General features: G+C 40.1%; 3 protein-coding genes across 8 annotated transcripts in view; all 3 read right to left on the bottom strand.

Annotated features, from left to right (window-relative positions):
- Positions 1 to 8,224: 8,224 nt before the first annotated feature.
- nfatc2a (nuclear factor of activated T cells 2a) lies at positions 8,225 to 27,211 on the bottom strand. Of its 4 annotated transcripts, none has more exons than XM_085394277.1 (10): positions 26,815 to 27,211; positions 24,205 to 25,126; positions 23,930 to 24,098; positions 21,386 to 21,588; positions 21,114 to 21,286; positions 19,296 to 19,436; positions 17,399 to 17,454; positions 17,144 to 17,303; positions 16,367 to 17,047; positions 8,225 to 10,139 (listed from the first exon to the last, which is right to left on the bottom strand). In XM_085394277.1, exons 1-10 carry the CDS (start codon positions 26,870 to 26,872, stop codon positions 10,084 to 10,086), a joined length of 2,619 nt encoding a protein of 872 aa, XP_085250403.1. In that variant the 5' UTR covers positions 26,873 to 27,211; the 3' UTR covers positions 8,225 to 10,083. The 4 variants fall into 4 exon arrangements, with proteins under 4 accessions (XP_085250403.1, XP_085250400.1, XP_085250401.1 ...); XM_085394274.1 differs by lacking the exon at positions 26,815 to 27,211 and adding an exon at positions 25,510 to 26,178; XM_085394275.1 differs by lacking the exon at positions 26,815 to 27,211 and adding an exon at positions 25,510 to 26,178 and having other exon boundaries at positions 16,373 to 17,047.
- Positions 27,212 to 34,716: 7,505 nt separating this feature from the next.
- atp9a (ATPase phospholipid transporting 9A) lies at positions 34,717 to 69,247 on the bottom strand. The gene is made up of 28 exons (XM_085393549.1): positions 69,078 to 69,247; positions 66,587 to 66,731; positions 62,959 to 63,072; positions 62,653 to 62,761; positions 61,576 to 61,634; positions 60,608 to 60,659; positions 59,527 to 59,621; positions 59,147 to 59,227; positions 58,231 to 58,306; positions 57,709 to 57,785; positions 57,320 to 57,480; positions 57,076 to 57,218; positions 56,361 to 56,473; positions 55,479 to 55,688; positions 53,131 to 53,292; positions 52,461 to 52,553; positions 52,260 to 52,343; positions 51,130 to 51,300; positions 49,591 to 49,689; positions 46,967 to 47,056; positions 46,568 to 46,712; positions 45,167 to 45,231; positions 43,327 to 43,482; positions 41,968 to 42,032; positions 41,655 to 41,763; positions 41,507 to 41,564; positions 38,471 to 38,674; positions 34,717 to 36,139 (listed from the first exon to the last, which is right to left on the bottom strand). The coding sequence occupies exons 1-28, from the start codon at positions 69,143 to 69,145 to the stop codon at positions 36,003 to 36,005; spliced, it is 3,141 nt and encodes a 1,046-aa protein (XP_085249675.1). The 5' UTR covers positions 69,146 to 69,247; the 3' UTR covers positions 34,717 to 36,002.
- Positions 69,248 to 71,540: 2,293 nt separating this feature from the next.
- The window catches only part of sall4 (spalt-like transcription factor 4), a 15,939-nt gene continuing 15,390 nt past the window's right edge, over positions 71,541 to 72,089 (bottom strand). For all 3 annotated transcript variants that reach the window (XM_085393381.1, XM_085393380.1, XM_085393382.1), the window contains one exon: positions 71,541 to 72,089. This exon is cut by the window's right edge and continues 1,605 nt beyond it. The gene's annotated coding sequence lies outside the window, so the exon portion shown is untranslated.

Raw genomic sequence — 72,089 nt, 5'->3', positions numbered from 1 at the left:
TAATTGTCCTGTTTAATGACTCAGTTTAGCCAAGCTTCACATGCCCTGAAATTTGACTGTAGCATACTTTGGTATAGAGAGGAGTTGTCAACTCAGTGACTGGGGGGTGGAAGATGCCCCGGCTCTGTGGCTGCAGGAAAAAACCCAAATCATTCCTCTTTGCACTGACCATTGACAGATGGTAGGAAGTCCTGCTTGGTTTTCACCAAATGTGGCACTGTCCATTAATTTAATTCAAGTTCCTTCAATTTTATTTATATAGCACAAAATCACAACATTTGCCTCAAAGCTTTTTATCGTGTAAGTCAGAGGAGGCCAACTCCAGGCCTCGAGAGCCAGTGTCCTGCAGGTTTTAGATCTCACCCTGGGTCAACACCCCTGAAGCAAATGATTAGTTCATTCCCAGGACTCTGGAGAACTTCAAGACATGTTGAGGAGGTAATTTAGCCATTTAAATCTGCTGTGTTAGATCAAGGACACATGTAAAACCTGCAGGACACCGGCCCTTGAGGGCTGGAGTTCTCCCACCCCTGCTGTAAGGTAAAGACCCTACAGAGAGAACAGAGAAAACCACAACTACCAGTTGACTTCTATGAGCAGTGGAAAGGAAAAACTCCCCTTTAACAGTAAGAAAAAACCCTCCACTAGACCCAGGTTCAGGGAGGGGCCTTCAATTACAGCCTTTCCACAGTGGTCTAGTCTGTCCTCATAAAGCTGAGGCTTTCTCTTGCCAACATTTCCAATAAAAAAAAAAACCACATACTTATTTTATCTTGCCTTTAATTGTACTGTCATTAACTGTAACATCTAACATGCTACCTGATGGATGTCTGGGATGTAGCTTGTAGGTTTTTACAATATCTCTGAACATTACATGGTCTGACCTTGAGGCAAATTTGCCAGGACATACTGGGAAGATCATCTTCAGTATTTTTCACTCGTGAATAATCTTTCTCAGTGCATAATAATGGACCTCAAATTGTTTGAAAATGTTTATAACCCTTCCCAGATGGATGGGCAGCAATAGTCGCTTCTCTAAGATGGTTGCTGATGTCTTTCCTCTTTGGAATTGTGTTGACATACAACTGAATGCTAAAGGTCTGTGTTTATCCAAGTTGCTGGGAAAATTATCATTCAGCTTATTACCATAACTTACTGTAAACACAATAAGTACATTTGGAATGAATCAGTGGTCTAAGTTACTGACTGTAAGTCTTAATCATATAATCATACAAAACAAAATAAATGATGTTCTGGCAATTTTAGTTGTATTCTTGAGTGCAGGACTGGAATACAGACTATTTATTTTTATTTTTTTCTGTGTCAATTTATTGTGGATATGTGTTTATTTTTATAAGCTTTAATAGCACAAATATATGTCTTCTGCTGCTTTCATGTTTTTACTGAGAGGGACAAATACACGTTTTCCAGATTTTGCAGGGCACATCTCCCCTGCTTCACTCTAGAAAACTGCACATTTAAATGATGATTCCCGAGATAAAACTCCTGATGCCATTTTTATTCTCCTGAGGCGTCCACGCAGTGAGTGCATGTGAAATGTGAGAGTCCATCATAACAGAGGTCTTGACTTACTGGTAGCACTTCACTGAAACACTCTCTATGACAACAACTAGACAGGAACAAGTGCAAAAAAGAAAAAAAGAAGGAAAAAGCACCATTGTGGGTGAACATCTTCACACCATCAAGTTCTTACTGCTTCTGTGATAACCAGAAATAATTTGAAAAGTGGAGGAAACAGTCATAGATAAGATCTACTAGTCTTACAGCATTATCAGCCATAGCACCACAAAGGCTTACTGTAGTTTGTAGCTTCAGAGTAGCATGGGCTGATTGACTTTAAGCATAACTGTGGGTTAGAAAAATCAAGAAGGGGAAATTAAATTAGCTATTGTGTGCTCCAGAAGTCACCCACTCCTCTGCCACAAGAATAAATGCAGAAATACTTATGTAAATGTCACGTAACCCTCAAATGACACCTGTAACACTGCAGGAAAAGTCACATTTATTCTATATTTGCAGCAAGAATGTAGTAAAGATACAGAATTATTGCAGAAATTCCATCATGTCAATATCATGTCAAGGGTAAAATGTTCAGTATGAAAATTCTTACTGTTATGTCCGTTTTCAATGAAAGCCAGTGAGAACAGTCTACAACAATGCTAGGTCTTAGATAACAACACTGAAAAAGTAATAATTACATTTAGAAGTTCAGCTCAGATCAGCAAGATTGTTCAAGAGACATAATTAGCATTAAACACAACTAAATATATCTGTGAATGGAAATATCCATTTCATTCACTGTGGAAGCATCTTAAATGTGTAGTGTTCTTAATAGCCAGCAGGGGGCGACTCCTGAGATTGCAAAAACAACTGCAGAGATTGCAGGGAAGTCTGTGGGAAACCTCTTTGGCTGCCTTCATCTATGAGCTTAGTGAACCTTTTCCTGGTCTCAATTGGTCGTTACTTCTTATTGAATCAATCCACCATGTTTTTTTTTAAAATGATGGTCCAAGTTAGAGTAAAAAAGAAAAATAAAGCATGGTAAGGTTAAGTTTCGACCGAGTTTGTGATGTGATGCTACCATATGAGTCTGCAGTGTCCCATGGTTGCTCATTCAGATCCACCTGTCATGTGAGGTTTCAAAACATCAAATATAGTGATGGTATAAATGCACAGCTCAAAGTTGCACAGTACTGAATAATTCAATTTAAATCACAAATATGAAGCTTTTACCAGAATTACTTTCATGATTTTATTATCTTTAATATCCAAAATATTACAGCAATCTCTCCAGTCGCATTGTTTTGAAAGTATTACAATCAGCCTTATGATTAAAGAAAGGGATTCGATTCCTCATAGACTTCATTAACAATACAATGTTGTGTATTTCAAACAAAGGCTAAGTCTATCATAAGCTCGCAAAACTAGCTGACCACCAACCCTGCACCCACATGTATGCCCACCTGTAACTGAAAAAAACAAACACACCTACTGACAGATGCTGGAAGTCGGTGTGAAAAACAGGAAATGGCAACGCAAAGAAGGCGGCACACGAAGGAAAAGAACAAAGCAAACACCGATCATAACAATGGAACGATTGATTGCAGCTGAGTGTGTTTTGAGTGTATTATTATTATTTCTTCAGGAAAATATTTGCCTTCGACATACAACAGATGAGATGTCACTAAGCACGGTTTCAAAATAGTGCCTTTTACATAAATCCACATATGTATATATTCAGTGGTTATCCTCCCGATTAGTCCCCTAAGGACTACAGTATGAAGAAATCATTATGTAAACACAGGACCTTTAACACTGCTTCCTGTGGAAGGAACTATAGAAATGAACTATATATCAGTGCGATGCTTGTGCTGGTGGTGGGCGGCAGCTGTATTTACCAGAGGAGTCTGTTTCCTCTGATTTAATGAGCCTCTGGACCACTTCAGAGCTGATGTCACTGTTAACCTAGGAGCAAGAGTGGGATTTCGCCACCTGGTGATAATAGATAATGAACCATTAGAACAGTTTGTTTTGCTCTCCACATTCACTGCCTTTGTCTTGTTGCTGTAGGTGTAAATTAAAATGTGCTCTGCATCCAGACATTTATCATTTGGCACTAAAAATTTATGTGGGGATGTAGCTCATTGTATAGCATATATATATAAGATCAGCTATCCAGCTGCTATATATATATATTGATCTAGTGGGGCAAAAAACTAACAAACACCCAAAATCTAAAAAGGAGACAGACCCTTGCCGAAGCTCATCCCTCTTTCTTGTAAGCCCCACTAATGACATGACCACAGGCAAACGCACCTGCTTCTTATGGAATCAGAAAGCCAACCCTGAATTCACAGCTTCACAGGGTTGAAACTCTGCTCTCCCTGGTGAAATTCCTCTGCACTAAACCCATTGCACCACCATAGCCTTTTCTGTGCATGAACTGCTTTGCTCTTTTTACTATTTTAATCTGCTTTCCTGATCTGATTTCTCTGATCAAGTGTATAAGATCTGTGTCCCTCACAGGCTACAAGCATGAAAACAAAGCCTCAAGGAGGTGCGCCAGTCTACTTCCCTCTCAGAGCACTTAAATTACACTGTGCTGAAAGGTTATTATTGATTTCTTTTGTCCAGTGATGACAAAACATAAAGTCTAATAGACTATTAAAGTCCGCCTGTGGATGTTTTTGGCCTTGATCTGCACAACTGAGAAAGCATTTATTTTGTTTCATTTGCCTTGAATGCAAGGATACGCAGCCTGAGGCATTATACAGTTCTTTCAGGATTTTCACATTAATGTATTGAAGGTGTTTTGCAAAATATAATTTGAGGATGTTAGGTAATACATCGAGGTATCAAATAAGGTATCAAATTGCTTGATGAGTAATGCAGAATATAAACCTTCTGTTTGTCAAGTCAGCTCCAGAGAACAAACACTAAAAGTCTAAAAGAGACTACAGAGGAGAGGACAGACAGTTGTACCACAGCCAGGAAGCCAGCCGCCCACTGGTGGAACACTGATGGTATTTTACCTTTGAAAAGAACAATACTAGCCAAAAACCAACCCTGTAACTGAGTGGACTCCCAGTAACCAAACCAGTCGCACCTAAAACAAAGCAAAGCATTTAACTGTATCACTGTTTGGCATTTAAAAATAACATCCCCTTTCACTGTTCATCTTATAACAAATTTGTATTCTTAATTTATTGGTTGGCGTCAAATAACAATTTGAAGCACATCGAACAAGAGCAAGTAACCTCTAGGGGTTAAGTTTAATATTATTATATTATTAAATTACATCAACAGTTTGCTCTGTGCATTTTTATAAATTACTAACAGTTATTTGTATGTAGAGTTTCATTGTGAGCGCTTCTCACCGTAGTCAACTCCACAGTTTCCAACAATTCTTCAAGACTTCCAAAACTGAGGTGCTCAGCACTCACCCCATCTTACTGTCACTACATAACTTTAAAAACACTTAGACATTTAACAAGTTCCACAGGCGTTCAACTTTTAATGACTCTTGAAAACAAGTGTACACACTCAGGTCGTGGCCCTCACCTGACTGGTTTCTGCCCCTGCAAGTATTCCCTTTGACATTTATGCACTATAGCCATGGACGCTCAGTTGAGTTGTCACATAGGTGGAGAATAATCTAATAGAATATAGCATATACAAGTTACATACAGACACATACAATATATGTCATGCTGTTTTTTTTACAGTTAGGTCCATACATTTTTGGAGAATGGCCAGTTTTTAGAGGTTTTGCCTTGGTACATCACTACAGTGGATTTTAAATAAAACAATGGAGATGTGATTGAAGTGAAAAACTTTCAGGTTCAATTCATAGACAGTTAATGCATTGCATTAACTGTTGGCTTGTTATTGAGCTAAATAGTGCGTTCCTTCTTTTAATAAATGCACCAGATTATTGATTTGGCCACTCATAAGGTTTTTGCTGTCTCTCTGATCCCCCACACCCACACCCACTAACACTGACATGTCTAAATGCAGTTTCAACACTTGAAACTGCATTTAGATCTTTTCTCTAGATCTTTTGCTGCATAAAAGAAAAACAACAAGGAAGCAGGCCTCACCTGCCCATAAAACTGCTTGTTGGTCAGTTGTCTAATTATTTTTGAGCCTCTGAAAATGGGCAGATATGTATAAAAATGGCCATAATTCCTAAGATAGACTTTGTTAAGACTTTTGATGTAAAGCTGAAAGACTACACTTCAATAATATCTTAATTGCTATATTTAAAACACGTTGATGGTACACAGGAGCAAGAATACAACAAATGTGCAAAAATATATAGACAGAACTGTACTTAGGAGTTAGATACATGTAAATTAGTTGGAAGACTTAATTTTTTGTCTTGTTCATGATTTGTATCCTGATGTAACAGCCACTGACTCTTAATTTTTTTAAGCTAACACAACTATTCTGAATCAGTTTGATACGGTTTATGCAGGAAGATAAATAATCACGTTAATTGTATTTCTTCTCATTCTCCATTCTCTGGAGTTTACTGTCCAGGCAGAGATTTGTTAACGTTTTTAACGTATTAAATTAGTTATTGCAGTGTGCTCAACGATCAGCTCATTTTCTAATGTAGATCTCAATACATCTTACATTTCTGCATGTTTTACAGTCTGCACAGCACACACATCTCTTACTAACCTATCACTGAGAGTCCTTGAAACACTGATGATTTAGGCTTATGTTATGATTACAAAGTGACATCCGCTGTGTATATTTCCCATGCCAAACACATCTGTAACTGTGCACTTCTAGCTAACCATAAAGAGGCTCTTTCCTGTTTGTCAAATCTATTTTTGCCCATCAGCTCTTTTATGTAATTTTCAGTCTTTTTTGTTCATCCAAGGGAAACTGAACCCCTTTTAGAGCAATGTGATTCAGACTTGCATTTGTATTTCATAAGCTGCATTTGCGGCATCTACTGTTTAGGTGCCAAAAATGGTTTCAGAACGGTATAACATCATAAAATGTATTTAAAAGGCTAAATTAAGCATGCAGCTGCTTTGTCAAAGAAGCTTTTGTGAGCTGCTCATGTGTGCCCCGTTAAATTCAATTCTGAAGTGAGTGAATTTGCCAGTTCAGTGGTTGAAAAAATAGAAAGCACGCTGTTGAAGTATTCCCATTATTCCAAATACAGTGTACTTGTGTTCTGTACCTCAGTAACTGTCTCTTGATTCCAGTGGAGAGCTGTCAAACAGCCCCTCCTGTTTCAGAGCTCCATTCACAAGTTCTTGTCTCCCTCTGCAGGACATCAGCAGAGCTCACCATTTACTTTTAGTTTTCTCTGGTCTCACTAGCTGTCACTGTAATACAAGCTATAAATTGTGCATGTTATGTTTCATCATTTTTAGCTGGGATACGCGATATTTATACCAGATTTAATCTTTTTTAAGGTCATTTCCCAATCTGTGTTTCACCTGAGTCAAAGTGAGATTATGATTAAAAGTTGGTCATTTTAAGTTCTGCTAAATGGACATAATCAAAAGCATATTTAATTTAAATAAAACCATAATATTGCCAAAATGGATCATGTCTAATTATGGTCTTTATTTTTTATAGCATTTAAAGTTTTTCACCCACTAAACCCAATACTACGAGGAGCAGTTACTCACCTGAAGCCCAGGACACTGACTCATGTCTGAAAAAATGAGTCTTCAAAGTGTCTGCAAGAGGATAAAGCCACCTTTATTCCACACAACTGTTGCTCAGCAGCTTCCACTGCCATATTTACTCATATTTTAACGCCATATCAATGCACCTAAACGGCCGGCTAATGAAGTAATTAGCCAGTTGTGACTTGGGCATGTTTTAAATCTGGATTTAAGTGTGGCGTTTCATTTGCAGTTAACAAAATATAAATTTTGTGCTCAGTTGAGCTTGATGGCCTTTTTGTGAGGATGATCTCAGAGCGCTTTTTTTTTTTTTTTGGAAATAACACAAAAATGAGCTGAATGAAATGCCATGCTCATCATGTATTTCATTCTTAACCGATTTCACACAGTTAATCTGTATGCACTCCAAACTCATTACACCATAGAGTGCTAAAGGGCACATTAGTCATCCAGGCATATCTGTGCGCGAGTGGGCCGCAGACGCCTCATGCAGAGAAGCCCACGTGCTTCTTTTTCACCCATGATGATGTCATATCCAGAGACTTCCTGAACACAAGGTTCATTCACACAGCCCTATTCCCGAAAAAGGGCCGAACACCAAACAAGCTATCTCCATAGAAACTGCAGCCTCGGGGTAGCATGTGAGTCCCCTTCTTGTTGTTATTTGTTATTTGAAGGAGGATTCAAAACTGTGTGTGTACTGTCCTCCCTCACGTGTGCCCGTGTAAATACCGCATGACATTCAAAGGGTCGAGTTCTGGATATTTTCATTCCGTATAAGCTATTAGCAAACATACAGAGTCTCCGATGAATAGGACTACATCTGTCCCTGGCGCAGTACAGGAAGGGAGTAGTTGATGAGTCACTGTCTTCTTTGGGTCTATTAATTTACAATTTTCCTCTCGAAAATGAAGAGACCGTTTTAGCTTATATGCCCAGAATATTTAAGGTTGATCAGAATCTAAATGCATGTTAAATTATTCATTCACTCCATTAATAGGAAAAGTGACACATTTAAACAAACACCATCATAATGTGTGGCGGGATTATTTATTGCTTCATTCAGGAATACAAAAATGGCATCAATAGGTTTTTTTTATTATTTAATTTAAATTTTTTAGAGGCACAAAGGCTCAAACAGATTGATGACAATTCTCATCATAGAAAATTGAATAAGACAGTATTAATAACATTTCCATTACCATAGGATGTAAAATAATAAGACAGACAAAAATATACTATAAAACTACTATAGGTAAGGTTAATGTAAATCCCTTCAGATTACAGATACATGGCAATAAAACAAAGACAACATATGTGTATTCTAAAGAAAAAGAGAGAAAATGATATATGACAACAAATTACTTCTCTTAACGCTTTATTTACTATTTACACAAAAGGGGAAAAAGGTGTTTCATACAAATTACATTCAAGAAATGTCAGATGCACTTGTACTGCACTGGCTCAATGAGAAATATCCTTAAATGATCAATATTAGCTTTACGAATATAACAAAATATAGTTATTTTCTATCAAATAGGTCCACATCAAGTGCTAACTCTTGCGACTCAGGCCTACATTTTACTTTAATGTAATTTTACTGCTTTAGAGTTACATAACTGGCACTTTGTATTTAATGTACTACTGTTCGCTCAGAATTACACTTAAACTTGTGCTTTTCTATTTAAGGCGAGATATATGAGCACATTGGTAATCCTGACTGTATAGCTATTTTGTGCTTATGTTTTATGGCAATTACAGAAAATAATTTCTATGCTCTTTGCATCTGCAAGCACAATAGTTCTGAATAGACAGGCAATTAGCTCCAAGCATAATGATGGCCATTGTGGATAAATTCAAAATGCAGCTATTCACAAAACAATACACAGTTTAAACTTTGGACATTTTGTTGCTGAGTTGTTATTACAATTTTTAAAAAAAGAACAAAATATCAAATTAAATCAAATGATCTCACTTTAGTTTGCATGAGTGAGACTTAAGTTAGATTGTTAGCTGCAATATTGGGAAATAAAACCTCAACTATTGTGCATGGAAATCATTTCAAAATGAAGCACACGTCCCCATAAAGATATCTTGGCACCTGGATATAATTGAATATATACTATATGAATAGGAAACGGTGCATTATTCACAAATAATATATAAAAATAATAATAATAAACATTGAAATCCCATTCTGAAAAACAGTGCATATTAGGAGATGTCACAACAGTTCATTTGTATATGCTTAAGGCAGCAGTGTGCGCTTCACAAGAAAACTGCACTTAAAATGAGATGATCAACACGTAAGCTTTGGTCAATCTTTACATGTAAAAAAATACATACAAAAAGACAAAACACGCACTTTGTGCACAAAGGATGGAAAAAATGACCAAAAAACAAAGAACGTTGTACGTGTGATGACTTTACATCGCGACATTAACCTGTTGATGTCGTCTTTTATGATAAGGCAAACCGGTGCGGCTTTCTTGTCTGGACATTATGGCTATGCTGTTTGTGGACTTCAACATTTTATGTTTTTTCTCTTTGGTTATAAACAGTGTTTCCACCTGAAAAACATCATGAACAACGTAAGGCACAATTTTCTGCCTTTCCTCAGTGGTGTTATCTGTTGGAAACCTGTCGGGTGTTGATGGCAGACATTACGGGTCAAATTAAATCTTCTGTTTGCCAAATGTTTATGGCAGGAAAACATCCAAAACAAACACAGCAGCCATATTTCTATCACCATGGGTAGCGAAAATAAGGAAGAGAAGGTCTGATTGGTAGTGGAAATGCGTCACCTCGATGGACTGCCCGTTAATGTCTGTCTGTCTGTTTGTTTGTTTGTCGGCGGGGTGGGGGGGGTAAGGGTATGTTGTCATTTCCTGCTGGAGTCCCTCCTCTATGTCTGACCTCTGGCCTGAACGCCCGTCAGATCCTTTCTTATGATTTCATTCACTGCAAGAGAAATAAAGACGCCAATATCAGACACTGACGCGATCAGTTTCACAAAGAAATTTCCAAATGATAAGAAAACAATGCCTTCCTGACAACGTAAAACAGTGACATTGATAACATTCCTATTGGAAATATTCCTCAGTGAGAACATTTACAGTCTGACTGATATCCTGTGAAGGGCGTCGATGGAGGGTAGACAAATGCTGCATTTATATAGAGTAACCTCTAGAGGTAGCAAGCAATTGCTGGTTGTTGCTCAGCCGATTACAAGTGTGTGTAAACACACACCGACAGCAGAGGAAGGGGGTTGAAATGGAAACTTTCATGGTGTCACAGCTCTAAAAATAGGAGCACTGTGTGTGTGGGGGGGCATACAACTTGCATTCGAAATAATAATAAATACACACATAATAGGTGCAGTTGTTTATCTCTCTCAGCAGCACAGGTTTGAGTTCATGGAGTTTTGTTTTTATCTGCTGAGTAAAACAGCCAAATAGTAGAGACAAGGAAGTGTAACTACTTGCTGTATAGTCTTACTTAAACTTCCTGCCTGCTTAGGTAGTTCAGCGTTAAGAAGCTAGGAATGATGACTATGTGTAATATGTCACTGCTTCACAAATGCCATGCCGTCTGTGTTGAGCTGTGGTGTTTATCTGGCAGCCTACTGTGTACACTCTGGCTCTCAGACATTATAGGCTGGTGCCACTGCTTCCACTATGCCCCGGGGAAGTCATTAGGACGGATGAGTAATAAAAGTATTTCAAAGAGGACCAAAAAAAGCTTCTTGCCTGTGACAAAGCCATTACAGAGCATATTATGCCTGTGATTCTGTAACCATGGTAATAGCCTTCATTTTAGTATTGGCTTATTGAACCGTTAAAATGTGATTATCCAGCTAGCGTAGTTCGTATAGCAGTCTGTCAGGTTTGCAGAGTTTTCTGCTAGAGTTTGTTTTTTTCATTCTTTTTTAAAAGGATGCTTCTGATTCTGTTTGACTTGGTATTCCTCATTAAATACACCTTAGTCAGATGTTTTATTTAGGAAATATGCCTCCTTATTAACAGGGTAAACAAGAAACCCACTACAGTCGTGAGCCAATTAGCTTAGTTTAGGGAATAAAAGCATGCTAACCAGTCACCTAAGCTGTCAGTCATTTTTTTTTTATAAGAACCCAAACAAGGAGTAATATGTTTACTTGTGTCATTTATAAGGATACCCAACTTTCACACACATTTTTACCTTTAATTTCATGCCACTCGAATAAAAAACATGCTGGGTTTTTCTGCTCTGAGCGAGTTTTTGGCTTACAGCTGTTTGTAGGAGTCTTTCCTCTGATTTTATTAACTACCTGCAGCTTCGTGCGGTGCTACAGCAGCAGGATCCAGATAGTGAGACATCTGCATTTTTGTGTATGGCACAAAAGTCATAATTTTCATGACTTGTTATTCCTAATACACAAAATAGTACGTTGCAATATGTACTTTTTTATGCCATTTACTGTTACTGTTGAAGTTGGTATTTCAGTGTCTGTGAAATCAGCAAATCATACATGAACCCAATAAAATGTCATCTATGAATGAAACATTTGAGTTATTATTGTGTTGTGGGAACCCAAGGTTAACATAAGTTGCCTTCTTTCTAACCTTACAGAAAATGACTTGCTCATGCTCATTGGGCTACATATGTAATAATTATCCATTGACAAGAATACAAAAAAGTTGATATATATTAAGATATTAAGCTGCCTCTGTAACTTCACACCTACGAATATGAAATATTCAAATCTGATTTTCTAACCACTGTTAGAAAAAAAACTGCCATCTTGCTTTAGATAAAGATAGATTAACTCAGTTCAGCCCAACTGTGTATGTTCTATTTCCATCTTTAATTTACATAGTGTCAAAGCTAAGGGTGCGACTACATTTAAGCTCATGTAAAACAATGTCTGACATTATCTCACCCACACAGCTGCACTTCTGAGCAGGCACAGAGCAAACCGAAGACCACAAAATATATTAGAAGCTAGGAAGAGTCGTGTTATGTTTTTTGGTTTGTTTTTCTGACTCATTTTTGGTGGAGTGTTGTGTGGTTTTTAGGGGATACAAACTATAATTCTAATTCAAACTTAAAGTACCTTTAACCTTAACCCAGTCTTTGTTTCTTTCTCTCAGCCTCTCCCTTGTCTTCCTTTGTGAAAGAGCAGCTCAGCGCTGAGTGCATTTTTTCAGCCAAAGCAGCTTCTGAGACTTCCAGCACTGCAGGAGTAGCCAAACTGGATGCTCTGCTGCCGTCACAACATCGGCCTCCCTGTTTATTTTAGTCTGTAGTGGAATTCCCTCTGACACCCAATGCCTTAAAGAAACTTTCATCTATCCAGCAGTGCCACAGGATTTTTCCTGAGTATAAAACCAGCTTAGAGAAGGAGCAAGAGTGCCACAGAGGAGCAACATACAGTGGGGCTTTACTGATTCGAATGAAGGGTTGGCACACACTGGCAATTTGAGGCAGGCCTAGGGAACACTCAGACTAGTCTGTTCAATAGGTGAGTGTCTGGCTCCTGAGTTCTATACCAATGAGCTGGACTGTTTACCAACCAAAGGTGGGAAGAGAGGGGAGAGAAAGGGAGGGAGAGAAAGGGGAAACTCTGTACAGTAGCTGACTCAGTTGCCTGTTGTGAGCTGGAATGTGTGCGTTTGTGCATCTGCAAGTATCTGCATGTTCATACAGTGTACATGTTTGGACATACAGTATTTTTAATATTTTCATATGACCGAATCTATTTAAATGAAGCTCTTATTTCACTGCAATGACACTGAAGCTAAAAACACATCCACTGAAAAGAGAAAGTGGAGGGATCGGACTGACATCTAACTGCTATTCTAACTACAGTTCTGGTGTGTCAGCACTTAGAGTGACAAGCTTGCATTTTCAACCAAAGCTCACACACACACACACACAGTGAAAAAACCTGCTCGCGAGTGTTATTGTTATTTTTCTTGACGCTGGCATGAAGGGACCGATTTGAATCTGATTTGCATGAAGACATTTTCTCCATAATTCATTTTCTGTTCCTATGAGAGTCCAACTGTCAGATTGAGCCTTAAGTTAAAAAAAAAAAGAAGATTTTTTATAGGTGTTAAATCCTTTTTGGTTTAATACATTTTGTTGCACATTAGCATTCAGGAGCAGTTTGAATTAAAATAAATTACTCCCTTGCTGTATTCGTACTGCACACAGTGCAGACTGCAGATTTTCAGCACCTGAAAGACAAAACAAACAGAGGTTGTTTTGTCTTTCAGGTGCTGATGCAGCAGTTGGAGACCCAGCATGTCTGTTAGATTCATCCTAGACAGCATGTCTTTTGTCCCGCCTTCCTTCTCTCACCCCAACCAGTCACGGCAGCCGCCCCTCCCTGAGCCTGGTTCTGCTGGAGCTTTCTACCTGTTAAAAGGGAGTTTTTCCTTCCCACTGTCACCAAAGTGCCTGATCATAGGGGGTCATATGATTGCTGGGTTTTTCTCTGTATGTATTATTGTAGGGTCTACCTTACAATATAAAGGGCCATGATTTGGCACTGTATAAATAAAATTGAATTGAATAGACTTTTGTCGCCCCCACCCCTTTTTCCTCTTTTTCTATTCCTCCACCACCTTCTCCTTACTTTAGCCAACCTGGCCTTCCCCCCATGTCTGCTCCAGCATAATACCCACTCTGATATTAATGCAAATAATAAAATAAAATAAATAAACAGAGAGTCTATAGTGCTCCTCTTGGCAAAGAAAATGTGTTTGGCACAACGAAGCATTCAGACCATGATTCTGCTTGCTAAAAATGTCGGACTGGACAGGTTTAAAAAAAACAAAAAACAATTCGCATTACCGTATTCGTATTACACACAGTGCAGACTGCAGATTTTAAAGCTGTATTGTAGCATAATCGCATCTGGAAGGGCGCGATTGAGTCTTTAAGTCTTTCAAATGAGATGTAAGTGAGCTGAGACTAATGCACGTCCACCAGGCTGTTGCTATGTGCTTTATCTTTCCTGCGCTGATCTCTACCTGCTGGAACAATTTCACCTGCTCCACTGCCTCCAGGCTTTATTCCACACCCACCAAATCTGTCACTTTCAGCCTTTGTACGCTGTGCCAGTTGTTCTATTTTTGCTCTGACAAACTATATGATATGTAGTAACTGATGGGGGTGATTCTTGACCTTTGCGGTTCATGACAAGGCAGGCTCTGACAGGCATCTTTCACCAAGTTGACTAGATAATGTAAATAAATACCAGTCAACAGAAGAACGGTCACGTCTGAATACCAGCAGAGGGCACGGGAACTTTTCGAAGGGCATAAAAATTCAAGCCCTCTGCATGGGAGAAATTAGAAGCCACACTTTGTAAGAGAACAAATAGCGGGTTTTCATTCAACACTCGTCTCTGGAGTTGACACACTTTAAAGTCCCTCTGAGATGTGACAGTTACGGACCACAACAGTGTGACGATACCAGGATGTGGCATCACCTCTTTTTCAAAAATGACTATAGACTTTAACACATGGCTTGATGAGTAATGTTGACAATCTCACTTAGGGCTATAAAACACTTTTTTACCTAACATAAATGAGTGTTATGCGGTCAGGATCAAACTTCAACAACCTTCCACTCAAACTGGAAGGGATTTTTTCTGCCTCACCTATCTTCTCACCCCCTAAAAATGTTTTGACTCTTGGGTAATCCCCCCTCTTTTTCTCACTAAATAGCAATGATGGCATGCGTAGGTGGCATGTCATCTGTTGGGAGTGATAAGACAATGGCAGAGCAATTGAGCTACAAATGCTACATAAGGTTAATAAGGTTTTTACATTCAGGAATGGTGTGAACTTATAGAACTGGCATTGTCATATTGAAAATTGTAAAATCACTTGACGCTCAGATTAATAAAAGACAGTTTTTAATCCCAGGAACTGCAAGTAGTTTTCATGAGATAAAGGGTTAAAGTTAAACTCAAGCAGGGGCACCTGGGGAAAATGACTGACCGTCATCAGCTTTTGATGATGGGAGGATGAAAGAGGGCCCCAGTTTGACCATTTCTCTAACTCCTTGTTAATTCACCAGCTCACAGCCCTGTTGCTGTTTACTGTGGAGGAAAATCCTGCAAGTTCCATCCAAAAAACACAAATTCCATTGCTAGCCTTTTTTCTTCGTTTCATTTTTTCCATTGAAGCACGCACATGTGCAAACACACACAGCTCCTTCCCTTTTCCTGCGAACTACCCTCCACCCTCCTGCTATCTTACAGGGATCAGGCGGGATCTCTGGAGGACAGCAGCTGCAAATAGGAATTTCTTGTGCCAGATTGGCAGAATCCCGTGGTCGGAAAAAACCTAAACCTCTGGTGGGCTCCCCGACAGAATTGAGGGGCATAGGGCCAAGGAGAAATCCTGGCCAACTATAACAAACAAAAAGGCTTTCCCCAGTTCTCCCAGGCAGCACGTTCCACTGTTTGACAATGGTTGCCATGGAAGTTGTTTTTCACTTCATAACAGTGTCAACATGTCCGGGCGGTCAGCACAGTGACACTTTTTTCTCCCTCTCGCCCTGTCTTTAATGCATGAAAAAGCTCATTTCCTGATGTTTGCCAGTGCCAGATGAACCCCTACGACCAGCAGAATGAGCATTTTTGAATGGAGCAGAGCATTGACGAGCAAAGTCTAACTTTAAAAACCACCCGGCTGACAAAAACCAAAGGTAAGAAAAATACTGCACCGCGTTCAGAGCTGCTCGTTTTATTTTAAAAGATTGGAGGTTTGGAGAAATTCTAAGGAAGAGGTATAACCTCATGCCTGCTGCTGGATGTGGCCTGACATTAATTTTGTCAGAGGGTAGTGGGGTTGACAAGCACAAGTATAAACATATGACTCACAATCCCTGTTATTTCCACCTTGAATGGAACATAACTGCACCTCCCGGCAAGGATTGTTTTAACAGTGCGAGTTTGTTCTGCTGGCTTTGTTCAGAGGAATACTATAGCACACAGACTGGATCAGGATATGTGAAAAGGAGATACTGTAAATATCCTTGAATTGTTCTTGGGAAAAGTCATATCTTTGTTAGTGGATCTTATCAAATCGGAACTGCACCTATCGATCACGTTGTCTGGCCCTGAATCTGGAGACTCAGACACAAGCTGCAATTGACCACTCACACTGAGTATAAAAGCATTAACTTACACTCACCATCATCTAGGTAGGCCTGGTCCAAATTCTCTTCCTTGACAGTCACTCGTCTCTGTCCATCTGCCGAAGCGTCCATCTGCCCCGTCCCAGCTGGAGTTCTGCCTTTCTGCTGCTGAATCACGGTGGGGTAGTGCTGCGGGTGGGTTACTGCTACCTGGGGGGGTGTGGGTGAATGGGTGGCAGCTGCCTGTGGGGAATAGCTATCGCAGTATATGATCTGCTGGTTGTCAGGTTGAGGCCCAGTAAGGGGTTGAGGTTCACCTGCTCGGATCAGGTGGTGGTTGGTGGGAGAGAACTGGATGATAGAGGGGTGTTGACCTGCATTGATTGGCCCCACAGACTGAGCCGGGGAGCCCGTGTGGACCAGGACCGATCTGTGGGGGTCAGGCATCATCCCTCCGGTCTGCCACATAGCAGGGCTGCCACTCAGACTCTTGCCTCCACGTGAGTACACGATGGCCGGGCTCTGCTGCTGGAAACGTGCATCCTGGTTTGGAAGGCTGGAGCTGAGGCGCTGGCAGGGAGCCATGCCAGAGACCAGGCCATTGTCTGGGTGGAGAATGCCACGTGGGCTATGGTAGTAGGAATGAGGAGATAAGCCCAAGATTTGAGGCATGGCAAAGCCCATGCGCTCTGCTTCATACTCATCTATAGGCTCCGTCTTAATGGATGGAGCTGAGGAGGGGAAAAAATGAGTAAGATGGCTGTGAACAATACCACGAAAATCATTTAAATATAATTCTTTAAAAGCAGTATGTGAAAAAAGCATACCAAAAAGAGGCTGAGCAGCATTCTTACATGCCAGTGGTGTGTAGGTGAAATGCTGAGGCTGGCTGCGCTTTCTTTTGCCATTGATGACGTAGAAGTTTACTTTGACAGGATGGCAGACAGATGCATCCCGGTAGGGCGGCACCTCCACAAACAGCATACTCTACAAGACAATGCTCTATTATGTACTGAAAGTGATTCATTTATTTGAACTAAAGGGTAGATATCCAGAATTTAAGTGTCATGTTTAATACATACAGGTTGGCTTTTGTCTTTATCCACCGTTGCTTCCATTTCCCAGATTTGCTGCCCATCTAGAAAGAAGGAAAGAGAAAGCGAAAACCTAATTACACTTAAGAACATGTGGTAATTAATTCTACAGGGTAAGTGAGGTCGATTGCTTCCAGATGTACTTGACAACGTGCAAATTTGGAAACCGGTGAAACTAAAACGATTGAGAAATAAATTCTTTCTTTTTCAAGTGTATTTTTGCTTATTTTATTTCACCAATTCAAACGTAGGGACGTGCATTACTAGACAAATCTACTGTATGTCCCCACGAGTCCCATTTGAGTTACAGTTCATGTCGACAGAAAAGGCATCTTTGTGCTTGGAGATGATATCACTTTTGAAACCACTTCCTCTTACCCCACAACGCACGCCCAACAATAGAGGATCGGTAGGTTTACCCCAAACACACATACAGCCTTCCATTGTTCGGAAAGACATGTGACTTTTGAACGTCCTGAGCCGACTAAATAGTAACGTAACAAGGTGAAACACCTTGGATTATATCTATGGCGGTGAAGGTTTACGTTATCTCACACTTCATTAGATTTAAATGCAGCTGTCATTTATGTGCAAAAGTTGAAAACAACATGTGCCTGCGAACGTAAACTCCACATGCCCCAACACATGACAGGACATGTGCTGCAGCGAGTTCTGTTTGGAGTGCAGTTGGGAAACCCTCTGTCAGATTGTGAATTAATAACACATGGCTAAAATGAGTCAGCAGGAGAAAAGGGGGGATTCCACACATGTTGACAACTTTTTTTCTTAGCTTTCTTTTTATGATCAACTTTCTCCACTGCTACAAAACGTGACCATTTCTGCTTTCTTGGCATTTCTATTTATTTGCATTTTGTTGCAATTCTACTCCAAGGGATACCCCTGACTGCGTGTACTTTTGGAGATAATTGCATGTGGAGGGGGGGGAAAGGGGGCAAGGAATGGAGCTGGAAACAGAGAAAGAAAATTTACTTGGACAGAGAAGCTTTCCTTCTCTCCGTACAGCTTTCCCTGTCCAAGCACAGGAGTCAGGGGAGCTCCAGCCAATAGCAGCTGAGGGATTCAGAGGGATTTCACAGCCTCACTGATCCAGAACTTTGTGTCATACACAAACTCTTCAAAACATCGGCAACCCCTCTTTGTAAGATTTCTTTTTCCATCTCTGTATTACTATCCATTGCTGTTGTTTCATAACACAGCAGCAGGGAACCCCAAAGAAGAAGAAGGAGGAGGAGAGGAGGGGAAGCACCTGCGATGTGCATGTCCAAGTTTTATTTTAGGTAGCCTGTAGATTTAAAAATACAGCATTGATGCCATTTAATCAAAATAAGGGAAACCCAGAACAACAGAACTTCTGACCTTTGACCTAAGACAAGAACCATAAAAGCTCCCAATCATAGTACAAATGCTTCAGTCTGGCGTAAAAATGTCAGAAGGCAAGAAAAATTACTGCACTTCCTCGCTGCTAAAAATAAATCCTTTTGTTCCGTCCATTTGTTTCAACAAATAAAACAAACTTTTATGTGACACCATTGATCAAATAACGAGAGGCCCGTGTGACTGATAAGACATGAAGGTGAGGGAGAAAAGGTCAAAAGGAAGTCAGGCAGCAGCGTTATCCTTCAGATCATGCAAATAATTCACGCAGATTCATCTATTAAATGAAAGCGAAGACACGTAACAGCTATGACCTCGTGCACAGACACGGCCAATTATGACTCATTAGTTGTCGTTCGTGTCGTGTTGTTACTGTCACACAATGTTGTGCAACAGTGGAATTGACAAATCGACAGACACCACAAAGATTTTATGAATTCAGTCACTGATTTGGTTTGAAAGCAAAGCATGTTTTTGGAATGCCGCTTACCCTGTGTTTTCTCCATAAAAATGACCTTGGAATCGGAGCTGAAGTTCTGCCCAGTCAGGATCATCTGCTGGCCACCCAGAACAGAGCAGCTGTCCATGTCCTGCTTCTCGACCATGGGAAGCTCGTGAGCTGAACGCTGAGCTGCAGGGACACACAAAAGGGTGGCATGCAACATTTACTGCCTTTCTACTGGTGTCACTTTCTCCAGTGTGTGGATTTTCTGTTTTTCTTTGTTTTTGTGAACTTCTTTGCTTTCTATGCTGTTACTTGGACGCTATGCAGCAGGTATTGGCAGTTTTCCCCAGCTCTGACAGATCACAGACTACATAACCAATTTTTTGTCATAGCCCAATACTGCAGAAAAGGAAAAAAAAAAGCATGTAACAGATGATCTGAAAGTTCACTATTGATTTCTCACAAATGCAAAACAACTCATTACCAAGAAGTGACAGTGTTTGGCACTAAACATTTGATGCTGAGTCATTCAACAATCTCACCCAGTGCTTTCGGTTTTAATCAGCCGAAGCTTAAAATCAGTCAAATCACAACCTGCAAGAGCAAAGGGGAGTTGTTGCTGTCTCAGCCCATTTACAATCAAGTACCGTACAGACACAAAGAACAAAATAAAACTAACACCGAAAAGAATGATGCAACCTCTAAAAACTGTAAATGTGCTGTGCAGTCAAATCATTCAATCGGACAAATATTTCCAGTTGATTGAAATATGAGAACCGAATTGAACGTTTAGATGAGGCCGATACAAAAATGCATACAATACTCAAACGTGCGGAAAGAAATACACCTGCTTAACTGGAAATGGACATGTTATGTAATATGTATATGTTAAAGGGAAACAGATAATATTCCCGTAGCCATCAGCTTTGTATTCATTTATTCATCTTTTAAAAAAAAAAACAAGACAGTTCCTCACTGGTGCCCTATTGTCATCAGTTCAGCCGTATCTCCTGTTCAGCTGAATCTCCACATTTACTGATGGGAACTGAGCTACTGACAAACACGCCGCTGACCTTTAAATCGGCCGGTTCAACCTACTACACTGAAAAAGGGTAGAACAAAGAGGATGACACAAGCAGGTGCCTCATCTCCTCAAACACCCCATCACTGACCCTCTGCTTAACAATACGCCTGACAGATGCAGCACAGGTGTTACTGTGCGCTGCTTTACGCTCGATTGGTTTTCACATACAATGATTTTTCAGAAATTCACCTTTTAAAAAAAAAAAAAAAAAAAAAAAAAGAGGTAGTAACTGTTGTTTCTCCCTATCTGTGATCCGCGAGCAGATGGAAAAAAATACTTACAACATAATATTGTATTCTGCATCATGACTTTTTACAATGGCAGGAGCATATTGCAAGCAGATGGTGCAACACTTGACCAGGGTGTTGATTAAAGCCAGATAAAGGCCCTTCTTGTTTGAGTTTTGATTACACCAGGTGCTTTAATAACACTGTGTACACATTCGCTGATGTACCCAAACACAGACTTTACTACTGTGCACATACAAACAGGTACACAGACACTGTCACATGCTGTGCTCACCAACTGGATGGAAGCCCTGGTAGCATAAAGAGGTCTTTCATACTATCAGGCAAGCTCCAAACTCATTTGAATGTGGGTTCTTTTTTTTATGTTTGTTTTGTATGAAGTTTTGTTAACTCTTGAAAAGCAGTTTGACCTCAATGGGAAGTGCACATGCTGAAATTCAAAAAGCTCATGGTCTATCAGGACGATATTAGTAGTTACAATAACGCAAAAATAAAACATATTGTTAAATGTAATTGTGTGCAGCTACTTACAGCACTCAATGGGATGTGAGGCCACCTGGAGAGAGACATGCTGTCCTCCGGGCTGAGGTATGTGCACGCGAAACACAAGTCGGACTCTGGTGTTTTTCCGACCGACGTCCGTCTCGCCCTTCCTCAGCTCGATGTCGGCGTTCCTGAGCTTCAGGATCCCAGCACAGTCGATGCTGCGACGAGAACGAAATGTTCAGAACTTTAATATTTAAAACATTAGACTGCGAAAAGACAGATCTGGGGTTTAAAAGTGGACACTATGCTTATCTCACATTGCTTTCATGTTGTTCTTTGGCTCCAGCGGGATCTCGAGGACTTTGGTGCCGTTGATAATCTTTTCGAAGCTGGTGGTCGTAACTGTTTTGCCAGTGATGCGGTGGACTTGGTAAAAGGCATGAGGCTTGAGGATGCGCTCGTCAGCTGTACCGATAAAAATCTGCAGGCCAAGAGGCTCCTTGCCTCTATAGCCATGTAACTGTAAACGAAGAAATAGCACTCAGTCATTTTCTTTTCTTTTTTTAACTTAAAGCATCCTCTGGAAAGCAAGGAAGCAGAGATACAGTACGAAGGAAATATTTCAGTCACGTTTAACTGGTTGTGCTTCTCCATAACCGCTTTCTCTAACTCTGCATTTCCAGATGTTGTTGCCCCCCCCCCCAGTGATGGCAAATCTGTGTCAGACCCACGTGCAAACACATGAGTCTTTTTTCTGCAGCCTTGAACGGAAGCCAGCAGAGAGCTCAAATCCTACGGCCTTGTGCTTGTTCTTTCTGATGGGATGAAGGATTAAGCGGGGATTCTATCTTTTAAAGTTTAGCTGAAATGACAAGTACCATATTGATTAAACCGCGAACATGAAAAGACCAAGATGCTACTTTTAACCTGTGACTGCCTCCTAAGGAAACCTGCAAAAACCACAAAGCATCAACTTGCATCTAAATGCTGTTTTTATGCAAACTGTGTAGTGCATAACCTTTATCATAGAGCACAAACATGAATTGGATTGTGGGTAATGGAAAAAAAAAAGGCTTCGGGTCCCTCTGCCATTAGCCTGCAACACGCAAAGTTAATTTAAAGTTGTTTCGAAACATAATTTCCATTCAAAAGAGCTCCGTTTAACTGCGGTCAGGGAAAAAAAAATCAACTTGTTTGAAGAAATTATCATCTCAGTGGATGCAACTGTCAGGCTTGACAGCAGCTGCTCAGTGTGAACAGAAGCTATGGCAACATGAATGAGCATGCTCCCCTCCAAACAGAAGGAAGCTGACTGCAAACACTCAAAAGGCCATGTGAGCAGCCGGCCAGTCGTCATGGCATTGGCAGGACCCGTGAGTCATGACAGAGCGCAGTGTAGGAAAAGTAAAGTGGAGGGCAAGAAGCTTAGAGAGAGGCAAAGAGAAGAAGAGAAGGAGGGAGGGGGGGGGGACAGAGAGTGAAAGAAGGGCAGAGGAAGGGAAAGAGGAGGTGAAGGAGTGCAACCGTGGCTAGCCAGGCCTGACCATCTGATTGGCCGGCAAAGCAGGCAGAACTGACCTCAGGGTGAGGCCTTTGGGGATGGGCATAAAATGGAAAAGAAGCATTAGAAGCTTAATTTCCACAAAGTCCCCACAGTCACAGACAAACACAGCAGTGAAATGTTGCCACAGTAACACAAAGAAAAGGAAGTTGTATCTATTTATGGACCCCAGCTGTAACTGTGTCAAGGCTAATTTTAAAGTGGATATTTGAATCTTATTTTGTGACTAGAGAAAAACTAAAATATTAGTATTTTTCATTTTCGTCTGCAATCATTATAACCACAGGCCGTATTCAGTTTCTACACATAGGGGCTGAACGCTTCGATACTTCAACGCAGCTAACGCAAGAACCACACAGTCAAAACCTCTTACACAGAGTGCAAGAGGAAGTCAGAACAGCATGAGAACAAATATGTACATGTGGTTAAAACCATACGGCGAAGGTGCACTATTGCAGACTATTTTAAGCTTTAACACTAAAAAGAAAAAAAAATCTGAGTGTTAGAGTTGATGAGTGACCCGAGGGTTGTCCTGAGTGTGCACCCTGGTTTCAATGCGTCATTTTTCTGGGGTTACAGCAACTATTTCAATTTGTTTTAGAAAGTGAAAAAAAATGGAGAGGTGCCATGACAGTAGCCACAATAACTAACACAGACTCATTTTCATACAGATGACCCCGGGCAACAATACCACCACTACCGCCGAGTGTATAATGAGTAGGAAATACTATTACACGCAAGCCCTCCCACCAGGGTTGCCTGAGGCTCTCGAGCTGGACGGCTAATTTAAAGCGGAACTGTTACTAGTTTCCTTATTCCTTACTTTGCTGCTGTGTATACTGTCACAGCGGTGGACGATAACAGAATTCAGACTGCTCTAGAAACCGTTCTAGGCACTTTTTTCTGTGCTTGGTTCTGTATGATGTCAGTTAAACGGACACCTGTAATACAACGATTTGAGGCACACAGCTCTGTATGTGAACACAGAATCTCCACCCGTGTTCAAACCTCCTGTTTACAAGGGCCAGCCAATCGGAAGAAAGTTGGCAGACCAGTATAAGAAAAATAAGGATTAGGTTTAGCTGTGAATCATTAGACTACTGAAGTAGAGCCCAAAATATGGGAATGGAAATAACTATGAATGTGCACTTTTATGAATAACCCTGACAACATGACTTCATATGGTTATTCACCAAAGTAAAAAACAGATTTATTCATATTTACTGATTTAGTACTTAAAAATAAATCATAGGCTTAAGAATTTTACTTAATTTTTTTATAGTGATGCTTTTGGCCATACCTGCACAACAGGATGTCCTCCCGTGGGGGCTTTGACTGCACCCCTGCTTCCTTCTGTTTCATAGTGAGCTCTGTGATGTGGTTTAGGCTGCACATCAATGTGCAGTTCATACTGGTCGGTGCGACGAGGAATCGGCCATTCCAGCGGTGGGAGAGAAGCCACAGGGATGCTGCAAAATATTAATTATTCATAAAATTATAGAATTATTGCATAAATAAACACACATGGAGAGTGGGAGCTTATCGGAGTGAAGCCTCACTTCATGGCCAATTTACCTGCAGAGGCTGGAAACCAAAGGCTTGGGCCAGACTGAAGGAATAACAAAGAAAGGCTCTGCAGCAGGTTTGGTCTTTATGTCCTGATCACAGGACACCATGTAGTTCCCATCGCCATGATTCTCTGGATACAGAGTGTAAACCTGGTTGGATGTCTTCACTATTTTAGTGGGAACCAGGTTTGGATGATTGGTGCCAAAACCATTCATGGCATCAGTAAGGCTGGTGTGTGTATAGTGGGCGCCTATGTTGTGATCTTCATGGCCGTTATTGGGGGAAGGACTGCGGGACCGGTGCCCAGGGATTAATCCTGGGTTTCTGTACATGTCGTAGGTGCGTTTTCCCTGTGGGGAGGTGGAGCGAGAGCCTGGTCTTGGTGAGGGAGAACGGGGTCCGAGGCCGTCGTCACCTAGGCTGGTGTGAGGAGAGGTGCCTGGGGAGGTGCGAGGGGAACCAGTGTGGATGTTCTGCAATCGAGGGCAGAGATCTCCAGGGTTCTGCGCACTGCTTGGGGAGACGCAAGGTGACGCCCAGGGAGAATAGTTCTCAGAGTGCCAGCTGGTGGAGGAATTGCTGCTGGCAGGACTCAGGCACTGGGGCTCACGGTAGGCAAGGTTTTCATGGCCCGGGACAGTAAGGGTAGGTCTGGGGCTAATGTTTAGATGGTGGTTCTGCAGAGAGTCCCGACCATGACTGTAGTGCTCACGTGAGGGGGTGATTTCAATGCGAGGGCTCAAGGCTGCAGGTCGGGTACTGTCCAGGTAGTTTCTGGCTTCCTGGTTCTCGTATCCTGTGAGAACTTCGATGTGCTCACTGTAGGCGGGGCTGCACGACTTGATACCATAGGGTGAGGTCTCCTCCAAGGGGTAAGCCTGCTCAGATTCAGGACTGAGGACTTTTGGGGGTCCAAGGTTGGAGTCATCTGCAGGGAACAAAATGTTTACATTTATTACAATGCACACATTTGAAAGAGAAACGGGCATATGTTTGTTTTTAAAGAAAAGCGCATGTTTTTCTTTACCAATATCACTCAATGAATGAATGAATCTTAATCAAAGACGTGTTTCTTTTCAAAAACAACACAGGTTATTTTTAGCTCAAGTATACAGTTATCAGCTGAAATATTGACTCTTTTTTTTTCACATGGCGAGGCGTCAGAATCCTCATTGCGAAGTCAACTTTACTTCCTCATTTTTCATTTCATTCACATTAAGCAACTTTAAAGGCCTCGCTAGTGGTCAACACAGCAGAGAAAGAGAAAGGCAAGCCAACTCAGAGTGCCAAAAAGAAAAGTCTCGGACAAACCTTGGTGCCCCCCTGCAAAGTCACTGCACGGCGGCTCATATTCAAACAGGTACTCAAACTGCAAATCCTCATCGGGGCAGCTGACTCGACTGAGCTCTTCCACCAAATCTTTTTCGTCGTAAAAGGAGGTCATCTGTCTATTTTTTTCCTAACTACTCCTCTGAGTTCACACGAAGCGGCAGGGACGTGGACGGCGAATTGCGGTGTAGATGTGGATTTGGGGAACCTGTTGTCAATTCATGCATCGGTGAGCAGCAGAAGGTGAAGCGCACACGTTTCCTGTTCAGTTCGCCGCGGTTATTTTCGTACGGAGGCGGGTCTATTTACACACTGAATACAAACTCTTTATGTTCATCCCCGAGAGTCCGATCACGCCTTCTCTCTATGCTGATGCGTCAAACAACAAAAAGCGCAAGTGCAGTTTGGACGTGAATTAACTGCTCAGATCAAACAGAATACTGATTTGACGGGCTACACAGCCTGTTGCTGCCCCCGGGTGTTTGACATGGTGACATAGCAGGGTGCCGACTATGTTCGACACCTGTCAAGCTGAGTTACCATTAAAACGCGGTTGTGCATCGCTTTTGCGTGGACTTAGATTAAAGAGGATAGATGGCTGAAAATATAAACGTTTATTTTATCTGATGCATTATCTCGTCAAACAATAAATCCTGTCCCGGACTGGATTTCGTAGTGACGTACTGTTTTATTGTCACTGAAAACCCACGGGTTCTCCTGAGGGTATCCCCGGATTTACGCACGACGCAGCACGCATACCAGGGCGTTCCTTACACCGGTAGCATGTGCTCTGTCAGCAAAAAGCTAAACAACGGCAGTAAACTTTAATTTTTCTGATCTCGTTGGTGGTGTTATATAGAAATCACAACTTTATTAAATCGTTGATTATAGGCTTATTTGTTTAAATCCTTAATGAAGACGATAGCATCTTCAAGTTTTCATTAACTGATGAGAAAATCAATCTCTGCATGAGCCTATCGGTCTTTGCTACGTTGCATTTGGTAGACTTGTGCAGAGTGCCCTTCTTTCTCCCGATCAGCATCGTGCAATCCAACAAGTAATTCTCAATGGCAATCAAAACTTTGTAGGCGACCGTGATTTCAAAAGCACGCGCTGTATGCTGATTTAAAGCGCCAAACATCAACATCCCAGCTGTCTCCGAAATGTTAGACAGACAGCCGACAAATGACTGCAGCATTTCAGGCATGAACACACTAGTTAACACTAGTCTATAAATTAAAAATCAAATGGGTTGATTACCAGATAATCACAACACTTCAGCAGTACCTTGATCCATCGACCTCATGGTGTGGTACTGTGCCAGCCTCCAAGTCTCTCTGAACATCTGGATACAAAAAACTGGAAACAGGAATGTAAAAAAAGAAAAAAGAAAGAAATATCTGGAAAAACTAGTGTCCTCTAATAACCATAGCAGAAGAAACTCTCTTCGGTTAAAATGCTGAAAGCGGAGTAAAACAGGAAAGAAAAACTCTGTAGACGTTCAAGTTAAGGCTGCGACACGGCAGCTGCGCGCAAACTCCTTTTCTGTTCAAAAACATGCGGCCGCATCAGCAGTGGCTCTGGTATGAAGCCCCTCTTCCTAGAGCTCTATAAGGATTACTTGAGTATCGAGAGCGGCTTCCTTCCCCGCTCTGGGTGTTTATAATGGTCCAATGCTGTAAAATAACGGGATTCCCTCAGTGTTTCCTCCTGTTTGTGCGGCTTTGCCATGGAAACCTGGAGCTGGTCCATGTCGGAGACTCAGGGCTTTCCTGCAAAGCCCCACACTCAGGAATCCATGACGTCTCCAGCTCCTGCGCCAAGGCATTTCTGCGGTTCTCTCAGACAGTAGCACACAAGAACCTCATTGTGGGTATGAAGAAATTACTGTAGGACATTGTAGGAAAGAGAGAGAAAAATGAAAAATAGCTCTGAAGTCTAATCACAGGCTACGCTACGTGAAATTTACTTAACATAGTTCACCCTACTCATTCTTCTACAGTTCAGTTTGAACTATGAGAGACCAGGCAGTAGTAAGATGTAGCTTTTTGGAGCAAAAACTAAATCCTTTTTTAGGCTATGGCTAATTTTGAACATGGAATATGGAGAATTCCATTGCTTCCATTGTGGGAAGACGTTACTACCCATTTCCATTTTAAAATGGAAATCTGCTGCATCTTCTAATACTTGGCTGGAAAAAAATCTGAACAAGACCAGGACATAGCGTGTCCCCAACAGACCTGTAGACACATTTATAATTCATATAGAAGTTATATAACCCAGCATTTGAGGAGAGGAAGAATAATGCTATTTTGGATTTAACTGAGCTAAAGATTTGTTATGTATGAAGGTTTCTGCCAGACATCTAAATCACAGGCTCACTTCTTCATTCCAAGAAACTTCATTTACTGCATTGTGGAGGGAGATCACCTGAGGTCACAAAGACATGGGACTTTACATTGTAGACTTCATCTTTTTACTCCCAGACGTGATCTTTTTGGAATAAATCACTAAATAATGAATAGGAATGATATTTCACACAGCACAGTTTTTCTCGTCTCATAAAACTTAAAATCGCACTCTTGGGAATTCAGGAGGGGGGGGTGGCTCATCTATCTACCTGCTGAGGTTTCCAGCTTCTGAACAAATACTGACAGAAAACTTCAGGAAGAATGGTTCTGAAGTTTTATCGTCATAAATCACCCCTAGCAGCAAAAGGTCTTTATTTTTCATTTGGACAGGAGAGAAAAAGTTTACGTTGTAGATCAGTGCTCCTGCTAAACCGCTACTGTTTCACGACCATATGTGATGAATTGCGATGTTTTTAAGAAGCTGAAGTTTATCCAGAATATATTTGCATAATTAAGAAACTGGGAATAGAACATTAAGACTTTCACATATTGCCCAGGAGAGGAAGACATGCTGAATAAGCCATCGAGAAGAGCCAAGTTAAACTATACATTACCATGTCAGTGCCAAGAACTCAAGCCTACTCTGCTGCATTAAGTGTAGTGTGTTACTTATGACATCTGTGGAGTTTGTATGTATGTTCAAAATACCCCCAAAATAAAAATTTGCCAGAAAAACTGAAGTTTTTATACTATTTCATTGTACAATGTACTACTTTCTTCAAAGAACAGCACTGCTGGGATGTAGGGGTTGAGGACCTGCGAGGATACTTCTCACTTATCTTTGTATTCTAGTCCTTACTTACCACCATATGCGCTCTTCTGTAAAGGGAATTATGCACACTGTTATATGAATTCTTAATTTCTTTCAGGCACTGAACAGTCTTCATTTATAATAAGAACAATCTGAAGTGTTTCAAAAGATTTTGTGTGTGTTTGGCTATTTTGAGACTATATTTGTAACCAAACCCACAAAGGTGCTCCAGCTCAAACAGTCAAATGTCTCACTTCTTTAGTTAGCAAAATGGTTTTCAGCAAGTTCAGATATAGCCTTTAAAATTGCATTAGCTAACACATTGTGCTGCTGGAACACAGGAGTGATGACATGTCCAGTTCATGTTAACGTTACCGGTTAAAGCAAATTTAAAAAGCACATTTGCTTTGTCTCAGACTGCATCTACATTTGGAATGCCGAGCCTCAGTATAACCTCAGGGAGTGATCCCATGCTTACGTTAGTCATATTAGTCCCAAGGCCAGTCAGAGGAAAATGTGTGTACTTGAGAGAGAGAGGGGGGTGTAATCAGAGGATTTATTTTGGATTGAGATATTGATCAGTCTGTGTTAGGGAGTTTGTGCTAGACAGCTGGGCGAACAAGGTGACTGCAATGAGTCTGTAAACCACAGTGGCCAGAGCCTACGTTTTGGGGGTAACCATCCAGCAGGCTCGTCTACCAGCTCTAAATTCCTCCACTGTTACGGAACACTTATGCAACTTAAATCATGAATGAGTAAATGAATATGGCACAGGCTTAAGAAAGGAAAACTGCCTGTGTCCAGACAGTCGAGTTTGCACTTCCGTTTTTTTTTTTTTCATGAGCCCACTTTTTCCAAGGTCATGCAGTATTTTCCATCACTGTTAAAGAGCTAATTGAGGTAAAGTTGTCTGGGTTAGAGCACTGCCCTGTTAGAGTTTTCCAAGGGTAACATGTGCCGCTGAGCTCCTAAAACCAAGCATATGGAAATATTAAATTGTCCAATGGAAAGCTCTCCCAGGAAATTCAGGGGTCAATGAAAAGCATGGACTTTTGACTTTGTTTGGGTCTTTTGATCACCTCTCTTACTTGCCAGGTAAAGTATAGCTGCTTTCTATTTTGCAATAGCTCTGAACTTTTCACCTCTTGACAATAAGTGGAGTAACTGTAAATTTTCTCAGGTGAGCAGCAGGATACAGACCATAACAAAGAAAGAAAATTAAAAACATAACAGTATATCAACAGGTTTATTAGTTTTAGTGGGCTTAAGTCCATGTCATACACCGTTTAAAGCATGCAAACAATGGCTAAATACCAAAAAACAATCATATGAGAAGACTGACACCACTGACATGTTGGTACCCTGCAAAAAAAAAAAAGGCCAGAGAAAACTGGCAGTTAGCTTAATCCAAAGACTGGAGATAGCAAGTCTCTGCAAGAATGGAAGGTACCCAGTTGAATCCCCCGCCCCACGTTCTTCTGTCAAGTCAAACATCTAAGTGAAGTGACACGAAGCAAAATAAATATGACTTTAATATTAGCACAAAGGAATCATTTTCAAAACTTATTGCAGAAGCTGTCAGCGCACACCTCAAACATTTATGGATAGCCTTTTAATGATGTGGAAGCCTTAAAAAATTAGAATGTGTTTCACAAGTATCACCAGATATTAGACAAGTGCTGCGGTGGCTGGCGAGACCACTACTGACAAGATTTCAGTTTGGGCAGTGCTGCCTTGTCATTGTGCAATAAAGAATCTTTATTTCCTTCCTGCCACAACTTGAGATCTGTGGAAAACATTGTCCTTCTTTTTCCAAATCGTGCAAATGAACTAATATGTTCCACTAACATGGAAACTACATACATCCACGCTGGACGAAACCAGCTCATTATGTAATAGGATTCTGATCAATACTGGAATGTCTGTAGAAAGAATTCAAGTGTCTTAAATCCAGTGGAAAAGTGGCAGACTGCAGCTCACGGATTTTCCCCTTTTCAGCACCACATAAAATCTCACGAAACAACATCGCCCCCCTTGTCGACACTTCTTTCTGTCTGTCGTCTTGAAGTTTCCAGTTCAACTCAGCAGTGTTTCATTAGATCTCTCTCTCTATCTATTATCAGTGCAAAAATGAAAGCATAAAAGTCAATATTTGGTAGTCATAACAAAGTTAAATAAATCCTATCCAAAACTGCAGCTAAAAAAAACCTTACTCCTCCTATTACAACTCCATTTATAACAACAATTGAAGGTATTTTGGGCTCAACAATCACAACTAATCACTCCTTCTTTTTTTTTTTTACTTATACTGCAACGAAAGTCTTAAAGTGTTTTGGGCGGTTTTGTTTGATTAGTTTGGGAGGTATTACCCAATGTCATTAGTGATCGCTGGGAGAGGCAGCGAAACACATATGCAGCCCTTCTTTAACAGTGGTGGGTGCTGAGACAAATCAAAGCATTCCAGGCCCACAGGGTTATAAATAGTGTCAGAGAAGAGTGTGTGTTCATGCCTTGCAAAGTTTCTGTGAGGAGCCTGTCATTGCCAAAATCCAGTGTTTACACAGAGCAATAACAGCGAGTAGTAAACAATTCATCTGCAGTGGCGTGTTCATTATTTTGTGTCGTTTCAAATAATCCATCAATGGTTTCTGTTATTTCAAAGCAGCTCAGCAGATAAGCTTAATGTGGGCTATAATCCTAGGAGTGTTATTCAAATTTTGTCTATTGCGCGAATTCATTATGCCTTTAACCAATCCAGAAGCAAGGCTGACCTCAGGCTGAAACCATGCAGCAGAAGTTAGTGTTGTCTGTAGGAAATTGGCAATGGCTTTGGGACCTCGTTGATGTGGCTGCCTTGGCCTTAAAGTTGGGTATAGATCCCACATGTTTCCATGCTATCATTTGTATTAACCACTCTAGTCAGGGGCCTGTTACAGCTGGTGGTATATTCTGTAGCAGATTCATGATAGTCTGCTTCTCTCTTGCGCTGTTCCACTGGGAGCTGTGTGGAGGATGTTTCCAAGCTGGAAACAAATTCATGTGTTGAAGTGCCAAAGATAAAATGCAGCGATGTTGTGGTAATTAGCTTAGATCTGTTACATAAAAGCTATATGCTACCTTTTTTTTCAAAGCCTTAAAGTCAAAATCTTGTGAAATACTAAATGTTAATTTGAAGATTTACTGAGATTGTTAACTGGATAGTGAACTTGGCAGCGAGCCAGCAGGAGCTCTGTAGCTGGCATCGGGACAGGAGGAAAGACCAAAATGTTGAGGTTAGCAGGCAGCTCTGTTGATTCTGGAGTGGAATTTCAGTTTTCATGGGACAGATTAAGTTAAATGGTTTCTTTTAATGGTATAACTTACGCATTTGGGCATGGAACAAGAAAAAAAAGTTGGATAAACACTGTAGTTTTAATTTGAACATGCCGTTCTGAGGCGCTTGACTGCATTTTGAAAAAAGGAAAAGGTTTTATGACTGAGAATCTAGTCCTGTTTAATCCTTGAGCTGAAATGCCAAGCAAACACAAACACTTTTAACTTACATGAACAATTAATAAGGTTGCTTCTAAAAATTCTCACAGAGCATGGACATTGATTTAAAACAGATGCGTTTTCCACCAAGTTATGGATTTTATGAGCTGTGATAATATTTCTAATAAAGTCAGATGATATTTTGTGTTATATTATTTCTCATTAAGACTGAAATAAGATTAAAACATGCAGGTCGTGACCATGAATGGAAAACAGAAGTGTCTCTAGGTACCAGGGACTCCCTCCTCTGGTGAGAGAGAGCCAAACATCCAGGCTCTGTGTGTCCTGTGTAACTTGCACCTCATCAGAAACTGAAGTGGAACACATCCAGAGAAGCCAGGATTGCTTCAGCAGACAAACATAATTTGGTTTCAATCCAAACTCCATTAACAAGGATCGCTCAGAGGAAATGAAAGCATTAAAGTTTCATTCACAAATGTTTTCTTTATATACTCTTCTTATCATAGCCTGTTGCTGACCACTGACGTTTGGTTAGGCAACGCTGAGCAAAAGGGATTACAGTTATCACCTTTATTTAACAAGGAAGTCCCATTGAGAGCAAATCTCTTTTGCAGGAGAGGCCTGGCTTAGGTAGCAGCCATATCTACTCAAAACATCTCAAAAGCTCTAAAAGAAACCAACATAAAATAGAGTATACAAGTAGCCTTATCAGTGGCCTCTCAAGAAAAATAATCAAGAAATCTCCTTCATCCCCTTTTTTATTTTTTATTTTATTGGATAGTAGACCAGTGAAGGGGGAAGACACACAGCAAAGGGCCAAGGGTCACACTCAAACCTGGGCTGCTGCACTCTGGCAATGCTCACCTATTGAGCTAAAGTGGTGCTCATTTGTGATGCCTTTAAATTCACCACCAAATATATATCCATGTTTAAGTTTAGGTTTTTTGTAAATTATGCCATGTCCGGTGTGCATAGTAACAAAAACAAACACCCTCGTTAATTGTAACTGTTGGTACTGAGACAGAGAAGGGTACAAAGGTCAAATATAGAAGAGAAATATACCAGTGCTGTTTTCTGCAAGTTGTATTTGATGGCCAAACTACCAAGTCATAAAGACATGGTAAGTGACAAGCTTTGTAATAAAATAATCCACAGTACAATAAAACAATTTTTTTCTTATAATAAAAAATAAATTAACTTTAGTTTCTAAAAAGAACAAACAAACTTTACTTTGAGCTTAGAACTCAAAGAAGATTTGTGACATCTACATTAAAGAGAAACTTGTCATCTAATCATATACTGGTAAGTATGTACCCCTTCATTTACCATCAGATGTCACAAATTCCTGCATCAAATCATCAAATTCCTGCAGGCAGGAACATAAATTTTGTTAAATATTTAAAAATCACTTTTAAATACAGTTTGTAATGAATGAGTGAAATCCAGCCTGCCTGCCCCACAGAGGCAGCATGTGTGTACATGACAGTATCGTCAGCATAAAAATGTATTTTCGCAGGAATGTTCTTTACTAAAGCATTCATAAAACAAGGCAATAAAATAGGCCCCACAATAGAGCCCTGCGGCACACCCTTAGTTAACTTTAGGGTTAACAAATTTAGGGTCCTCTACATAAACACAGAGTTCAATTTACAAAATAATTTCAAAATCCTTTAGCCTAACAGCCTCAGGACCAAGAGTAGCATTAAAGTGCTTTTTTCAGGGGCAATCCTTGAGCCACTGAATCAAATGACTTAGATCCAGAAACAAGACAGCACAGTGTACTTTCCTGCCCACGGCACCTATGAGATCATTTATCACAGTTGTAGCAGCAGTAATTATACTGTCCCTAGTCGTAAAACCAGACTGAAAATAACCTTAAAATGTAAGCAGATTAAAAACTTTTATAATAGCAAACTTACCTAAGATTCAAAGATTTCAGGATGATCTCCACCTTTAAAGAAAGGGAGAATAGAGGCAGCTTTCCAAATATTAGGTAGGGAGCTGGACTCGTATTAAAAATGTGAGCGATTGGCTCGGCAATGATATCAGCTGAGATCTTTAAGATATAAGGATCAGGATCGTCTGGAAATCATGATGTGAAGAAGAATAGTAAAAGTAAAAAAATATCCCCAAGGATGGCACAATTAAAGAAAACATGTTTATTAATTATCATCACAACATTAACATCAGCACAGTTCTCCCTTTTTTGTTCTGCTCATTTGAGTGCAAACAACATTGTTAAATAAAACATGGCAATAAATTAAAAATTATGTTATTTACAAGCAAGCAAACCATTTTAGCATCATTTACGCTCTGCACTTCAATTACAACATAAAAATATACTAATTAGTTGTACAAAAAAAAAAGATTCAGTGCAAACAGCTTGCTGTAGTCAGTGAAGACTGAAATTCCCATTTAGCATACAAAATTAATTATGGCACCCTGGATACTGACATATTAATTACATAAGAGAAAAGTAACGCCTTTTTAAAACTGAAACAATGTGGTCATGTTAGCTGCTGATTTTTCACAGTCCACCATCACACCACTAGTGAAATGAAATATGAGGAGTGTAGCATCGTGAAGCTTTTCTTTGAAGGTGCAGTACTAATACTTATTGACAATATTCACATTTGGATGAGTAGTGTGTTGATTTGATCCCTTTTTTTGTTGTTGCAGTGAGAAGTGAGGGGGCCCTGGATTAGCTGACATGAAAGGTGGCGGCTGGACGCCGGTCACCGGGGTATTTTCAGTTATGGCTTTAGGTCACTGTTACAGTGAGTCATCATGCAATGCTGAAGCGTGGCCGTTGCTGGCCTGCCCAAGTGGCCACATTAGAGACTGTGCATTCTCCTGTGAACAAACAGCCTGTCGGGAGCCCCGGCGGAAGGCTCGGCTGCAAATAACCGGCACTCCTTTGTGGTCGTTTTGACCACGCTCCACAAACAATAACAACTCAGGGTCCGCACAATGAGACAAGGACAGATTTAACATCAGACACCACGGGTCATGCTAAAATAAACTACCACACCACCTCCGCCGTGCTGGGATGTAGCTTCGAGGTGACGCATAAACAAATGCACAAACTTGCAGACGTCTGTTTTATGCAGTCTAGCCAGCAAACTTAACCGTAACCGTACAATTCTCAAACTCTGTTTAGAAATAACTGTTTAAGGAGAGTGTGACCCAAGTCCTGAGTGAAAATGCTACGTCAAATTCCAGTTCTTAGATTAAAAACTAATTTACTATTTAAGATGGAACTGGAAATTAGACCAAATTCCTTTGCAAAACCAGTGATACAGCTACAGATGTCTAAATGAGTTAACTTTCCAGTGTAATTTCCTAAATATAGAACAAATTGGACCTGTAAAATTCACTGAAAGCTGTTTGTATTTTGCATTTATTACATTCAGACTAAATGGTTTCAGGTATATTAATGTTAGGGATGTTTTTAATGCTGACAGGACAACTGAAACCAGTCTAAGCTGGTCAGTCTAATCCATCCCACAATTTGTTGCAGGTGCTCTTCACAATAACGATCAATCAATCTGTCCTTTCATGAAAATACATGCAATTAACACAGTTTTGTTGTTGTTGTTTTTTTTAAACTGACACAAACTCTCCCAACCAGTAAACAATCTGTCCCTGTCGACTCAGTCTACATTTGACATTTCTAACAAGAGTTTTTCAGAGAAAATTAAAGGGCGTTTATCTGTATTTGATTCTCTGGTCAAGGTGCAGGTTTGCAGTTCAAAGAGAGGAAAATCTTTGTGTTTTCCCGCAAAAAACAAATCCTGAGACCTCTCGGAGGAGACCTTGGTTTAAGAGGTCAGCTTGGAGTAATTGGGTGGAGAGAAGCGTCTGCGCAGGTACTTGAGGATGTACAGGGGCAGACAGCTCACCAGCGTGATGACAGTCACTTTCCACAGGAACGATACGGTGGTGATGAAATAAATATCTGACACAAAAAAGAGGTAAAGGTAAGATCGTTGTCATAGGATACAAACAGACATGTCCCACCATCATACAAGAGTTCAGGAGGGAAAACATTTTTCTCTTTTTTCTTGTTCGCACCTGCAACTCAGCAGGTGTTAAGAGTTCAGTTCTGACTTCTTTATGTCTGGGCTACAAGCTGATTGTTGTTGTTTTAGGGTGTCTGCAGGTACAGAATTTTAAATACCTTTTCAATGCCACTTTGAATGAAATTTAAGACCAGACTTTTAATCAAAATGCAAACTTGCAATAGAAATGCACATAAATAAAGTCTAAAACACATTCACACACAGTGCAGTTTGCTTTTTAAGTATTTCCAGACACTGACTTCAACCATCAACAGCAGCTGTTTTTCTTTTTGTCCTTAAACATCTTCCCAGTTTCACACACTGAATGCTGGCTACCAAGGTCTTTTTCATCACCTTCAGAATTTCAGTATTGCAAGACTTGGTGCTCCCTCAGGGTCAATGGGTATAAAATGACTTTTCCCCTTGTCTAACCTTGAGCCTAACCACCAGGGTTTGTTTGTTTTGTTTGACAATTTTTTAAGTGGTGTTTTAATTTTTAGCTAATGCTAAAAGCTAAAAGCTAACATGTACTAATGTGTCAGTAAAGTGGTGACACCGCTAAAAAGACTGAGGAAACTCCAACCTATGTTTAAGGGAATTTAATAGTTTTGAAGGTGTTTTAATTAAAATGATGCATATTATTATTCTGTTGTAATTTCACTCAGTTGTATACAGCATTTGTATTCTATTTTTATCCTATTGTATATTTTATTCTACTGTATATAGTATTTTATTTGATTCTATTCTGTACAGTTGTGTACAGTATATTATTCTTATTGTATTCTAATTTTTGCTATATAACTTTACACTGTCCACTTTCTGCTGTGACAAAACAAATTTCCCACATGTGGGACTAATAAAGGTTATCTTATCTTATACTCATGGGTGTAGAGACAACGGTTACAGCGTTAGAAGGTGATGGAAACAATAAGAGGATTTTCAGACAGGATGTGGGGTTATAAAGCTACATCATTTTTGTACTTCAAAACTATTCTTTGTGCAATGAAAAAAGGAAATGAGACCATGATGATCTCAGAAAGCACGACCACACTGAAACACACTTAATGCGTATAATGCTTCTGCTTTCATTTTTGCATCAATAAGGCTTTGAAGTAGCCTCTATGCTGCTCATTGTTCTTCAGCAGGCCAAACTACTTCCTATTGTTTTTCTAACACTGGCATGCACTTATACCTCACACACACACACACACACACACACACACACACACACACACACAGCCTTACATCACACCATCTGTACCCCCGAACCCTATCAGTGTCTTACTGGAAATGCACACCTCGCAGTTTACAATTTTATGCTATACATTTTCCATATTTAAAAAAGAACACAATTTCCTTCAGGAGTTCTTGACCAAGTCTTTTTGAGTTAAAGCCATATGGGTACAGAATGCTTAGAATGCAGGAGACAGAAAAATAAACCCTGGAAAATGTCCAATTAAAAGTGTAAACTGCACATTCAGCAGAAGAATAGGCTTTAAAATCTATTCTAGTCTGACTTGAAGAGGGAGAAAACGTGTACCAAAAGGGTATTCTTGACCACATGCCAGTCATGATCCTCAGTGGTCGAGGTTGCAGGCTGAAAATGGAACTCCACACCCCACATAAAGCTCAAAATAAGACCTTGAAGAGCCCTTGGTCACAGTATTGTGTATGTCACGAATCTTAATATGGCACAACTAAAAATGCCTTATTGTTTGTCAACTAAAGTAAATGTGTGGGTGCAACAGGGCAATAAACTGTTGTTCTATGAATGTTTTTCTTTTAGATTTTTAATGGCTATGAATTTATTTATTTGGTTGGAACATTTTTTTGGGTAATATTCTCTAACACACCTTTGCTGTGATAAACACATAAACCTTGGAAGCTCACAGGAAACTAACTGGACTGTAGGCATTTCCTCTTTGATACTACAGCATGCCTGACTGTCGTCCACACCAGGAGAATTTGTCAATACAGTCAGCTTTGGACTTCCTAATATTCAGCATACCGCTGTTTATTATACACTAGAGACACAATATGAATGAGCGGGGTCTCTGTACTGCTGACGTACTATTTCAAGGTCAGCAAAAAAACAAAATAACACTGTAGTGAAATCAATTCAGAAATGAATGCATTTTCCTTTGCTTCCCCATGAATTAGACAGCGCTTCAGCCTGAAAGTCACTCTTTGTCTGATAAAGGCATCTGTGTGTGATCGTGTTAACTTACCGATGAACTCGTGCAGGAAGACGAGCGAGGCGATATAAGAAGCCAGGCTCAGGAGCTCGGCAACTATCATGAGCCAGTGCCATGTCTGAATGGTCAGAGCCACCATCAGTAGCTCAGTCAGGATAAGAGAGGTGAACGAAATGGCAACGATATGGACAAATTCGGACTCGAAGAGCAGCATTGCTCCATACATGATGATGCTCCCTGTGGAGGAAAAAGAGGCCTTAATGTAATTAAAGCTTAAAAATGTGATAATTTAACTTGATCCACCTCCTCAGCTCATCCACAGTTTGAAATAAGCTGTTTACCATTACACTGATACAATTTGTTTTTATTAAAATAATGACAATGAAGATATAAAATATTTATGGTAATCTCATCGTATAACAATGACAATAATGAAACTTCTGCTTTGAATAAAAGGAAAACTGAGGTGCTTAGTTCAAACTGAGAATCCAAATGGGGGTGTCTGCATGTTTGTGTGACTACAGTGACTTTGAATGTGCACCATTGTTCGTGACAGGAGGGCTGGTCTGAGTATTTCAGAAACTGCTGATCTACTGGGATTTTCCCAAACAACCACCTCTAGGGTTTACAGAGAATCGCCCGAAAAAGAGAAAATATCCAGCAAATGGTAGCTTTCTAGGATAAAATGTAATGTTGATGTCAGAGAAGAATGGCCAGACTGCTTCGAGTGACAATAAGGGAAGAGTAACACAAACAAGCACTCGTTACAACTAAGATATGCAGAAGAGTATCTCTGAATGTACGACACGCTGACATGCTAAGAACAGACACGCTTTGATACCAACTAAACTTCATTTACATGTCACTGCCTAGCTGGGTACTGACGATAACACCAGTGTACCATCCTCTACATTGCGGAGGACTATAAATACCTTGGAGTATACATAGACAATAAACTGGACTGGGTTAAAAACACCACTGCACTTTACAAGAAGGGCCAGAGTCGTCTCTATTTTCTGAGGCGGCCGAAGTCCTTCAACATCTGTCGGGCAATGCTCAGGATTTCCCATCAGCCTGTTGTGGCCAGTGCTATCCTCTATGCTGTTGCATGCTGGGGCAGCAGGTTGAGGGTTGCAGACGCCAACAGACTCAAACTGATCCGTAAGGCCAGTAATGTTGTGGGGATGGAGCTGGCTTCCCTTAAGGTGGTGTCGGAGAGGCGAATGTTGTCCAAGATAAAGACAATGTTGGATAATACCTCCCACCCACTCCACAACATGCGGGCTAGCCACAGGAGCACATTCAGTGAGAGACTGAGATTACCAAAAAGCACCACTGAACAACACGGAAAATCATTCCTGCCTGTGGCCATCTCTCTGTACAGCTCCTCCATCTAACACACTGTAAACACTGCAATAGTTACAGCCTTTTTGCACATGCTCTTTTCTACTATGTAAAATTCCTGTCAATTCTTGATTTATAATCAGGGGTGCACATAAGTGGTCCGCAGGTGCGCATTCGCTGTCAAAATAAAAGACGCGCACCAAATGACAAGTTGCAACGCGCGTTCACGCACTTATAAAAGGCAGTGTTTTTGTCCGCTAGAGTGGGATTTTCACGGCATATTCTGCACCACATCTCTGCGCGTTCATCATTTATTTGAAGCCAGCTCACCTCCCGCAACCACTTTTCCGAGAATACGCGCTTCTTTTGCAGTTCCGACTCCTTCTGACATTTCTTTGAAGGTGATTGCTTAAAGGCGCTTCTTCAACATCTTTAAGAGTTCTAAACAAATGTCTGTCCTCCTCCAGAAAATCTTATGTACGCAAACGCGCGTTGTGACTTCTTATCTGGTGCGCGTCTTTTATTTTGACAGCGAATGCGCACCTGCGGACCACTTATGTGCACCCCTGTTTATAATTGCAATCACCTCTGTCAATCCTTGATATTAATTATTGAGTGATTTGTATATATTGTGCTATTTCTTAAATTTCCTAAATCTGTAACATATTGTTAAATAGTCTAGTCTGTTTCTGTTATTTATACTGGAGCAACTGTAACCACATAATTTCCTTGGGGATTAATAAAGTATGCTGATTCTGATGCTCGATAACAAACCATCATGTCACAAAGCTCAAATGCTGTGAACATCGCAACGTGTTCACTGTACTCAATGTTCTCCAAAGTCAGCAGAGATCAACCTAATAGAGAACCTTTGCAATGTGGATGTGGAGAAATGGGAGATTCAGCAACTGTTTATTTACTTTATGTTGTCTTGTCAATATGTACCAAAAATCTCAGAGTAAAGTTTTCAGTGCCTCGTTGAACCATCGCAGTAAAGAATTAAGGTAGGCTGACAAGGTGTACCTAATAAAGTGGCCAATGTGTTTGGCTTATTACAGAGACTAAAAAAAAATTAATTAATCAAAATATTAATTTAAAAGAGAAAAATTTGCTCTTATATAAGAAGAACAAAGCCTACTTCATTACCTCCTTAAAACACCATTACATTTAGGCATTTCCTGCATATTATGGTTGTTATGAGAGATTTTCCAAAGTAATCTTTGGCCAGTAACAGTAGCACTCTTCTATCTAATAGAATCGTGCCTCCTTTAACATACAAGAATGAATAGGACCGAGAAGAATGATACAAACACACAGAAGTGGTTTGCAAAAAACGCCCTTACCACTGCTTGGATATACAGTGTTTCGACAGAAATAGACAAAAAAGGTTTCGGGGTGTAGTTTAGAATGCCCGCGTAAACAGCTTTCATTGCAACGGTCCATGTCGGAAAGTTACCTCAAGTTTTTCTTTAACAAAGTCCCTAAAGAAAAGAAGAAAGTGTGTGGGCTTTTCAAGAGTGATAAGTCATGAACCTAAGCAATATATCTTGTTTGTTTGACGGGGAGTGACTCATCAGTCTGCCAGTGTAGACGTCTTGTACAGATACAAACATTTAAACAAACATATGACCTGAAATACAGCTTAGATGTTGTAAAGTACTTAAAAATTAAGTATATTTAGAATTACTGACTCATTGCCAGCAGTTTGCACAAACTCTCTCTTACCTTGATATATACTTATTAAAACCCATAATAGGAACGTCTTGAAAGATAGTGGTCGACCCTGTGAAAAGAAGACAGTGCGTTCATATTCACCGATTCAAAGCTACGTGCCTGCACAGCAATAGTTAATTTGCGAACATTTACTAGATACCTTCAAAAGATCCTTATACAACTCTGGGTATAGCATGGCAACCTCTGACTTAACATCTTTGTCCAACACCAGGGAGAAGACAGGGAACATGGTGTAGATAGTGGAATAGCTGAAACAGACAAAAATCGAGTGTGATGAATACTTCCCAGATAAAATGTCACGTGTACAAATTGGTTGAAATCTTTCATTGTAAGATTTTGCATATTTTCCCTTTTAAACATTTCAATAGTCTTAACACAGAGGAAATGCCAGGGACACAAGGCAGCTAAATGCTCTCTTGATAAGTCATCTCCATTCAGAGCGTGTATCTTACCCAATAATCAGGAATCCTTGGTAGAGTGGGACTGAAGCAAAGTAGAAAACAGAGGAGAAAACTGCCTAAAGAAACAGAAGAAGAACAAATGAGAAACTCTTATCTGAGATTTTTCTCATTTCAACACCCAAATGATATTATAAGCAGTATTGGAACATTGACACACTGATATTTGAACTCCATGACAGAAAAAACACCATACTTTCATTAAAGGAGGCCTTTTATACTCATTTTTAATCGAGTACTTTTGCATGATTCACATTTTAAGGGTAACTGCTTTGGCCATCCTTAATATAACCATCCACCAATTCTAATAACATTTCTATGGAAAAAAAAATGGGAAAGTGTAATACGCCCCATTAAAAGAAACCCAGCTTAAACATTAACCTTCTGTGGGAACACAAAAATCAAAAGGTGACCACAAGGACATCATTCTAAATCAAACTACTGCAAATACTTGGACTACAATGGTAAATTCTACAGTTTAAAATGATGAGATGTCAATTAGTCAGACAACTGCAAACTGGAGAGGTCACAGCTCCAGCTGTGGTTGGTGTTATTGTGAGACATGCGGAGGAAGGCCTCCCCAAAACCCCAAAGTCCACGATACAATGAGTCATGGGTTGCCCCTCCACCGCGGGGGCTGATGTTGGACTGGGACATGGGAACTAGACAGACTTGTTAGGCCTGGTGGGGGCAGTTTAGAAGGGCACCACAGACTGCCTTCTCTGAGTCATCATGCATCCCGCCCTTTCAAGACCACCCCTGAAACCTCTCCCTGCCTCTCCCCAAACTGATGCTTTCTACATTTAGATTTTAGGTGCTGTGAGTAAGAACAAAAAACACCTCCCTGCATTAACTTTAAGGCTGCATACACTTTTTTTGCAGTGTGGTTTTGGCTACAAACAAGCAGAAAAGGGCCAAACCGATTAGCTAAATTCAAACACTAAACACAGTCCTTTTGCTTGTAATCATCTCAACCTTTTTTTGACATTATGCAGTTGAGCATGGGAGTAAAGAAAATAAAGAAAAGAGAAATATCTCTAGATCACTGAAGTTTACTGTTTTTAGAAGGTTAAATTTAATTCACAACATACTGAAATATCTTGACATCCTGATTACCAGCACAATATTTAACACAGAAAAAAGCACCCTCTCAAGTGTGTGGTGCATTACCTAAATTGTTACAACTGGAGACTGATAAAGGAGTAAAATATAAAGTAGTGACAGTTTTGCAAACTAAAACAAGAAACTATCCCACAGCAAGTGGAAAATACTTGTAGTTCTAAGTTATTCAGCTTGATGTTTACATGACTCATGCACACAAACCAATACGACACTGTGTATTTGTTAGTCTACCTGCATGGTGCTGATGCACAGGCTCCTGTGGATGACAAACTGGCTGAGGGCCGCAGACCTTTTGTAGCTGTTCCGCCCATGGACCATGAGGAGACGGCCTAAATGTTTAAACTGAGTCACCGAGAAGTCGGCAGCCAAAGAGGCCTGCTTTCCTTCCTGCCAAACACACAGCAGAGGACACTGAGGACATACTGCGCAAAGACTGACCTGAAAAGCATGCTTTGAGTATTGTGAATTGATTTTGTACAAATAAAACATTTTTTTTTGGGGGGGGGGGGGGGGGGGGGGGGGAACAGACTGAAGGTACAATAAGCATAAAGTTCATAATTAGCAATACAAATTTACAAAAAGCAGCATTGCACATGATAAGTCACCTGTTTAAAAATCAAGCAAATATTCATGTTTGAGATGTTAGAACCAGAGGATTTTCATAGAAGAACTGCAGATTTTCTGTTATTAAACCTTTAGCTTCCTCTCTGACAAGCAGCCCAGGAATAACTGTGTAGTTTTCCACCTTTTATTTACCATCATAAGATTATGTTTGGAACATACAGAAAAAATGTATTTAAGATGCCAAGTCCATCCTGTGAGTGCACCATCTTCCTTCCAAAATCCAAATGGGTTTTCAGCTTTTTATGCACATTAGTCTGAACGAGTTTGTGAACTTTCTCAATTTGGACATAGCAGAAGAAAAACCTGAGAATCACAGAATCTGCATTGGTGTGGATGTGAGTATGCATGGTTGCCTCTGATAGCCCTGTCTCGGACTTGTCATCCTTTACCCAGCCTCTCGCCCCAATATCACCTGGGACAGGCTTCAGCTGTGTGAAACCTTATACGGATAAGCAGTTAAGAAAAGCGATGGACGATAAATACACAGAAGATAGCGGAAAAGATAAATTGTGTACATCAGTGGAGTCGTTTGGTACAGGGCCACGAGAGTTGAGGCCGGGGTGTGAAATTATGGTTTTTATCGTTTACCCGGTTTCCCTGGGTCTTTTCCCGTGTTGTAGTTGTGTGTCTTATTTTGAAAGAAATGTTTACACGTTACCACAGCAACCAAAGAGCATTAAGGGACAGAGAGGAGGATGTTATTCTCATTGTTGTTGGCGCATTTCAGGAGGACGCCGTTAATAAAGTTACACAATTACACAGTGAATTCGCGTTTATTATTATATTTACAAAATACCACAGTTTTTGTCTTGGTCGTATCATTTTATTTTGTTGTATTTATGTGCGACACCTTAATGGTCTGACATTAAACCGGTCTGTAGTGCAAAAAAGGTTGGGGACCGCTGATGTATGTCACCTACAGCATCTTTTAGTTTGCAACCAGATTTGTAAGTTTGTTTCTCTTCATAATAAAGATAAAATTTACAGTCAACTATTGAGCAGTTTTTAACTTTTAAGGTCAGCTGTACTAAACTCCATATTTTAATATGCTTATTTACTTTATGTTAAAAAGTAAAGAGTAAAGACTAAACCAGGAGCACAGCTGCACCGTCTGCTGTCGGTAATTCCACTGTTGTCACAAATACAAGGATCCATGTCTGAGCATACTAACCAACTTGACAGGCAACTTTCAGAGAGAACAATGAGAAGTAGAAGAGACGGGCTGATGGGAGATTCTTACTTTTATGTTAAATATACAATACAAAGCACAAAGCATCCTGTCATTTTGTTTCCTCTATTCACACAATAGTTCCTCAAAAAGAGGAATCATCTGTGTGCATGTCCTTTTACAACTCTCTGAATGTGAGAGAGATCTTGACAGGAAACAGAAAGCAAAAATCTGTGCGAGTGGCACGTCAATGTGAAGCGAAGAGATGGAGAGTCTTACTTTCCCCTCCACTCCCACGCCACAGTCCGCTTCCTGGATCATGCTGACATCGTTTCCTCCATCCCCTAAGAGAAAACAAAAGCCATAGAGGTGTCAGGATTCACATCAGTGACTCACCAATACAAACTTTTAGTGAAAGTATCAAGTGCATGTTCACAAGACACTCCCTTAATTTGGCCTGATTAAGAGATCCAAGCTCCTACAAATTCACTGGGTTGCAATTTAGAGTAACGCATATATATATATTAGGGGTGCAACGGTACACAAAATTCACGGTTCGGTTCGATACTTTGGTGTCACGGTTCGATATTTTTTCGATACAAAAAAATGTTCATGCCTTTTTAATTTGTCATTTATTAAAATTATAAATATATATTTTATCTCAAAAGTACAGTTTTTAAATTTAATGTTGCTGAAACAACAAAGTAATAAATAAATAAATCTATCTGATCGAGAAATCACTCATCTTTGGAAAAGAGAGTTTATTACAGAGAAATGGCTCTTTCCAAAATAAAAGCTATACTATACTCTTCTTCTGGGCTATATTCTCAGCAGCATATTATACATATCAGGTCCCCTTAAGGAGAATCATGTGCTAACGGCTGTCTAAATGACTCGGGTAAAGTTTGTAGCATGCGTGCTTGTTGTTTTTGTCTGCTTCCACTTGCAGTAAATGTGCAGTCATATTCATTGTGTTCCCACTAACGCACTAGTTCCCACCAATTGAGCATTGTGGCACGTCCGACATACTGTTTTACTTTTGTCCATGATGCGCTTACCATCAGGGTCATACGGCACATGAAAACCAAGATGGTTCCAAACGCCAGATCTGAATGAGAGTGGGGGAGGTTCAATTTTGGGTAGCGTTGAGGCAGTTGCCATGTTGCAACGAGCTTAGCTTCTGTCTTGCTAGCTTGCACTGCGCTCATTGGATCTGCACTCAACAGTGCAGCCTAGGCGGAGTAGTCGAACGCAGATCCACTGAGCTCTCAACACAGACAGCATCGTCAGAAGAAAAGTTGATAAAATAAATAAAAGAAACTGTATTGTTCGATACATATGCGTACCGAAAGCACTATATCGAACGGTTCAATATCGATACGAGTATTGTTGCACCCCTAATGTGTGTATGTAATTAATATGTATGTATATACAGACAGACAGACAGACAGACAGACAGACAGACAGACAGATAGACAGATAGATGTAGATTTATATATAGAGAGAGATATAGCTTTTTTCATTATTATTCATTATTATAATAGCATAACAACATTATAAAGTTGGAAACACATATTAAAACTAAAACAAACAAACAAACAACAACAGCAAAAAAACAGTGCAAGGAAGAACTTTAAACAAATGAAAAACATGCTGGCCCAGTTTAAATTTTCCACTCACCTACTGCACAGGTGAGTTTGCCTGTGCGCTCTTGCAACAGTCGGACTATCTGAGCCTTCTGAGTGGGGGTGCATCGGCAGCAAACCACAGCGGGACACTGGCACGCAAGCTCCATGAACTCATATTCATAATACTTCAGACAAACCTGCAAGAAAACCAGCATAATGGACAGATAAAACACTCAGGCACCCACATTTAACTGCTTTCAGCTGTGGCGCTCGAATACCTCCACTCAACTTACAGTTTAGCTCCTATTGTGGTTGAGATAGTGACTCTAACCACAGACACCACTTCCAGAGTGATATATTGTGCACGCTTCATGCAGAATATATGTCAAAGTTTCATAAGGAGATATAAGTTAATGGGATGTGGGTTAGACAGTCTGAGTGGCACACTTACCTCAAGCGAGTCCCCCGATATCACCAGAGCGCAGTCATGCTTTCTCCTGAAAGCGTTGAGCTCCAGGTGGGCTTCCCCTCGTGTTGTCACCTATACCAATAGCAACCACATTATTAAATGCACTTGTATGCCCCAACAAAACACTCTAATGTAGAATTATCACAGGGGAAAATCTGCCAGGCTTTGCATGTTTGTCTCTCTGTTATCAGACAGAAGAAGGGAAGCTTGTCTCTCTCCAACTGCAGCAATGACAAATGTTAGAGCAACCAAACACCTAGCTGACATTCAACTAGCTAAATACACTAGAATTCAGTCACACAACTCACGAGTGTGAGTTGTGTGACTGAGGGGGCGACCGTGGCTCAGGGGGTTGGGAAGCGCATCTGTAACCGGTTCGATCCCTGGGCTCTCTGTCCTGGTCGTTGTGTCCCTGGGCAAGACACTTCACCTACCGCCTACTGGTGATGGCCAGAGGGGCCGATGGCGCGATATGGCAGCCTCGCTTCTGTCAGTCTGCCCCAGGGCAGCTGTGGCTACAACTGTAGCTTGAGTGTATGAATGTGAGAGTGAATGAATAGTGGAATTGTAGTGGAATTGTAAAGCGCCTTGAAAAGCGCTATATAAATGCAAATGTTTAATTTATTAAACAGCACCATGTAGCTACTGAATAGCAAGTATAATTCGGCATATAGGTTCCTATCTCTACTTGTGTTTGAAATAAAATTGGAGTGACAATTAAATGTTTCTGTGGAGCCTACAGGCGGATATCAGGTTGATGTAGGGAATAGAAGTAAAGAGCAGGATGAGCCTGAAACTTCACTCAGTTTAAAGCCTTACTGTTTCCAACCGTCAAGTTCCACTTTATATCCACGCCTGTCCATCCTTACAAAATATCTTTAGTTACGATTATTAATTGAGAGGTCAGAATCAAATACTGGTGACACAAATTGAGCATCTGACCACATGTGAAATATTGCTATACTGGTGAATAACTGCACGATTTCTTTTTCTTGCAGAACAAGATGATGTCACAGTGAAAGTGAGCATTTGGATACAAAATGTGCAGCACAAAGCAGATGAGAAGAGCACAAAGACATAGGAGGTTCAGCCAAATAATCAACTAAAAGACACCGCACAGACTGAAAATGCAACTGTTAGACAAGTGCATAAAATTTTACCATAAATAGATTGTGAATTCTTGAGTTTAGGCCAATTTTGATCTTGTACCTCAAGTACAGTTACATGTTTTTGCCACATGTAATTACTCAGAACATTACGTCAAAGCGACTTTGACCTTTTCCCATGAAAATATAAGTAGTTTTTCTCTGAGTCCAAGTGAGTATATTTCATTAAATTCCACCAAAGGTATCAAAAGCTATTGCATTTATGAGAATGGGAGTGACACACGACCTGAAAAGGAAGTAACTGAGTCCACAGATGCAGGCAAGGCTGGTACAAAAAACCTTAAAATTGTAATATTAGAAAATATTAGAAATATTAGAAGATTTTAATATCACAAAAACTAGACTGTAAATGACTGAACTGAAAGAACATAAGATCATTCAGATTAAATTAAAAAGTAAAATTATTGACCTTTTACCTGAGCACTGTCTTAAAGAGGCATGTGTTGACACGAAAAAGGCATAAGGTAATTTCACCCTATTGTAAAAATGTTTTTAAACTTACCACAGAGGAGGTTAAAATGAAAATTATGCATATGCAAATTATTCAGGGTTTGTCCTTACATTTGCACACAACTAGCCTGTAGTGTATTGTTGATGTATTACAATGCAAATATTAAAAGGGTGTGTTAAAAGAAAAATGGAAAGGGGAAACGGGATAATATCCTGCATAAAAAAAATTGAAAAAATAAACAGAATTTCTTTACAGTTGTGTCAGGTTCAAATATAGACTCAAATTCTCCAAAAATTCAGCACTGACAAGGCATGGTGTTAATCTGTCAACAAAAGCTATGCTCTGGAATGAATATCCTTCAACCACTGACAATTCATACGTCAGTCCAGTTCAGGCCATTGGTGGCCACCAGGAAACTAATCCAGATGTGTATGTAGCAGGCCCAGTCAGCACACCCCCGTCCCCCGGTGACAGAGGTTTTTAAGCACTGCCAACCATTGTTATTCTCTTCCAGTAACCACAGTTGTACGCAAGTTCTAACCTTCCTATATGGCAGACGCTCCTTCTGCTCTGGCATGGATCCAGAGGTTAAGGCAGAAGGGGACTATCAAAGCAGCTACAGTGCCTGAAACCTGCAAAACAAATTAGGAAGTGAGCCCTCTGCATGTTCCCTCTGGGAGTGGTTCAGCTGGTTTCTCCTCTGTTTGAGCGAAGGGCTGTTTGTTCTCTTTGACAGTGGCTTGGATGCTTTCACTGGTGGGAGGTGATTTATTCAGCTGTGGCTGCTGGCTCGGCCTGCATGCGTAGTTGTGTTGGGCTGTATGACCACTAGCTAATGGGCCTTGGTCACAGAGCCTGGATGCCCGTGGGTTGACAGATTCAAGAAACTGTCAGGGCAGCTTTGAACTGACATCAGCCCTGGAGTAAAATCAACTATTACCCACTAGATATGTGCACAAGAGAAAGACGGGTCTGTTTCCTGGACTTACTGGTCTGAAGATATGAATGTCCTGGTTGCGGGTGATCAGATGGGCGTTCTTAGCAGTGCACGTGGCCGTTTCAAGCTTGTCTCCGGTCAGCATCCAAACCTACACAGGAAACAGAGACAGAAATCCCACTCCAGTGTCTTTAAACCCAGATATAAGACTTTGAGAATCATCTTGATAATAAAAGCCTGTAAAGATTGCTCCACGGGCTTTTAAGACAAAGCCTGTGGAGCAATTTTACCAATAAAAACAGTGTTAGTTTAGATCTTGTGCTTCAAACAAAAATAACACAAGTCATCACACAGACTGGTATCACAGCATCCAAATTCTTTCTCATTAGTATTTTGGATCTTGCATATAAGAGAATTGACATGGCTGATTCATCAATATCACAAAAAAGGTTTGGGGGGATTTTATCCTCAGATCTTGACATTTCTGACTCCACCCAAACACAGCTGAATTTCATTTTAACAAATTACATGAGTGGTAACTTTTAAAAAGCAATGTTCTGTTCGTGTGGTTTATTTATAAAACACACACATTTATTTTTTTATTGGATGACTTTTTAAAGAAGAAACTGACTCCATGTTCAGTAGTTTGTCAAGAGTTTTGGAAAACTACATAGCCGCTGATTTTTAAAAATTTTTAAATGCCATGACCCAAAGAAATTTGACTCTATTTCTGTCTGCTGTACTAAAGCAGAGGATGAAAACGGGCTTAGAGTAAAGACTTAAGACTGTAAGTTGAATCGTTATCATATTTGTTGCCATGGTCACAATAAACCGGAGAAACTGAGATTTGTTACTTTTTCTGAAGTTTGGTTTAAGTGCCTCTTGTTTACCTTTTGGTGTGAAACATATGAGCTACGCTTGTGCTTTAGCACCTATGAAGAGCATACTGGGAAAGAGCATCCTTTTCAAAGACTGACGCTGTGTCCACACTAATACGTTTTCGTTTGAAAACGAATCTTTCCTCTCCGTTTTAGCCTTCCGTCCACACTGAGACAGCGTTTTGAAAACGCTCTCCAAAGCGGATACATTTGAAAACGCTGTTTTTGTGTTACTCGCAGCAACAACTCCACCTCATTGTTAGTCCATTTAAAAAACTCGGTGCTTTTCCTCAATATTTTGCGTTTCAAAAGACGTTTCAAAGAGCCAGAAAGTAAATAAACGGCTGACAGAAATGAGGTAGGTCGAATCGTCGTGCGTTTCACGCAAGCACAGTACTGGAACGTAAGCGTTTTTGGCCGTTTCAATGTGGACGCACAACTCTGTGAAAACGACTGAAAATGATAGTGTGGACACGGAACGTTTTCACGAAAACGCCATTTTCAAATCTATCCGGGCTAGTGTGGACGTCGCCTGAATTGAACATCTAAAATAACTAAAGTGTCAGTTTTAAAGTTTAAGGGATGGAAAAAATGAAGGCTGTATTGAGATACATACAGCCAATATGAAAAACATATGTGCTTGTCTTCTTAGTTTGTTGCTACTGTGCACTGTAAGGCCATTTACCCACTCCACCCCACCCCACCCCACAGACCTTGATGCCTGCATTGCGGAGGATCTCCAGAGTGGGCCTGACATCAGTCTGGAGCTGATCCTCCACCCCAGTCAGACACAACAACTCCATCTCCATCTCAAGACTCTCAATCACTGTGGCCACCTTCAGAGAGCGGTCATGGACGCTGAGCTTGGCCTGCACGTACCGTGCCTGGAGAGTCGTAGTGGGAGGATAAGAAAGTTTAAATACTGTGAAATTACTGCAAGAAGTGAAACAGCCAGGAATAAAAGAAGAAAACAGGAATGTGGCTGTCAGCCAGGAGAGTCAAGAAAAACAAATAAGGAATAAAATGAGCTAGGAATATGTCATGCATTGTGCATACATAAGGCCAAATTTGCAGTCTACCTACTATATACCATCCTAAATGCACTGATACTTTAAATACAAAAATAGCAAAATACAAAAATCTGTGTATAAATGTAAACTGTCAAGCAGCCCTGAAAGCTATAAATATAGCTTTGTTAAACAAAATAGCTATACATACAGCACACTGTACTTACAGCATACAGGACAGACATAATCAATCAGTTAACGCCCATCTTTAGCATTTCAGCTCGAGGGCAATTTGTGAGTGAGATAAAGCAAAAACAATCTGAGTGTGACTCATACAGAAACATAAACTCTGTGTGTGACTCAGTTGGTGACTCACTGCTGCCCACCAGCTCTGCTCACTCAATTATACACTTCAGTAATAGGCCTGGGGCTAACAACTGCAGGGAAGACAGCCATGCCCTGCTCAAACAATGAGGGGGGCCTGGTGTATGTGAGGAACAGTGGGGTAGAAATACTGAAGGGGGGGTCAGAGGTTAGTCTAATTACCCAAGGACACACTTTGACATTTAGAAATGCTGAACATGTCTCCTCCAAATATCAATATCATGTGTAATGCTTGTCAGTCGACAGATGCTTAATGTAACTTGAGCATGTTTTACTATCACACTGTTGAAACTGTAATGGTTTTACTAGACAGGGACCAAACAATGCATGTATAACAACGCTCGTAAACCTAAGCACACTTCAACAGCCCCATCTTCTCATACTTGAATCTGAAACCCAACTCTGAGCTCTGTCTTAGATTGCTGTAGGTCAATTTCATGGAGGGCTGTTACCTCAAAATCCTGATACTGCTCCTCTGTCAGCGACTTTTTGGAAACCACGAGGACTCTCAGACCTTCCCTCGCCATGTTCCCACACTAGAAAACACAGACAACATCTGCATGTGATCTAAAAGTTTGTGATTTACTATTAACAGGAATAAAATCAGTGTCATCAGGTATGCGGCATGACTCGTGGGAAACATAGAAACATACCTCCTCCTCCAGCCAGTCGTTATACTGGACGATGCCTGACATCACCACATCGGCACCTTTCATGTAGAAAGTGATCTCTCCTGTTGATTCATCCTAGAAAAACATTGATTTGTGCTTTATCATGTGCAAACGGTACATAAAATTGTATTTAATATTTGGTACAATGATTACCCAGCCGTGCTTCTCGCAGGGGGATTTCTACTCAGCGTGCACAAGCCAAAGTGCACGTGCGCCATTCTATTATTTAGTGTTGCCTAGAAATTCATAACTTATTTTGGTATCCACAAGAGAGTTTAAAAGTGTTTGAAAATATTATCAGGAGGAAGTCAACTTTAAAAATCCCTGGCTTCCTGAGCAATATCCCAGCCAGCAATAATAAAGTTAGTCATCCGACTTAGTCAGAGGTCACAAGGTGAGGTTTTTCTCAGATTATACACTTTAGCACAAATCTGTTTTTCGTTTGTTTTCCTTGTTAAAGTCAGCACCAAGCAAGAATCAACATCATAGCAACAACCACTGACCTACATTGACTGTAATTGAAAGTAATTTCTAAGCAATAGAGATGTGAGGAAATCAGTAGATTTCCTTTGTATCAAAATATATTGAGCAAGATGGACAGCAGCCACTACTAACACTAACAACTAGTAATAATATTAATTTTGGCACTCACTCTGACTATAATTCCCATCCTTTTGCTCTCATAAGTGAAGGGAAATATCTGAAGGATTGTGAAGTTCAGTATTTGGCCAGTAGGGGTCCGCAGCTGCATGGATGACTGGTCTCTTCCTACAAGTGTAAGGCCGACGCTCTCAGTCCACTGCACCAGCGACACCTATCAAAAGCACAGTGTAAAGGCTTTAGTGAGCGGTCATTAAAATGCACAACTGACACTAAATATATATAGAGCACAATAAGAAGGCAAAATATGTAGCTTTTAGCTAATAACACATATTTCTACCAAATAAAATATTATCATCATTCAAGAACCCATTAAGAGAAAGTGACCTCTGCCTGGGTCATTTTATTATTTTCATGGCAAAAGCATTGTCAATATAATGTTCCATTACTTGAATTACACAGAAAACAGCGAAGGCCACTTTGAAGTAGACTGTCAGAGAACATCAATAGCTCAAGCATTTTCAGCACTTAAGACTATTGATTGAAAAACTGGGAAGATGTCCATTTCTTAACTGAAAATATAGTTTCTGCTTGTTCCTTTCTGAAGGACACAACAGACGACATCCATTAATACAATAGAAGCATGTGTGCGGGGGTGGTGTGTGTGTGTGTGTGTGTGTGGGGAGAGAGAATGAGGGGAGATGGCATTGCCCAATAACTTCCAGACTAGAAACCAGATCACATTCCCAATTCATCATCCATCTTCTGCCAGGACGAACAGCAGAGAAGCCAAACAGATGCAGATAAGAGACAATAAGGGAGACTGCTCTGCTCCTACAACAACTTTAAAATCACAGATTCTGGGATACCAAAATTACTTATTTTGGAAATATGCACCACATAGCCTAAAAATGTCTGACCAGAAACGCTTTAGCGTCATCAAAGCTCTGACTACTGAAGTGTTTGTCATACAGGTTGGGAAGTATGAAGATTATGCTTAGTCAGAGTCTAGAAATAGTCACTGTGGAGGAATTTTGGGATCGGGTGTCTGCCACAACAGCACTACCTTATAACAGAAGCATCTGAGTTAGCGGCCCATTTGTAACTGGACTGAATAATGCTTGACCCAGATGGCTTGACTCACAAACACCACATGGCTGACATGTTCTTTATGAGCCAGAAAGCAAAGTGATTCAGATTTCACTCCTCGTTGAACCAAACCATACAAACGAACATTTGTTAAAATTTTAATAAATGTTGAACAAAAAAAAACAAAGAAAAAAAAAACCTACTTTCATCTGCATGCGGATGGTGGCAAACTGTCAGTTTACATTACAGTAGTAGAAACCATACATTTAACAGTCACTGACATTGCATCTAATGTGCTCACACACAAAACCAGATCTATAAATAAGACTTCCTGAAAGCTGTTGCAAAGCAAACTGAATCTGCCTCGATTGTATCAAACTGACTGAATGCAACTTTCAGGTCTCAGCAACTCAAAGCCAACTGTTTTATCCATTGTGACCTAAAACAATAAAACGGCTCCATTTCCTACCAACAACGCAAACCACCGATGCCAGACTTTTTTCTTTTTTCTTTTCTGGTGACCACCACATAGTGTATTGGGTGCTATTAAAATGCAAAAAAAAAAAAAAAAAAAAAAGGAAACTCAGAGGGGGCTAAGTGCAATGGGCTGAGGAGCACATTAAGGAAATCCGTATTTACATGGCAGGAAATGGATCGAGTCGAAGTCCGCAGCCTTTTTCCTGACGTTCAAAAGAATTCATACTGATCAAGGACATCAGTGTGGACTGCATTTCTGTGAGACTCTCCCTATTCAAGAAATACAGACACTCTTGTAATGGCCTTGACCAAAAACACAAACCTACGCATCTTATATGCTTAGAAATCTGCTTCCCTGTTTTGCTCTTGGTCTTAGGTTTGGGTAGAGTAACTACATTTTAAACATTTCAAACTGAAACATCAAAAAATAAGAGTTCAGCTTTATATATTAACATATATCATCTGATGAATGAATAATAAAGGTCTAATCACACTTTCAACTTCAGCACGTTGATATGAAAACAGTCTTTTAGAGTCATCATTTGTGTACGGATCAAAGTGAGGTGTCCTGCAGGTTTTACATGTGTCCTTGATCCAACACAGCTGATTCAAATGGCTAAATTACCTCCTCAACATGTCTTGAAGTTCTCCAGAGGCTTAGTAATGAACTAATCGTTTGATTCAGGTGTGTTGACCCAGGGTGAGATCTAAAACCTGCAGTACACCGGCCCTCGAGGCCTGGAGTTGGACACCCCTGTTTTACACAATAATAATGTGCATATCATTATATGCCTTATAGGTTTTTATAAAACAGCATTTTCTTGGACTGGATACCTCATCTGGGCTGGATGCCTGGTAGACTCTGCAAGTGTCTTCGTAGTGCTGCTCGGCCTCGGCCTGGTCCGTCACGCCGTTGGACTCGTACACGGGTGTTACGTTGTGCACCAGGGCGATGGCCTTCACAGCCTCGTGAACTCTACTGCTGATGGTTTTTCGAACCTTAGTGGCTGCTGGAGCCCTGGAGGCTGGAAGGTCATGGGTGGGCTGAAGAGAATTAGAGAAGGTACTGTTAGTGCAAGAAGAACAAAGAATATAAACGTTTTAACAGACTTCTTTTATGTGAGTCTTTCACTGTTGCCAGCTGTCAAGAGAGGGGAAGTATTCTAGCCAACAGAGCTAATTATCAGTACTGTCAACTTAAAAAAAAAAGATCAAAAAACCATGGGCCACTAGTGACTGAGAGTTTGTGAGGAAGCTGCATTAACACTTGAAATGTTTCACAGACTGAGGAACTAGCTTCTTCATTTCAACAGTTTCCAGTATTGCTATGTTAGCAGCCTGTAAACATAACCAGATGTGTAGAGTAAATATGAACTATTTGCTTCTGCATTGTGAATTTGCTATTTTTAGAAGGCTGCATGTTCTCAGGGTTAATGATGGTGTCATTAAAGGAGTCCGGTCAGTGCTTCGCTTGTGGGCTAATCCTGTTTCCTGCTCTACTAACCTCTGGTGTCAAGAGGGATAAAGAATGTCATTTGAGGTCAGGAAGCATTCAGCTGAACAATAATCACAAACTAATACATTTTGTAAAAAAAAAATTGCTTTTTTAATCCTTTCAAGAGCTTTTTAAATTTGAATCTCTTCTTCTGAATACTGGGACACAGTTTGCTCAATTTAGTCACTTTTTCTTCTTAAGATACACATAACACCTTTCACCTGCGTGTAGGCACTGAACACATGGCTCTGTACTTCATCCATTGAGTCCATCCCATATGCCACAGTTCCAAGATGGAGCCGTCTGAACACCATTTCATTTTGGGTAAGAGTTCCTGTTGAAAGTTACATTACAGACATTTAAACAGTAAAAGTTATCACGCTTGACAGCACAAATTATGACCCTATTGTAGAGATTCAATTATCTAACTAACAAACAACAATCAGTCACCTGTAACAGCCACATATGGTGACCAGAAAAATGCCAGAAGCATTTGACACTACACACAACCTCCGTATCCTCACACTTACTTTAAAAGCATTTCTGCCAGTATATCAAAAAGACTTCAGGGGACTTACACATACATTAGTGTGACCTGAAGACCCCACTGGCCTTATCGCTCTCTGGATGTGGAAATGGCCGATCATTTTATTAGGCATGAGGGCTGTAAATCTGACGAGTAACACCTCCTGCCTGTGGAGGTTCACTGGTGGAGGTGTTATGCTCTAAAGGTGTGTATAGATGAGAGACTTTGATTTTTTATGATTTAAAGGTCCTGTAAGTCTCAGGGAGCAAGAAACCCACCGCATAGCAACGCTGCAGGGTAGGAAACAGCTAAACTCTGTCTTACAGAATACCTCCTAGGAAAATCCTCACCACTTTATCCTCTCGTGTTACTGCTCAACTAGGTCAACAAAAAACGGTATGCTAGGTTACCCGTTTTGTCAGTCAGCAGGTAGGAGATCCGTCCGAGCTGTTCAGGTATGGTGCTTGCCCTCACCACTGTCCCAGGGATCTTTGAGTCTTTCTTAATCATCCAACTGAAAACCATCTTTCCCATATCCAGATTTACACGCAAACTGCATCAGATAAAACAAGGAAGCACGCAATTTTTCATTCCTCACATGTAAATATAACATAGCACTGCAGATGCCATTAAAAAAAGAGCGTTAAGTCGGACCTAATGGGCACAATGTGGGAGAAGAGCAGCAGGAAGCGAAAGATTTGCAGGTACCAACGGCCGGCGAAGTGCTGGAGGGCCACCATGACCAGTGACACCACAACCAGGGCTCCAAACAGGATTTTAGTCAAACAGTTCACCTCTAGGTCAAACAAACCAACCTATAAGAGAAGCAAACATAAAGCATCTACTTACTGTAAATATAAAAGATCTGTGTACTGACAAAATGCAAATGTAAATAAGTGAAGCAACAAATTAATTTATCTGAATAATTAAGTTAAATCCAATCACACATATACTGTATAAAAAAAACACATACTAGGAAAAACACCTTCATGCAATTAAATGATCAGACTTCTGTCTTCCAGCTCTGGCTTACACTACTGTACCTTGTGCCTAGGGTTGGAGGTGTTCATGACACTGCGCAGCTCCTTGCCTGTGTAAATCACGACCCCCACCACTGTGCCTGGAGTAAGTGAGGCAGAGACAAAAAAAAGACCAAAAAAAACGGCCTCAGGGCAATATAGTAAAGGTACAACATAAAACACAGCATGTCAGGAAGACGTTTTCCAGACTTATAATCTTGACATGAATAGATTTTTCCAAATGAAGAATGACATTTTGAATGGAGGACGCAGATTTCTAATTGCTTAATGAACAACACATGCTTGTGCCGGTTAAAGTGGATTCACTCTCCCACAGACGAAGCACACTTTCTTTACAATTATAGTTAGCGGTGCCTCTGCTTTTTTAGAAAGGGCTACCTCATTGGGCTTTTTTCCAGAGTGTAGATTTGATTAGATACACCATCAAATCAACAGCTATGAAGGATCAGTGCTTTAGTGAACACGCAGGTCCTGGTTACTTGGATATTAACAGCTTTATAGATGCACCACCAGTCAGATATTTACCAGAGGCAATAACAGTGCTCGCCCACAGGGTGTTTTCAATGCTGAGGCTTTCATTAACTGGTGGGTCTCCATCTTCCTGTAACAGTTGATACAACAGACATGCAGAATGATTACTAAGGACAGAAACCAGCTCGTCTCTGCTTCTCCTAATTGAGCCACAGATAACCTATTAATCGGTTTTATCATTCAATGTTTTAGTAGTCAGCTGAGACTGAAGAAGTCACTTGGATGAGTGACGAAACATTTCTCCCACAAAACGCTACGTCAGATGAACAGAATCAACTTTTGGAGATTTACTTACCTGGATGATTGAGCATGCATCAAGACATTAGAACATATAACACAGCAAGCGCTAGGGAGTTAAATTTGGACTCTTTTACTTGTTGGGGTGTGCTATATGTTAAGAGTTTTGCAGGATTTCAACTTTTTATCGATGTAGCTGAGTGATTGTTGCGGTGGGGTCCTCAAACGCTTTAAGGAAACTCATTTTTAAGTCTGATCTAATATCTATTCAACCATTTATCAAATTCAGGATTGCTGAAACTGGAGCCTAATCCAGCTATCACTGGGCGACAGGCGAGGTACAATCTGGAGAGGTCACTATTGTATCACAGCTCCTGATCTAAAATAAGACATTCAACAACTTAAAAGTGTCACTTTCACAGTTTTTATAGATGAAACCAATAAATTGTGTTCTATAAGACAACAATTGAGAGCACAAATACACTTCAATGAGCATCTTTCTTTCTGCATGCTTCTGTTGAGGGGTATTTAACAACACTGATATCACTGTACTCAGTTCAGCACGGTTTCTGTTACAGCTCGAGCATAAAAGTGACAAAGACTCAGATGTTGGAGATGAGATTAACATGTCTGAAGGGAGATTAGGGTTCAGCGTAACAATGCAACCACTTACCCTGGTAAAGGTTCCGATAAAGTTGTGGATATCAATGTTTGGCTCTTCTGCATACACGTATGATCTGATTTGGAGAAGGTCCTGTGAGAGATTAGACAACATGACTTAAAATTACCTGAAGAAGAAAAGAAAAGGCTTTACAAGTCCTACATGGTGCAGAACATTGTACATGCAACAATTATTAATGAATTTAATGTTTAGATTGCATACTTAACTTAGCATGTAGTGGCTAAATAAAAGACTTGTTTCTCTCAGTTCAAATTACTCTTGTATTTATTAGTTGTTATAAAAAAAAAGAAAAAGAGAAACAACAACAGGGCAAACATTCAGTTTCCAGTCGAATCGTTACTGCCAGCCTCCATCTACAGTTTACAACTCACGCCAGCAGTTGGTAGTCTCTGCGTGCAGGCCACTGGGAGGCGTAGTTTCCAGTCCGTCTCTCCATCAAGCTGGTCAGTCCGCAGGAAACAGGAGCCTGGAAAAGAGAGGACAAGAGCTGCTACTGACGCCATATGAAAACAGTCACCTCTAGGGGGCAACAACAGAAAGGTTTTTATTTCAAAGAAGGAAACTCATAAGCTCCATTATTGATCACTTCACTGCCTACAGCAGATTATCAACCATACTGAAGGCTAGACTGCGAGTTCATCATATTCTCATCTTTTCTAATAAACATCAATTTTTTAAGTTAATGTTATGTGTGAATTTATTTTAACATGGGGTCACAGATGAACACTGACTACTGGGAACAGGATTGAGCAGTTTATTGCTGTTGGGGTAGAAGTGGAAGCGTCTACCAGACCCCTTCCCCCCCACTGGCCAGCATGAGTCATCCTGCCCAAAACTCTAAATCCTATCCTAGGCCCTTCATAATTGACCTAATGGCCTCCACATGGAATGGGAGATAACCGAGCACTATTTCCAGTAAAACAAAGTTGATGTTTTTCTTCCCCCAACAGGAAGACGCAACAACAACAAGCATGTAGCGTTTCTTTCTTAGTCACATTTGGATTTCTAGGCTATAAATAAAACAGCAGCAGCCTGTGCATTTCAATTTAAACCGCCTTAGTCAATGTTTGGTGTCATCTCCCACAAATGATACACTAATCCATATTTGATTATTCAGATGAGGGATCTTCCCCTCTTGTCTTCTTTTTGTTCTTTGCATTTGATTTTTTTTTGTGTCCCTTGATTTTCCTTTTCATTATCTTCTCATTTGAAAGACAAAATTAGTCAGAGACAAAGATGAAAATCAAACAATGTTTTGTCTATGTGGCCGTGGCAACTCGCCACAATAACTTTGAGTGATAACTTAGTAGTGGTCACGGTTCCGATTTATACAATGTAGGACTTCCTGTCGCAGCTCAGGGCTAATCCCTGCACCTCAGCGCCTTTTTAAACAACTCATTTCCCCAGCCGGCCTGTTGTGGATATATGGATGAATGACCGGCAGATGTTTACCATTTCTTTCAGAGGTCCTTAGAAAGATCATGTCAGCAGGAACACGCTGGTTCTACAAAGAAAGGCAGAAAGAAAAAAAATGGCGTGAACCTTACATCCTGATTCTATACTTTCCTTCTACCTCCTTATGCTCTTGTGACTTTTTTTCACTTCATGTGCCACATTACCAACAGTCAGTCAGTCAAAAATATTAAACCCCTCAGCAAATCATTCTGTCATGGCCCTAAAAGGACCCAAGCCAGCTTTTACACTCAGCCTGACCCGGCCATTTCACTCAAGATATTACACATTAAATTCACATGACCGCTTTGGCAAAATCTAACTGTTTAGATTTAGTTCACGTGATTAATAGCAGTTTAACAAAGCAAGTCGCATGGCTTTTCAAAGTGAGATTTATTTGAAAACTTTTGCCATCACCTCCACCGATGACTTAGTGAATTGTAACCCAGATGACTCGGAATCACTCGGTCATATTAGCAAAATGTGTAGGACAACATGTGTGACCTTTCCCTCAACTGCACTTAATGAGTGATTCAGAGAGAAGCCCTCCGCTGGAAACTGAAGACAGAACGCGCTTCTCACATTTCATGTACAAAGACCTCAGGGACTCCAGTCTGTCCGCGAGGGGAGCAACACAGCAGATCCAAAACTCACACAGATATCGAACTAGAAACTATAAATGAAATCTCGAGATAAAACTAAAGCGCTTAATTGAATTTGTATTTCAGATCTAATTAAAAGGCATTTCATGTTCACATATGCCACGCGCGCATCGAGTCTGACAGGCCGACACTCAGCATTGATCACAAGATTACAAAATCTTTACTAACTCTTTTCACCTCAGTCACCAGCGGAGCACAGAAGATTAACAACCCCCTCATTACTAGCTGTCATATAAACGGTAACTTGACAGGTCTAAAAAGCAAAACTATTCACAGATGTGGATGAAAAAAAAAACTTCAACAAACCTTTTCCACAATTATTAGATCACCAACTTGAATGCCGCTGCTTTTAACCTTCACAGTGCCTGAAATACAGAAGAAAACATAAAGTTAAGTGTTTGGCAAGTTTGAATGTTGATTAAAGTCTCACATACACAAAGCTATTTGAAACTTTTACGTGAGTCATGTAGTTAAGAATTTAAATGGAATCTAGACCACCCAACATTTAGATTTTTGTCTTAAAAGTTTCCCTAATTATAAGCTAGTGAGAGAATGTGGTATTTTTTCAGCAAATATGTCTTCACAAAACCCAGACCTCTGGGCGAATTGCATGGCTCACTAGTCACCTGAGTGAATCTGGGAAAGTAAGTCTCCATGAAGATTTGAAAGAATGCTGGGGGAGTTGAGCCTTTTCTTTCATTCCACTTGGAATGAACGGCAAAATTGTTTGGAAGAGATCACTGACCCTTGAACTCTGCCGTGACCTCTGAGCTTTGCATATGTAAGACATTAAAGCACATTAATATCGCTATGCATTCGGGTTCATGGAACTTTACTCTACAAATGCATTTTACATTTTACACGCTAACACAAAAAAGACCTATTCGGTAACACTTCACACCACAGCTTTTAGCAGAAAAGCATTAAGTGATGAAATGTTCTAGATGGTTTTGACTGATCATATGGCAATATCTCATGCACGTGTATTCATAAACATACAATTTAAAGGAACTTAGACAAAATAACTGCAACCAGTACACCGAGTTCTGACACCATAAAGTTTCTATAAACCACAAAATATGCAGAGGGGCTGCCACCATGGAGGCAACCAGTCATTGTGTTTATGGGTAAAACAAGCTGCCACATCAAAGAGGCAAAGTGATGGAAACCACAAGAGGTCCCATGCTTTTTATTGCTGGTAGCACTTTATACCAAGGCCTCTTATGTACACTTTTACATCTCTGCTTTGAATTACCCACCATTTCCCCCAGCCCCAATAAGTTTTAACAGGACCAACCTCCTACAGTTAATAGACATGTTTGCTAAGAAAACAAAAATGCAACACAGAAATCGACGCAGGTAAAACCTGCTTTCAGTTCTTACCTCTTGTTGAAAGCTTGCTGTAAATCTGAGAGTTCACTTCTTTGTCTCGAAGGTAGCACCTAATTTCTTCAATTGCCTCTCGCATGATGGTAATGATCAAAACAAGACCCTGGAGAGTGACAAGTCACAGTGAAAAAGTAACTAATAAAGTTTATGTGAGTGCTGCAACCGTGGAAGTGAAAAGAAATAGCTAAACCTTAATTTTCAGCAAAAGTACATTTTAAAAAAGCATTGAAGAGGAACACAAATAATGGAAAATGAAGCTGATTGACCTTAATGATTAACAGTAAGTGAAATGCCACATACCAGAGGGACCCAGTAGGTGTAGAGAGCACCTAAGCGTAACTCCTCGACAAATTGAGAGCAGGCCAAAAGCAAAAAGTACAAGTTGAAGAAGTACTTGAACTGATTGAACAGCACCTGAGAACAAAAAGGCAAAGGATCAAGAGTGAAATATTCACAGTTTCGCAAAGCAATGTGCATATGGAGGCTGTTGTTGAATATACACGATTTTCAGTTTCTGGCTTTCCCACAAAGAATAATAACCAGGACTGTGACAAACAGAATTCCAAGTATTATTTTAAGTAGGGTTTAGGAGCTTCATGGTGTAGTACACATTTGCCTAGCAAGCAAAAAATCCCTAGTTGGATCCCGAGAGGAGGCACAAATCCCCCGGGGGCTGCATTAGGAAGGGCATCTAGTGTAAAAATCTGCTAAAATGCTGCTCAGATATGAGGACCTCTTGTGAATAAGGGAGTAGATAAAAGCAGCTTTCATATTAAATAGGGTTTAATTTACCCAAAAATAACATGTGCTGCCATTTCCCAGAAAACAAAACAAAACAGGAAAATGCTCACTCACTGCCTCAACCATACACCAATGTCACAACCTTCCCCCTCAAAAGTCTACTTTCCTGCTTGACAGTATGTGACTTAATAGAGAATTTATTTGTCATCTGATCATCAATGAAAATGCCTTTGAGTATGCCTGAAGGATTTTTTTTGTAGTTTCTTTCCGTTATCTTTAGTTTTGTGTAACAAGTATAATATGTTATTTAAAACAAATCTGTTTTCACTGCAGTTCCTCTAATGACCACTTGAGGCTGGCTACAAAAGCGAGTCATTTCCCATCTTAAAAATTACATTACAAAGTACGTTTACAAGCTTGAACAAAAACTGGTTATGGTCTCAACCAGTAGCTTTTCCTCCATAACAAATGTGTGCTGCATGAATCTTTTAATAACACATCCATATTGGATGCTGCTAAGTCTTAAAATCCCAGCTGTGGAGTCTTTGATTGTCAAGTGTGCCCACACAAGCAGCTATAGCTGATTGCTGTCTCCTTGGCCTCATCTCAGTTAATTCACTGAGCAGAACCTCACTTCTACTTTTAACAGGATTTTCTGGCAAACACTATGAGCTGCTTTGTCATACAGCTTATCCAGTAAGTTTGTGATTCAGCTTTGTTGAGCGATATCCTTGTATTTTATCGGTCTTCTACTTTTATAAATCATCAGGTATCTGCATCAGTACTTTTTACTCATCCAGTTTACAAATGCAGCACTTAGCACTCCACCCTCTCTTGCAAACATGATGATTTTTAGCCTTAGAAAACGACAATGGGCGCATCCAAAACACTAAAAATAAGGCCTCAAAATGTGGACTCGCCACCAATTAGGTGACGTCACGGACGCTGGATTCATCTTTCACTATTACTGACATGCAGCACCCAGCAAGACATTGTTCTCTCTAACGGAAATGCTCTCTTGGTTGAGATGACGATGCAATCTGAGTATACCAGAGCATAGGAAGACCACTAGCTGTGAGTTTGCTGGCCTATTATCTTCAGTAGTCTTCCTTTGCCATAAATTGGGACAGTCAGACATCACCTGGATCTTTTCCACATAGCTGGCAGGTTAAAAAGCATTGAATGTCTGACCGTTTGTGTAATTACACGAATATTACCTCTGTCCGAGAATGTCTAGAACAGCCTGGAGATGCAGTAGAAACAGCTAAAGGCTTGCCTTTTAGAAAATGCAACGACACAGAGTTGAAAGTGGCAAAAATAGCAGTTTAACTGGCAATATGTTAACACGCTAAATTAATAAAGAATGAAAATGATCTGACACTGCAATCGTATCCTTTTGAGTGAATTAAAAATCAAAGTTAAAAGATGTTAATCTAGAACTAAAATCACTCCAATTAACTGCAACATTGTCCACATTTACACACAATATTCGAAAAAACCAACTACAGACGTAGCATTGCAGCAAATCTGGCAGCATCTATAGGTGTATAATTTCACAGCTCATATAAGCATCTCACGCACCCTTACTAAAGAAGTACACTTTTCAGTTAGGCGTACAAATCTTTTCATGAACCAACAGATATGGAGCAATGTGCAAACACATATGGCTACTTTTCATCTGCCAGCGTCAGTCTAAAATTCAACACACACACTACAGCTTTGCTCAGTTTCATTACCATCAGCGTGTGAGATTACTACCAGAAAAACTTTTCCTCTAAGAGGAAAGCACATGAGCAACAAATATGTTTTAAATATGATCTAGAGAAAAGAAGTTCTTCACATGAACCAAAGTAAATAAAAAGCATCTTGATTTGCAATGCAAAAAGGCTTTGCTCTTGTCTTTTGCTTTACAAACAAATCTGAGCTACTTTCAACGTCTGACTCCATAAGCAAAAATAAGATCTTAAGACAACTGAATGCCTGGAAAACAAATGCATATGTAAATAAGTTAGGGAAAATACAAAAATCAAAGGCACATAGCTCAGTAACTGCCTTCCATGCAATATCCAACCAAAGTCACATCTGTCACGCAATATCAAGAAAGTGCTTGTATAAGACCTGGTGCTGCGCAGGCGCTGGTCAGCTGGTAGCTGAAACTATGATGCATCTCTCATTCATTCGAATATGCAACATTGTACTGTTTAAAAATGGCAAATTATCTCTTTATACTACTTAGATGCAATCGGAATAAAGTAATTAATATTGAATTCACAAACCAAGCCCGTCCTGCATATCAGGGCTAAGACCGCACAAACAGTGCATCTCTCATATCCTCACATGTATCATCCAATGTTTTGGGTTAGGTTTAGTGTAAGCATAAAGACAGACTACAGTACTCTTATAGCAGGGGTGCCCAATCCCGGTCCTCGAGAGCTACCGTCCTGCAGCTTTTAGATGCATCCTTGTTCCCACACACCTGAATCAAATGAAAAGCTTGTTATCAGGCCTTTGCCAAACATGATGGCATGCTGAAGAGATCAAACCATTTGATTCAGCTGTGTTGGAGTAGGGATGCATCTAAAAGCTGCAGGATAGTAGCTCTCGAGGACCGGGATTGGGCACCCCTGTCTTATAGGAAACTAAAGAACCAAAAAAGCACTTGTCATTCATAAGGACCTGATCTTATCTGGAGATGCATCACTCGGTCACTTTCTTTATAGTCAGCTGTTTTTATAAAACAAACACTTCACTATTTTCTGCTTTTTTTTATTGCTTACTCCTGTAAAAGTGACTTTTGGTTGATTAACAAAACATGACATTAAATACTCACAGTTGGTTATGGTGGATGAACCCAGATTACACCCTACTCTATTTAGTGTTTTTATTAATACTGTCATTTTTCAACCAATGCTAAAAATAACTACTAGCTGCAGGCCAAACTAAACCAAACCTGATACTCTGAAGAAGGATAATTTGAAATGAGCATCAATGCCTTGCATACTTACATTACAAGCAACCAACAGGGAGGATTTAAAAAATATCAATTAAGACAGACATATCCTATGATGCTCTGAAAATGTGCCGCTCAAACAGACAGTGAATCATGACCAGGAGGAAAGAGCTGGATGACGGCTTCGGGGGGTTAAACAAAGGGCAGGTGAAGCGGTGACCTTTGACTGGCACTAACCCCAGGCAGGAAGGTGAAGAAGTTGTACTTCTGGTTGTTAATGACATTCCTGGGGTACCTCTGCTCCCTTTTTTCTGGGTGGCCGAGCCACACGGTGCGGGGACGGAAGTCACCCATGCCACAGCATCTCGACCACGGGCAGCACCTGAGAGGAGGAGGAGATGGAAGACACAAGTAACACTTCACATTTAATTCCAGTGTTTGATTCTGTAGTAAGGATGCAAAGACAAAGACTATTATGTGACGAAAAGACAATTAATATTTGGGAAGTATTTGAATTCACTCTCCACACCCTGAGAGAGCTGCATTGAGGTAACCCTAATGAATTTCCTCTCACATCTTCTTGTTAATGTGTTGCTTATTGTAGCCAAATCCCACAGCGCACACTGCACTGAGCTACAGACCCATGACCAAAGGTGTCTGGAAAGATCATGCCGTGAAAAATAAATATTAACTTTATCTTGGAAAAGCTGGTCACTCCCTTCAGACTAAGAAAACAAAGCATTTCGTAAAATCCAACGAACAGCTCAGTGGCTTTGCGATTAATAATTGAACCTAACTGTAAACAACATATTTGACTTTTATGGCAGATGACTCAAGTCTTAGATGCCAACAATATCCTGTCTGCCAGGCCTGACAAATTAAAAGAAAAACATCATAGCACCGTAGCAATAATTCAACAACCCTGCAGTGATAATATTTACGTCACTTGGAACCAAGTAGACCCCCTCATACTTGCAGACATAGAAAGAATAAACATGGAAAGCATAACACAGGCCATTAATCTGACTTTGGAGCAATGGCAATTCAAACCCACCCATCCAGACAATTTAAATTGTATTTGTTATGCAATACTGTGTTTCCTAATTAACTGTTTAGAGTAGTATCAGGCATATATAATGAGCAGTCATTATGCTAACCTGTGAAAAGTAGCTAAAACACCCAAGCTGACATATTCAAAATGTTCTCCCTTATGTTAATGAGTGTTACATGTACGTGTTATCAAAATACAGGTTAGTACTGTATATCAACTGATTATTTTTCTAATGCTTTTTAGTCTTTCTGTATAATTCTATATTTACATCAACCGTTAGAGTGGCTGTTTATTCACTAATAAATGGGACACCTAAATGTGGACTGTTATCAGCAATGAGATGACCTTTCCTGATGTCGGCTGCCATGTTTATCCGTTGTGCTGGATGAACTATGTGCCGGAACAAAGTTCAAAGATAGCGTGATGGAGAGATGAAAGACTTATATTAATTATTTTTTCTCATATTATTTTTTAACCTTTTTTCACAAATGGGGGAAACAAACAATCCGCCCAATCCCGAATTTTTAATACAAATTAAATGTGTAAGTGATTTATACAGAGCTCTCCCACTCCATCAGTGTTTTTATAAAGACCCACTCGACCTCCTGAGACACAGCACCGACTAGTTTGTTGATATCTTTAATTAAAAAATTACTAAGGAGCTTTACAAAGAAAGTCATGATCCACCTTTGCTTAAAGGCTCTAGATTATTTAGTTAATGGAAAACAACAAAATCTCTTTATGTAACATAATCTCAAAAACACAGAGCTCATAAACAACGAGAAGCTGATAGGTATAATGTTTTGGGCATCCACTGGAATGTGTGTGAATGTTAGACAGAAAGCAAATGAAACTAAAACCTCAATCATTTTACTTTATTACACCAAATCCAACGTATACGTGTTTCTTTGATATCATTAAAGACTTGTGCAAGGCCCTCAAATGTCTTATTCAAGTGTGCTATACAAATAAACCCTCGCCTTGGCATGCCTCACTCTGTAGGAGGCAAAGAAAGTGCACTGGCTGCACTAATGGTCACTATATATCACACTGCCAGCTAGAAATCATACACCCATCATCCTTGTATATATGCAGGCCTTTATTTCTGCAACATCATAGCTCGTTCGAGGATCTTGGGTCTTTATAACAGGAGGTGACATCACCATGGCAGCCTGATCAGTCTGCTGGAAGCATTTCAGCACTGTGTCTCTCCACTTTCTCCATCATTATTTCTTAGGCCTGCCCCTTTTTGTGGTGGTCAAATAACACTACAGAGGATCACTTCGTCCGTATGTAAAAATTAGGGGCAGAATGTATTTAAATCAGGGCAGACAGCCTGAACTTAATGTCAGGCGAGCAAATATTGACAATGGGCGTTAATATGCACTTGCTACTGCAACCCCGGAACAAGGATGTGTCCGGCTAACATTAGCCGTTTCAAAGCTACAATGAATAGCTACATCATATTTATTAGTACATCTACGGGCTGCTCGTCCTTATGTTTCCCTCCGTACTGATATATTTTACCCAGAAAGCTGCTTAGCTGGTTTCTGAGACAATGTCGACGCGCTCCTGTAAACACTTTTAACCGCTACAGTGACAGCAGGAGATGCGACGAGCGAAGCACGTAAACAAATGGCTTCACAGTGATAATACCGAGCTGTATAACGCCCTTACCCATTTCTGTGTTTACTGTCGTGTCTTTTCGGTCGCCTCACGGGTTGTAGAGGGATATTGTCGGTCATTCCTGCAGCCCCTTGTCGCGGGTGGAAGCTGGAAGGAGTCCGCTTGGCTGTGGAGCTGCTGGGCGGAGGCTTCCCTGAGTGACAGCTGGGACAGGGCTACACCAAGCAAACCAATCTTCCACTGGAGTACTATACCACACTCGTGTCATTAATAATTACTTATTGTATTATTTTTTTCAAATAAGGTGTTTTAGTTTTAATAGTATAGTACTAGTAATAGTATTTTTTTTTTCAATGGGGTGGCACAGGAAAGACCAAAAACGAACGAGACACAGTGAGGAGTACAGGAAATCCAGGACACATTACATTAGAAATAAATACAGTAAAAAATATATATATTTTAAAGAAAATCGAGAGAGACAAAAAATTTTAGCAAACAGTTATCAAGTGAAATTTGGCACTAAAAAGTTTAAATAGCTGAATTAAGTGTCATAGATTTTATTTGACATTAAAATAAACAAGCTGTTGAATTTCATACAGTATTTCTGGACTGTCTTGACTGAGGAGTCTTCTCTTTTTAATCAAAAATTATTGGCTTTATTATTAACTCTTCCAACCCCTTGTTTTTTCCTTTTTCATTATTTCTGTCATTTTTCTGACATGTTGATAGGACCATCTCAAGGACTGCTGCTCTGATACTCAGCTGTACAATATCTTTTACTTGATAAATGTTTATATGTTTATTAAAATGTTATCGTTTTAATTTCAATGCTACCTGATGACCGCAAAGCCTGCAGCAAAGCAGCCCCAAACCATGTTGTTCTCTCCACTGTGCTTTACAGTTGGGGTATGGTTTGGGTGACAGTAAGGCTTTTCTCCAAACACAGGTTTGTGCAGTTTTTATGACCCATATTTGCTAGCACTATTCTTATTCAGCATGGTTCTTAAGACTAGAAAGGAGTGGTAATGATTTGTTTTTCACTAATTTCAGCATCTTTCCAAAATACCCACAAACAATCTGAGTAGAAAGTGATGTGATCTGATAGACTGTAATGTGATTAACACATATCGCTCAATCCATCCATCTATGGCAGAAGGCCATTTCCCTGAGCCTGGTTCTAAGAGGTTTCTTCCTGTCAAAAGCGTTTCTCTGTATTATTGTAGGGTCTTTACCTTACAATAAAAACCACCTCGAGGCATCTGTTGTTGTGATTTGGCATTATGTAAATAAAACTGAATCGAACCCATCCATCCTTCCATCCAGGCGTCCAATATTAAAACACACCCCAGTGTAATGCAGTCAAATGGGCCAGTCATCAGCCTATTGGGGCATTTTTGAGCACATTAGAAGAGATCTCATAAGACTGTAAAGTGCTTATTTAAAAAGGCTTGAGCAAGGACAAAAGGGTAAACTTAAACGACTGTAGCAAATTGTAAAATTTGTATAATGAGTTTAACCTACAGCAATTAAATTTGCATCCCACAACTTTGACCTCAGCCTGTGACAGAGAAAGAGTCGATTGAAAAAATGATGCGAAAAGGCAGCCACTATGAAAGCATCTATCGTGCGTCATGTTTCAGATATACGCATAAAACATTGCACTATCTTTGTATCTTTTTGTTGTCTGTAATGCTGCTTCCTTAACCACAAGGCTTTTCCCAGCAGGTAGCTCTGCATGTTTTGATTTGGCAGATTTTTACACTAGATGTGCTTCCTGACACATCCCCAAAGGGATTTGTGTATCCTCAAACTGGGGAGCTTTTGCTTGGTAGGGTGAATGTGTAAACCACAACACTACAGAGCCATCTTTTTGTTAGCCCTTACAAAATCTAAAATGATATTGCATAAAAGGTACTATTAAAATGAGCTGACATGCAAACAACTCTCAACAAAGACATCTGACGGTTATGATTGCCATTCTGTATTTTTGCATTACAGGTTTCTCTGTATATCTGCTCACTCTGTTTGCCTGGAACTACTTTGTATTCCATAGGGAGACTTATGCAAACTAATGGATCATTTCAAAATTCCTCAGGAAGAGGCCACTGTGCTGATTACCAAAAATGGACGATTGGATACCACGCTTCAGTTGGGGATGCAAATAGTTTTTCGTTGAGAATGCAAACTGGCAAAGGATTAATAGCTCCTGTTGGGAAATGAGAATTTAGAAAAAGAAAAGAAAATTTCCAGTAGTTATTGAAGGGTGAATTTATGTAAATAAGGGATTTTATGTACATTCAAACAAGCCTGTGTAGCCATAAATATTAGCCTAGAGGTCTGGCTAGCACAATGCTGTCTAGTCTTAAGGCTTTTTAAAAATGTATTTATTTATTTTCATCGCTAAAGTTCGATGATCTTTGAAGTAATGACAGGAGGAATGTTGAAAAAGTCACCCTGATTTTATTTTTCAAAAATCAGAAAACATTTATGTGAAGGAAACCTTTGGAAAAAAAAAAAAAAAAAAAAAAAAAAAAAAAAAAAAAAGAAGAAGAAATATTTACACTGTAAACGGATCAAACTGGCTCAACATTACTTGAACTGTAGAGACAACTTGAAAGCAGTTTCTGACATGGTTGCTAAAGAAAGGCACAACTTGGCAAATGCATATCAATAAGGAATGTACAGCAGGGACCTACAAAGCACTTGGACCATTCTGAGTTGTGTAAAGTGTCAGACATACATTCATTACTGTTCAACTCAGCAGGTTGAGAGTGAGAAATCTTATCGCATTATCGGAAAAACTAAACTAAACTAAACAATGTACCCAGAAACGTACAGAGCATTGCATTGAGTGTAAGGGGCATGTGGGACAACTAAAATCTAAGAGAGGTAGAACTTACCCCTAAACTCAAGCACTGTGTAATATAAATAAATTAATCATGCTACAAGTTGTATATTACCGTAAACAGCTGTTTGTTACAGGAAGGAAATACACATACAAATGTTGGCTTGACCTCTTCCCCTTTTAGCCAGTACAATTAAGCAGTGACGTAAATGTATCTA

This window comes from Rhamphochromis longiceps, linkage group LG20 (genome assembly GCF_057381845.1).
Source record: "Rhamphochromis longiceps isolate RC_006_pf linkage group LG20, R_longiceps_female_GT1.1, whole genome shotgun sequence".
Taxonomy (NCBI): domain Eukaryota; kingdom Metazoa; phylum Chordata; class Actinopteri; order Cichliformes; family Cichlidae; genus Rhamphochromis; species Rhamphochromis longiceps.
Note: the sequence above shows the minus strand (reverse complement) of the source record. Positions and strands in the feature narration are given on the sequence as shown.

Excerpts from the sequence above, each read along its gene's own strand:
- atp9a (XM_085393549.1), bottom strand. The coding sequence starts at position 69,145 with ATGACCGACAATATCCCTCTACAACCCGTGAGGCGACCGAAAAGACAC. Across the intron at positions 63,073-66,586 it reads TCTTCACCTTCCTGCCTGGG|GTGCTGTTCAATCAGTTCAA; the intron begins GTTAGTGCCAGT and ends TTTTGTTCTCAG. Across the intron at positions 61,635-62,652 it reads CAGCAAGCTTTCAACAAGAG|GCACTGTGAAGGTTAAAAGC; the intron begins GTAAGAACTGAA and ends TCTGTATTTCAG.
- nfatc2a (XM_085394274.1), bottom strand. The coding sequence starts at position 25,642 with ATGACCTCCTTTTACGACGAAAAAGATTTGGTGGAAGAGCTCAGTCGA. Across the intron at positions 25,127-25,509 it reads CTTTGCAGGGGGGCACCAAG|ATGACTCCAACCTTGGACCC; the intron begins GTTTGTCCGAGA and ends TGTTCCCTGCAG. Across the intron at positions 17,048-17,143 it reads TGCTGCTCAGCCTCTTTTTG|CTCCATCCATTAAGACGGAG; the intron begins GTATGCTTTTTT and ends TCCCCTCCTCAG.